Source organism: Pleurodeles waltl, chromosome 2_2 (genome assembly GCF_031143425.1).
Source record: "Pleurodeles waltl isolate 20211129_DDA chromosome 2_2, aPleWal1.hap1.20221129, whole genome shotgun sequence".
NCBI classification, from domain to species: Eukaryota; Metazoa; Chordata; class Amphibia; order Caudata; family Salamandridae; genus Pleurodeles; species Pleurodeles waltl.
Window position 1 is genome coordinate 1040021955 of NC_090439.1, and position 72089 is coordinate 1040094043.

Sequence of the window (72089 nt, forward strand, 5' to 3'; positions counted from 1 at the left end):
ACGTGCACGCATACTTCAGAGCTTTGGAGACATGTAGCAATCCTTGTTATATAAAGCACACGTTTGAAACAGAACATACAGTAGGAGACAGTGGTTTTAAATGCAAATAGCACTGCAATTACTCTTCACCATAATTAATCCTTGGTTAATGAATAATTAAACGAATTAAGCTACGGAGATTCAATTAAATGAAGCTACCAATCTGTAACAGAGTTAAAGGGTTACAGGACGACGTACAAGCACTCTTTATGGGTATCTTGGCTGTAAACAGAAAACTCTTCTGTTCGGTATGTTTTATCAAGAATGTTATCCTCGAGAGGAGGTTAGATTGAACCAACTATTTCATGAGTGACATTTCTGAGCCAATTAACTTTTGCAAATCTTTATCATTAGATTGGTGTGCACTCTCCCCTGGTCTCATTTGCAATTACTGTTTGCGCTGAAGCTCAAATGCTCCTTGTGGTGGGATGGGAGAACGGCAGGGGTGGGTGCAACCCTGCGGTGGCCCCGGACACGCTCACACAGTTATTGGACATAACGTGCAACAGAGTGAAGGATAATGGGCCACCAAATATACCTTTGAGATTAAGGACATTTTAAGGATTTTTGGGACCCTGGAGCAAACATAATTTGGAGCCACCTGCTCGGAACAACCCTGAACTGATTATCCATTTTAGGCTCATTCACTCCCTCAACAGCTATGATTGGGCCATTGAAAAACCATCTTCCTTGGCCAGCCTACATCTTGGCCCAACCTTGGAGCAAGCAGTCTCTCTCTGAACCAGAGAAGCAGAAAGACTAGCAACCTGTACAAGTCTGCTGCGTGTGGCGCAGTGGACTGGTGTTTCACAATTTAGGCCTGTACGTATTGAAGGTGCTTTTTTTGTTTAGTACACTTCAGTCCCTGCTCTATGAGGTACAAGGACTCCGAGACAGGTGGCACTAAGCTGTGATCCACCAGCCCAGCAGCTGCTTCATGTCAACAGTGCAGCCATGGAGGAAACAAGTACTGCTCTGCGCTGCACTTTGGCTCCTGGCCTACCGACAGAAAAGCAGAAAGACTTGTGGTCCAACCAAGCCTTACACCCATAATGTGTGTGTTTAGATAATCTGTGATTGGCACTTTGGCATAGAGTACTGATGGGTACTTTTGTTTACTGGGCTGTTTGTGCTGCGCACAACAGGTATTAGGACTCAGATGACGGGGGGCTATGATTGACCCTTCTGGAAGCAACTTTGCAAGGACAATACAGTCATGGAGGGGACACAAAGGGCCTCATTCTGACTTTGGCGGGCGGCGGAGGCCGCCCGCCAAAGTACCGCCGTCAGAATATCGCTGCGCGGTCAAAAGACCGCCGCGGTAATTCTGAGTTTCCCGCTGGGCTGGCGGGCGACCGCCAGAAGGCCGCCCGCCAGCCCAGCGGGAAACCCCCTTCCACGAGGATGCCGGCTCCGAATGGAGTCGGCGGAGTGGAAAGGGTGCGACAGGTGCAGTTGCACCCGTCGCGATTTTCAGTGTCTGCTATGCAGACACTGAAAATCTTGGTGGGGCCCTGTTAGGGGGCCCCTGCAGTGCCCATGCCATTGGCATGGTCACTGCAGGGGCCCCCAGGGGCCCCACGACACCCGTTACCACCAACCAGGTTCTGGCGGTCAAAACCGCCAGAACCAGGCTGGCGGTAAGGGGGTCGGAATCCCCATGGCGGCGCTGCCTGCAGTGCCGCCATGGAGGATTCCTCAGGCCAGGGGAAAACCGGCGGGAAACCGCCGGTTTCCCTTTTCTGACCGCGGCTTTACCGCCGCGGTCAGAATAGGCCTGGATGCACCGCCAGCCTGTTGGCGGTGCATCTGCGGTCCCCGGCCCTGGCGGTCCATGACCGGCAGGGTCGTAATGACCCCCAAAATGTCCATCTTTACTTCACGTATGTGGCACATGCTGATTAAGGGCATGGCTCTGTGCAGTTGGGATGGGCCTATGCACTTTAAAGGGTTAGAGTGCTTGCTGGATCTAACTAGATCAAACATGTATTTTTATTTAACTTCCTTTCGTCCTCAGGTCTGGGTAAGCTGGCCTGACAGACTGTGCTGTCTTAAAAAAAACAAAAGTAAGTAAGCAAGCAGGCTATTTGAAAACTCTTGACAGTCTGGCACTTTCCCAAAAGCTTAAGTGAAGCAGCCCTTGGAAAGGTGGGGGCCCTGGACCACAGCCTACTTTGCTCATGGCTTAAAAAATCTCTGATTGCAATGAAACTACATCCCTTACTTAATTTAATTATGAGTCGCAAACAGCAGCAAAATAGCAGTTGAAATAAACTTACTTGTAACTCCCAAGAAATCAGCCTGGTGCACCATTTCTGAGATCATTCTCAGCTTATTAGAAAATCCTGGTATTGGCATTCACTGTGTCAAAACCCCTCAGCCTGGGCCCCACAGTAATTTACCCGTCTTTGAGCATAGTTTAGTATACCTGGGCCTGTGCGCACCACAAGCAGCTTAGTTGTGGCTGATCAGTGACCTCCCTTGTGAAGGTCTTTTGCAGGCTCCAGTGAGGTTTTACCAGAGGTGCAACAAGGAATCTGAGTTGCTACTGCTTTTCAGCCCAGGATTGTGACACCTTAAGATTTTGGGCCTGATTTAGATCTCAGAAGAGGGAATACACTGTCACAAATGTGACGGATATCCTGTCCGCTGTATTACGATCACCATAGGATATAATAGGATGCAATATGGCAGACGGGATATCCGTCACATTTGTGATGGAGTAATTCCCTCCGCCAAGATCTAAATCATGCCTTTTGTCTTACAAAATGCTCCAACTATGAAGGGTGGTTATTAAGGGTGGTAAAGTCACTTGGCCCATATCACATGCTGGGAAGCTGTGTTCACCGCAGTGACATCACTGTGCCTACAACCAGAGTCCCCATAGATCTGCCCATGACTCATGCCCACCTTGACGCCATGCCATGCAAAGTCCACCCTGCCATAATATGCCATGGCTGGCGTGCATTTTGGTGGTGTCAGGGGGAATACCAGAGAAAGACAGCCAATACTACTCAAGTGAGTACAATCATACTCAAAATATAATAGAATATCAAATATAATAAATAGGATCAAGAGCTCTGCATCACCAACAACTTTTTAAGAACATTGAAACCTCCTGTTATTAAAGAGAGCAAAAGAAATAGCTCACATATTTGCTGACAGCAAGGGCTTTGCTACTGCAGTGGCACCACTGTGCAGGGGTGTCAGGGGCTCATTACACCCCAGATATAGCAGTTTGTCTTCCACTAAATTAGGCTGCAGGGCCCATTATCCTTAGCTGAATTAGAGTCCATGGCATGTTTGCTCTACCACCGCCTGAGAGACCATATGACTGTGTTGTAGTTACAAATGTTCCACCTTACCACCCACTATACCACCATCCCACAACCAGGATGCCACGCTGATGACTCACCACTGACTCTCTTAAGGCACCGTCAGTGAATCTCACTTCAGCTCAAACAGGTATCTTAACTGGGCTGCAGTTCCCTTCCTTTTGTAAATACATCCACACGTCTTGAGTCTCTATAGTGCACACACCACAAACTAAAGTTTCAGTTCACTTCTCTTGTGATGGTGCTTTTGTTGCTATCATAATACATACCAGTGCAATTTGGAGGCAAAAGGTTTGCTTAGACCGTTCAGTAGAGTTATTGATCAGGACAATTCAGAGGAGAGCTCTGGTTAAAATATAGGAAAATAAGGAACCTTTCTGCACCACATCCTCTGTATGCAATAACCAACTCTGCTTAGTGATTCTCCTACTTCTAGCATGAAGCACAGTGAAGGTGAGTACACTATTACTATGGGTTGCCTTGTGAGTAAGGTTAGTCTAACCGCTGTAATGTGACAGAAGGCGGCAGTGGCAAAGGATCGTGTGCATGAGAGAATTAGAGAAGCTCATTTAGGTATGTGATTGCAAAAATGATGATATTATGGATTATTCCGATGCTAACTCGAATCTCTTTAATGTTCTTTAATTCCACATGAGTCTGTTCTTGTGATTCGGGGAATGTGATCTCTGTTCTTCGCTGCTCCTATGTCGCAATAGTGGAAAAAGTAACTTGGTTTTTCGCTGTTTTGACATCAATGAGCCTTGAAGCAGCTGAATTGTCCCAGGTTCACTGCGGCTCTTTTGCTCAGTAAAGACAAGGTTTCTCAGCACTGCCTGGATGCATCTTTCATGTTGGCCAATCAGGAGGATTTGTTTTTCGAGGAAGACGATACAATCTTTAGTTGCACTTGCAGGTCAGCATATGTTGATGCCTTGATACTGGAAAGGCCAACAGAAAGGTACTGGTCTGGATCTTGAATTTACGTACGTGTTCAATGATTTTGTTTGCTTGTCATCATGGATACTCTAGTATAATGCCAATGACATAAATGCATTTGAATCTTATCTGTGCATAAGCGGAGATAAGGTCCACTTCTCCTGTGGGGCTCTTGAGGGGCAACATGGAAATGTTCAACACAAGGAAGGGTACAGGGTGAGCCTTGTGGGATGATATAGGGGATTTTGCAGGGCTCGAAGAATTATTTACCAATTCTGATACGTTGAAGAAAATATTTTAACTTGTTTGATCATGGGCGTGGGCCAATGGCAGCTGCTGTCACTGTCATGAGATCCAGAAGTATGTTGTGCACAGTAATATCGGAGGTCAGTGACAAAATAAGCAGTATGAGTAGAGATTGGGCCAAGGCAAGAATGTGATAGAAGACAGCAGCTAAAACCATTCCTGTTCTTTGTTCTGTCAGTAGCCAGGTTTGCTGAGTGTTATTGGCGAGGACAAATGGTTCAAAATATGTACCACTCAGAAAAGGACTGGCAATTAAAAATTGGAAGGTGTTAGGAAGTGGACCTCATAGTAGGGTGCTGTTGATGGACTGTGAGCTGGATGCACACCCCCATTACAAGGGTGGGGTCTGCAATGATGCTGGTTATCGTCCGTCCTATGCTACCTTTTAAAGTATATGAATTACACAGAGCAATTCAAAAGCTTGAAAAATGAGTTTTAACTAAAACTCAGTACTTACTCATAAACGTACTTAGAACATCATGGTTAACCAACCCAATACAATTCGTTTGATTGAGACTTTCCTAAATGTTTGGCAGTTATTGATCTGAGCAAGAATGCAACCATGGTCTTTTCAATGACAGCAATTTCTGCAATAAAGTGCAGTGGGGGCCGGCAGCTTTAGGAGGGATGGGGGTGGGGAGGCAGACACACACACACACACACACACACACTCACACACATACACACACGCACTTCCATTAACAACACTCATAACATTCAAACATGCACGCATGCACCAAACATTCATTTTTAAAGTTCACACACACCCATTCTTTCACACACACACGCACATCCATTAACAACACTCATACCATTCAAACATTTACGCACGCACCAAACATTCATGTTAAAACATCACACACACACACACACTCATTCTTTCCCACACGGACGCACGCACAACCATTAACACTCGTAACATTCAAACATGCACGCACGCACCAAACATTAATTTTTAAAGATCACACACACACACTTACCTTCAGCCTCGAGGTCCTAGGAGGGTTGAGACTGCTGCCTTCCCTCATTGGCTAAGCTTAGCAGCAGTCCCAGCCTCATCACAGAGTGGGATGGGGTCAGTGAGACTGCTGACCCCACCCTACTCTTTGACGAAGTGTCACGGATTGACACTCGCTCTGGGCACTTCAGGGCTTAAACCTAAAGCGCCCAGGGTGAAGTCAATGGGTGACGCTTTCCTCGTCACCCAGGGGAGGGCCTCGAGGCACCTTTGCTGAGCCAAGGAGGTCACGCCCATAGGAGCTGTGATCTCCTCACCCCAGCAAAGTTCAGCTCAGGCAGCCAGGAGTCTGCCCAAATCGCGCATGTCTCACTCCTGCTGTCTGAGCTTGTCTGAGCTGAAAAGGAAGAGTGTCTGTCAGGCTGACCTTTGTTCAGCCTGACAGACACTCTTCATGAGGGGCAAAAGGTGGGGGGGTGTGGCCTCTCCACCCTAAAGGACGGGCCGCGCCTGATAGAATGTGCCCTTTAGAATTTTAAACAGTCTGGTTGGAGAGGAGGAGGATCCAATTTTGAAACAATGCATTGGGAACCTGTGCATTTCTAAGGGTTTAAGAGCCAGATGTACAAAGCTTTTACACATTTTCTAAAGGACCATCACAGAATCGGGCCATTCGAAACAGCAAAAAGGCTTTTTGTATGTATGAAACTCAAGTTGGGATTCAGTAACACGTTACCAAATTTCAATTTTGGTTTGTGATCAAATACCAAATCAGTATTTGGAAGAGGAGTGTTAAGGGCATCCCTTTCAAATACTGTTTGATAATCTTATATAATGATGATTTGTAACCGTTATCCAAGCGATCCCCTAGGAACTCCTTCCTCTTTGTGGATGTTGGCAAAAACATTTTTATGAGGAGGCTTTGATCTACTCTTAAAGCATGTTTCTTAAATTTTTCCTTTTCTTAACACATAATTTGCTTTAAGGAGAGCAGGTTGTATTAAAATGCTTTATTAATAGCAATCACAGGCATTGTGGTCTTCTGACCTTTGCAGGCCGCAATCCTTGCGACCTAACTCATTAGTATTCATGAGGTAGGTCGAATTGTGACCCATTACAAATCAGGCTTTTGTGAACTGACCTACTAATACATAGGCTGGTTTGCAAAAAACAGAATGAATTAGGTAAAAGTCACTGCACAGTGCACAACCACGATCGCTGAATACATCTGCCTGCTTGTCCATCTGATGCACTTTAAAATTGTCCTTAATAATTTATAGTGACCAAAGAAAATAGCATCCATAACACAGCTAAGGAATACAACCATAATTGTATCAAAGATATGTTTCAACCGTTTTACTATGACATTTTGCAGCACATTAAATATATATAATTGTTGCAGAAAACACTTCTATCATATACTTTTGGAGAAGAATGTGTTCTTTATATGGATCACATCTTTTTTTTTAAAATTTAGGATGGCACATCCACTTCTATACATGCATCAGCAGGCAAGGCATGTTAAAAAGAAATTGCAAGCTATCAACTGTAATGCCAGTCGTCCCCCACATCCTGTTCTCCAGGTTACACATCTCTGTGGAGTTCCAATCAGGTCATCCACTGCAGGCTTTCAGATCACCTCCAAGCTGTGCTGGACCAAAAACATTTACACCATCTCAATGATTTGTAGTGTGCTAGGTGGAGTTATTCACAGCATTCTCAAATAGCATGGACATGTGGGCTCTCAAAATGTGGTGGAAAGATAGCTAAAGTAAAGCCCCCACAGTGCTTCAAACATGGCTCCCTATGTTAATAACACGTTCTCCATTACCAGAGAGTCTCACAGTCGATGTAGCCACTCCTTCATGTGAGGTGATCTGTCTTTGGCCCGTGTGGCACACAGAGTAAATAACAACTATTTAACAGTATGTGAGTATAGACAAAATGTTTATTTGTTGGGCAGATGCAATAGTATGCAAGCATGATGATGTGTGATGTTGGTCTTGAACATGGAGTCAAGCGCTTCTATAACTTGTGTCTAATATAGGTTCCTTTGGGGCTACACTATAACACGTGTCCCGTGCTTCCATATCCCCTGTAGCACCTGTTGGACCATTGAGTATCCCGATACTATATATTAGCTGGAATGTAACACCAGTAACTCATTGTCTTCACCACTGCCTCCATGACCACAGTATGCCTGAATGTAGTGTGCATTTTATCGTGTCTCTCCTCCTACTCTCTCTCTGAGCGCATCCTTCTCAGTTCAATTCACCACTTTCTCTTGAACAAATGTTTTCCTGCTGATAATGTTGGCATAAGGACTTTGTATATATCCAAGATGAGTTTCCGATCGCCTTCTCATGTGATAAGCCATGTTTTGAACTATTTAAAAGGCCTACTGTCTTACAGCTTGACAGAACTGTGCAAAAGCCAATAACAAATCTGGCAAAATCTGTCCATTTCCTCATCTCAAAGTTTTTACAAGCTTCCCAATGATCTAGTACCCATCTCATCAACGACGTCTCATCCTTCAGCAGCCCTTTACTTTCTAGATATCAAATGAGCATGTCCTAATCACTGGATTGAAGTCTGGATTCCCCAGCAGGTAGATGAGGAGAGATGAGAATGTGGATATGCCCAGTCATCCCAACCTTTATACCAAACTGCTAGTGACGTTTTTGTCACTGGTAAAGAATAGAGTCCCAGTACTCTATGACCTTTTGCCATCCACGACACTCCATGGCACTCCTAAAAGTGTGACCCAGCTATGTTCTAGTTTATTAGCCACCAGTGTTTCTCCAATTCTGGTCTCTGCTATTCTACCACGTCTTGGTAATACCTTAAAATGAAGAGTAGGGCAAACTTCCTTCCTTAAGTTTTTAATTCATCACAGATCAATCAATCATTCATTCAGTGATTTGTAGAGCTCTTCTTGTCACACATGAGGGTGTCTAGGCTCTAACAGGGTCCTATTGATTAGAAGAGTAGCCAGTTCTTCAAAGACATTTGGAACTCTGGAAGAAATGGGGAGGTCCAGAGATGTAAGGGTAGCTTGTTCCATGTCTCTGCTGCTAGGTAGGGGAAGGAGCGACCTCTGCATCTGCTACGTTGGATGTGGGAGATGAGGGTTAGAGAAATAGAAGTGGAGCGGAGGTGTTTGATGGGCTGATGGAAGTGTGGGCGGTGGTTCAAGTAGGTGGGTCCGTAGTTGTGTAGGGCATTGCATGGGTTGGGAGCTTCAACTGGCATCTTTTCTGTACAAGGAGCCAGTGGAGTTCCCTGAGGTAGAGGGTGATGTAAGTTTGTCTAGGGAAATCCAGGATGAGTCTGGCTGCAGCATTCTGTGTGGTCTGTAGTTGTTGGAGGAAGTGAGCTGCGATCCCTGCATAGAGAACTTTGCCATAGTTGGATAGAGATGAGGGCCTGGATGATGGTGCATATTGAGCTTTGGGGTAGCCATTTGAATATCTTACAAAGCATGTTGAGAATTAAGAAGCAGGAGGTGAAGACTGAGTTGACCTGAGTCATCATGGTTAGCTTGTTGTTGAGAATGATGCCTAAGTTCCTAAGGTGGTCAGTAAGGGGAGCAGTAGGCCAAGGTTCTAAGGGCTACCAGGATAGTAACCATGGAGAGCTTTTGTATCCAAAAGATCAGTACTTCTGTCCCTCATTCAGTTGGTGATGTCTGTCATGCCGTTTTGGAAGTTGGTCGTCATGTTGATGGTGTCTTCAGAGAGCGAGAGGATGTGTTTTGTGTTGTCAGCATAGGAAATTATGTTGAGTCCATGGGTTTAGACGATGCTGACCAGAGGTGTCATATAAGTGTTGAAGATGTTGAGGCTGAATGAGAGTTCCTCTGTTGCTCCACAGATGAATTTCCTTGGGTTCAGGGATGAAGGGGGGAAGGCAGACTTTTTGCATTCTTCCGGTAAGGAAAGAGGCGATCATCCTTGGATGTTTATGATGAGCAGCCTTGTGATGAGTTTGTGTTGGGAGACTGTATCGAAGTTGCCTTGGTGCTGTGGTTGTTGTTTTCAGTCCTCGGGAAAGGTGCCTGTGGCAATTCAGCTGTTGAATAAGGTGGTGATATGTAGCTGATTCTGGCTTCATCTAGGTTGATGATGTGGTAAGGGCACGGGTCGATTGGGTCCCCTGAGAGGACTGAGTTCTTGATGGAAGTGGTGCTTGTGGGGTGAGCTGGCTCCCTGTGATTAGTCGAATGTCTGTGGTGGTAGCGGGGTCATTGTGTTGCCTGAAGAAGTCTGTGGCTTTGGGCTGGGATGTGAAGTTTCCATAGATGTTGGCGATCTTTTTTGCAAAGTTGTTGCAGAGTCCCTGTTAAGGCAAAATGTTGTTTGTTGTAGTTGAGGGTTGTAGAATTATTTGACAATGTTGAAGAGTTATTTGCTGTTATTCAGGCTTGATTTTCTGCATGCAGCTAAGGGCTTTTTCTTCTATTCTCCCAACTGTCTGTGCAAGAGGTTCAGGACTGTTTCAAGGTGGTCATGTCCGTCGTGTCTCTGTTAGTGTACCACCTCCTTTCCAGTTGTTTACGGTTTCATTTAGCAGTTCTGAGGTCTTCTGTGTATCAGCTAGCCTGCTTGTTGGACCTTCTGTGGGTGGTGTTGCTAATGGGAGTGACACCTTCAGTGCAGTTGGTGGTCCAACTGTTGAAGGTTCTGACGTTCTGACCTAGGTAGTTGGAGGAGATGTGGTGGGTGGTGTTGAGGGTGTTGATCCATTTGCCCTTGCAGACTTTGCTCCAGCTGCGGTGGGGGGCAAACTGGGGGTGGAGGTCCATGACCTGGTGTTGTTGAAGTGGAGGATGGACTGGTCAGTCCAGGTGAGTTCCTTGGTTCGGCTGTACCTGATGTGGTCACTCAAGGTGAAGATGTGGACTGACATATGTCCTGTGGTATGCATGGGGTCATGGACGAGTTGGGTGAGTCTGATGTTGTTCACACTGTTAACCCCTTGGGTGCGTGCGTCGGCCACTGGCCGACACCCGCACTACCTCCCTGGTGCGGGTCACGATCAGTGGGCGACACCAGGGAGGGGGTTAAAAATCCACCGGAGGATTTTTGTTTATTTTTTTACCCCCGTGGGAGACGCAGAACAACTTCTGCATCTTCCCCCCACCCCACTCCCGCCCCTCTGTGACACCTGACGTCACATTTTCCCCACCGGAGCAGCGAGAGAAGCAGGTAAGTGCTCTCTCCCTATTCCAGTGGGGAAAAAAAGGCCAAAACGGCCTCCCCAGATGCCAGGGAGGCATCCAAGGAAAGAGGAGAGTCTCCCCTTTCCATCGATGCCTTCCTGGCACCGTTTCCTGGCCATGGATCGCAGCGCGGCTGCGATCCATGGCCAAGAAACACCCCTAGGCACCAGGGATCTTCTTTGGGGGGGTCAGCCCCATGTAAATGGACCGCCCCCCACCGCAGGGGCATGAATTGAAAGAAAATATGTTGGGGATGTTTTGTGGGGCGATTGCGCCCCCCAGATAAAAAAAACACATTAATTTTTATAAAAAAAATTAAATAAAAATGTGGGGGTCGGCCCTCCGACCACGGGCCGACCCCTGGGGCAATAATTAGTTGTAGTTTTCCCTAGGGGTGCGATCGGGCTCCCCCAGGGAATATTTTAAAAAAAAAATAGAAAATGTTGGGGGTCAGTCCTTAGGCTATTTTTTTAATACGTGTGCTTTGCCAAGGGAAAGCACACATGTATGAAAAAAAAGTGATGTAGAGAGTCAGTCTCTTTTTCTCTCTCTCTCTCTCTATATATATATGTATATATATATAAAACACCAAAGTTGCCAGACATCCGAGGCTGCTAATTCAGTAGCGGTCCAGGTTTGGACCTAGCCATCCACATATTATTGCCAACAATCCTCCTGTTACATTCAGAAAGTTCCCGGACACCAAATGGAGGTCCAAAAAACTTTTATTCACCAATGCTTCCTCCCAGAACAACGCGTTTCAGCTGTAGCCTTGATCTGCGCCTAGTGCCTGCTTCAGGAATGGATCACTCCAGGGTTAACAGTAGCCCTCATGCAAGGACTACCATTGACCCTTGTGTGATCCATTCCTGTTGCGGGCACTAGGCCTACCAAAACAAGTGAGGTAGCATTTTTATCAGGACACTTGGGGGAATGCTTGCTGGAAGGAAATTTGTGGCTTCTCTCAGATTCCAGAACTCTCTGTCACCGAAATGTGAGGAAAATGTGTTTTTTAGCCAAACTTTGAGGTTTGCAAAGGATTCTGGGTAACAGATCCTGGTCAGAGCCCCACAAGTCACCCCATCTTGGATTCCCCTAGGTCTCTAGTTTTCAAAAATGCACAGGCTTGGTAGGTTTCCCTAGGTGCCGGCTGAGCTAGAGGCCAAAACCTACAGGTAGGCACTTTGCAAAAAACACCTCTGTTTTCTGTCAAAAAATGGGATGTGTCCACGTTATGTTTTGGGGCATTTCCTGTCGCGGGCGCTAGGCCTACCCACACAAGCGAGGTATCATTTTTATCGGGAGACTTGGGGGAACGCTGGGTGGAAGGAAATGTGTGGCTCCTCTCAGATTCCAGAACTCTCTGTCACCGAAATGTGATGAAAATGTGTTTTTTTAGCCACCTTTTGAAGTTTGAAAAGGATTCTGGGTAACAGAACCGGGTCAGAGCCCCACAAGTCACCCCATCTTGGATTCCCCTAGGTCTCTAGTTTTAAAAAATGCACAGGCTTGGGAGGTTTCCCTAGGTGCCGGCTGAGCTAGAGGCCAAAATCTACAGGTAGGCACTTTGCAAAAAACACCTCTGTTTTCTATCAAAAAATGGGATGTGTCCACGTTGTGTTTTGGGGCATTTCCTGTTGCGGGCGCTAGGCCTACCCACACAAGTGAGGTATCATTTTTATTGGGAGACTTGGGGGAATGCTGGGTGAAAGGAAATTTGTGGCTCCTCTCAGATTCCAGAACTTTCTGTCACCGAAATGTGAGGAAAACGTGTTTGTTTTAGCCAAAGTTTGAGGTTTGCAAAGGATTCTGGGTATCAGAACCTGGTCAGAGCCCCACAAGCCACCTCATCTTGGATTCCCCTAGTCTCTAGTTTTCAAAAATGCACAGGTTTAGTAGGTTTCCCTGGGTGCCGGCTGAGCTAGAGGCCAAAATCTACAGGTAGGCACCTTGCAAAAAACACCTCAGTTTTCTGTAAAAAAATGGAATGTGTCCACGTTGTGTTTTGGGGCATTTACTGTCGCAGGCGCTAGGCCTACCCACACAAGTGAGGTACCATTTTTATCAGGAGACTCGGGGGAACTTAGAATAGCAAAACAAATGTTATTGCCCCTTGTCTTTCTCTACATTTTTTCCTTCCAAATATAAGAGAGTGTGTAAAAAAGACGTCTATTTGAGAAATGCCCTGCAATTCACATGCTAGTATGGGCACCCCGGAATTCAGAGATGTGCAAATAACCACTACTCCTCAACACCTTATCTTGAGCCCATTTTGGAAATATAAAGCTTTCTTGATACCTATTTTTCACTCTTCATATTTCAGCAAATGAATTGCTGTATACCCAGTGTAGAATGAAAACCAACTGCAGGGTGCAGCTCATTTATTGGCTCTGGGTACCTAGGGTTCTTGATGGACCTACAAGCCCTATATATCCCCGCAACCAGAAGAGTCCAGCAGACATAATGGTATATTGCTTAAAAAAGTCTGACATTGCAGGAAAAAATTACAGAGTAAAACATAAAGAAAAATGGCTGTTGTTAACAGCTCAATTTCAATATTTTTTTATTTCAGCTGTTATTTTCTGTAGGAAAACCTTGTAGGATCTACACAAATGAACCTTTGCTAAATTCAGAATTTTGTTTATTTTAAAAAAATAGTTAGCTTTCCGGGATCCAGCATTGGTTTCACACCTATTTCTGTCACTAACTGGAAGGAGGCTGAAAGCACAAAAAATATAAAAAATGGGGTATGTCTCAGAAAAATGCCAAAATTGTGTTGAAAAATGTGGTTTTCTGATTCAAGTCTGCCTTTTCCTGAAAGCTGGGAAGCTGGTGATTTTAGCACCGCAAACCCTTTGTTGATGCCATTTTCAGGGGAAAAACCACAAGCCTTCTTTGGCAGCCCTTTTTTCATTTTTTTTAAAAAAAAACAAAATGTTTGCTCTATTTTGGCTAATTTCTTGGTCTCTTCCAGGGGAAACCACAAACTCTGGGTACCTTTAAAATCACTGGGTTGTTGGAAAAAGAGGACGCAAATTTGGCATGGATAGCTTGTGTGGACAAAAAGTTATGAAGGCCTAAGCGCAAACTACCCCAAATAGCCAAAAAAGGGCTCAGCACTGGGGGGGTGGGGGGGGGAATAGCCCAGTAGCTAAGAGGTTAAGGAGGTTGGTAGTGTTGATGCCATTCAGGTTGTCGAGATGGAAGTTGAGGTCTCCAAGGAAAATTTAGTTGTTGGAGTCTATGGCGAGGGGGATGATGAAGTTTATGATGAAGTTACAGAAGGCTGGATGTGGTAATGGAGGACAGGATCCCCCTGATGGAGGTTTAGCTGTCTGTTTGGAGTCAAACATGTTCCGTGGCTTGGGTGATGTTATCATTGGTGGTGGTGTGTAGCTAGATTCCCAACCCAGATAGTCATTGGTAGCTCTGTAGAGTTTGGTCAGAACTGCCAAAGAGGGGGCAGCAGTGGAAAGTTGAAGAAGACATAGAGCAGAGTATTTGTAGGGTTTAGGGTGGGTGTGGGTTTTTGGGTGGCAGGGGGATTTTTAGGGTTTTGGGTGGGTTTAATGGTTTATGGGTTAACCTATCTATCTATCTATCTATCTATCTATCTATCTATCTATCTATCTATCTATCTATCTATCTATCTATCTATCTATCTATCTCTTTCTTACAGGTAAGCATAACAATATATATATATATATATATATATATATATATATATATATATATATATATATATATATATATATATATGTATATATCTATATATACATATATTAAATACATACATTACATGTATGTATATATATATATATAGATAGATAGATAGATAGATAGATAGATAGATAGATAGATAGATAGATAGATAGATACTTATAAACACACACATATATATATATATATATATACATATATATTACCTAGTGGCAATTGCCACTTGGTAGTTATTGTTAGGACCATGTTTCCATAGAAAAAGTATTTTATGACTTGCCTTGCCTGTATCTTTGGCATCGTTTGATGAATCTTCACAAAAGTTCTCTATCTATCTATCTATCTATCTATCTATCTATCTATCTATCTATCTATCTATCTATCTATCTATCTATCTATCTATCTATCTATCTATCTATCTATCTATCTATCTATCTATCTATCTATCTGTCTGTCTGTCTGTCTGTCTGTCTGTCTGTCTGTCTGTCTATCTATCTCGTTCTTACAGGTAAGCATATATATATATATATATATATATTAAATGCATACATTATATGTATAGCTTTATTTATATATAGATATATACAGATAAACATATATATATTTATTTATATATATATACATATACATATATATTACCTAGTGGCAATTGCCACTTGGCAGTTATTGTTAGGATCATGTTTCCATAGAAAAAGCATTTTATGACTTGCCTGTATCTTTGGCACTGTTTGATGAATCTTCACAAATCTTTCCCAAAAAAGTGCTCAGGTGAATCTTGTAGCGCATGGAAAGTTTCGGGAGTGATCCATCAAGCAGGGGCAGAGAAAAAAGGGTCTCAAAAGTATTGCATTTCCCATGTTAATTTCTATAGGATGTTTTAGACATGACAACAGGCCCAACCACTGGACTGAATTACACCAAATTTGGCAGAAAGCTAGCTTTCAGTATGCAGATTTTGCTTTTGTTTATTTGGAGCAAATCCATTCAGTAGTTTTTGAGAAATTCAGGGAAATTCAAATTTGTATATCTCTGGTCGCGAAGTAGTTGTGAACAAAGACAAGCTCAAGCTGGGAAATGCACAGCTCCGATTGGCTGCCAACACTTTAAACCAAGAAGTGTTGGCAGCCATCTTGGGACTCGACTTGAGCCGAGTCCCAGAAAAAAGTTAAAATAAAAGGAACCCCACCGAAGAACTAAAAAACATTTTTTTAAATTATGTTTTTGCTGCAAATTTGTGCTATTAGTGAACTTGTGGCAAAAAAAATTAAAAAAGACAATCGTAGACTCCTACACTTGTTTTTTAAAGGCCTCCGGGTGGGTCAGGTCCTGGGGGCATTAAACATTCAGTTTGGGGGCCTCCTGCCCCCCCTCACAGCCCTGGAGACTACCACCTTCCCAGCGATTTCATTATAATATATGTGGGGGGAGGGGCTGCCCTGGGGATGGCCACCTCCAAAGGGCTTTCATGTTTATATTTACGGGGGGCCAGTGGCCCCTCCGTTGCCCTGGGGACCGCCACTTCCCCAGGGATGAGTTAATCATCAACTGTGGGGGGCAACTGGTCCACTCCCGCTGCCCCAGGGACTGCCACCCCCCTGCTGCCCTGAGGACCACCACCTCCCCAGAGCTGTGTAAAGCACTATCCAGTTCATCCCACAGAGACACAAAGCTTGATCCCAACTCCACCTAGATGTTGCGTGCCTCCCACTTACTTGTACCTGATCGGCATGGTAACATTCTGGGGGAAAGGAGATAGATGAGAGAGAAACACAGACGTCACCTGGCAGGATCAGGATGGTTAGCGGTGGTCTACAAAGAGCAGATATCTCTGATGATGAATTAAACACTACTCAAGTAAAGATTTTCATGTAACCAGCATACTAAAACTACTTTTCACCAATTCCGACAACCTAGGTATACCTGTGAGGCCCCCTTTCCCGCTTTTGATGGCTCTCCCCTCTCTCTAGGGACCTTCAAGAAACAGTATGGAACCTGCAGCCAGATACAATGCATAGCCTTCTATAATATCTGCATGTATTTCCACCTTGTGCCCAAGTCAATGTGGCCCCACTGGAGGACCTAACTCAAGTGTTCCAGGAATTCAGTATACGTCTTGCTCGTTGGGTCTTGAGGAAACTTTCTAAAACACAATCACACCCATCATAGACATATAACAGGCGATAAAGAATCATAATCAATTATTAAGTATTTTGATTTCTCAAACATTCAGGGATTAATCAGCACAGCATGTTAGTATTGGAAAGAACACAGTTCAGTGTTCTAACCATACTGAAAGCATAGGGTTAATATAATAAAGCTCACTTTTGTATGTAATTGGCATCATCAATAACATACCTTTCACGTTTTGAAACTAGCGTGTGCCAAGCACTTATTTATACTTTCTTAGCGCGGCATTTGCGTCATTTATTTACGCAAAAGCAGCGCAAACTTACAAAATACAATTGTATTTTGTAAACTGTGCCACTTTCGCATCAAAAAGTGGCGTAAATGTGGTGCTAAAAAAGTATAAATATGGGCCTTAGTGTTCTTTAGCATAGGCAATGATTAGTAACACAAAAATGCTAAATAAAACTAAATTATAACAAATATGTTCATAGTACATTGTTAAAATAACAATTGCTCAACATGTGCTCAAATCTGTACCGTCATTGCAAGCTAACAACAATGAGCATTATTAGTTGGCAGATGGCAAGTATTCAAGTAACCAAGGACACGGATAGCATGCCCTTCTGGTGCGCGCTGATCATCTCAACATCCAGCAATCAACTATCAAAGCTAACCAGTAATAAGCCTTTCAAGTGTGTGCAGCGCGTTACTGCCTTTTATGTTGCTAATCTTCTTGATCTCTTCTTTTCTAGGAGTGGCATCCGTGACGATAGGCTGTGGGATTGATGATCCAGGAGCAAGCGTGGAGGAGAAGAGAATCCTACTCTGCATCTAAAGACCTCTGACAGCAAACAATCACCTCAAGACTGGTGTGGCTTTAAATACCTGCTACACTTGGCCACACCCAGTCTGAGTCACCTCGCCACACCCAGTCTGAGTCATGAGGATGCCACAAGCTCAGGCAACAGGTTGACGCGTGCCCCAGATTCAAACATTCAAAAATGATAAACACAGCTAAAAACACACACTTCTAAAATCCATTTATGACTAAAATCATTAACATCTTTAGACGTCATAAAGCCAGTGCTTAATTTGTGCTTGTTGCTTCTGGTGCTGAGCACCAGCACTTATTTTTGAGGGCCGGGGCTTAGTCTTCTGCCTCAAGCATTTGCTGCGAGCAAAAGACACATATGGGAAAGACGGAGAAAGGGAAAAAACGAAAAAGCGTCACAAAGGGAGACAGCAGAAAGCTGCAAGAGTGAGCTGAAGTGCTGAGAGTGGCTTTAAATGGGTTAAAGAGGCCCGAGATGGCTTCAGGATTATGCTGCCTCCGTATTTTGTGCTCACACATTTAATGCAGCAGCCGCGTGTTTCAGAGGAGAGCTCTGAGCACCGGCACTTTTCTACTTACAAATTAAGCACTGCATAAAACATCATTAAAAAATCATTAAAAACCCACTGATTTTGAGCATAATGAAGGACCACACAGAGGGTTTAACTAACTCAATTGCTTCACGCTCCATGTTGGCCATTAGCGTGAACTGCCTAGCACCCATTTCCGTTTTTTTTACTGATCATGCTTGAAGACCCAAACATCTCTGGGTAGCCAAATTTCTGGAACAAGTTTTTTTATGTGCTGAAAACAGGACCAAACAATCCTTGACAATCTTCAGGTTTAGTTCAAGAGCCAGGTTAGAACAAATACTAATCCAGAGAGCCAGGGGGGCTAAAATCACCTGATGTGATAGATACCCGATCCTCAATTCTTCATGGACAATAAATGATGGTATAGATTAGGGTAATGAAAGAAGCCTGCACAAAAAATTGTTTTCCACAATTTGTAGTGCCTTGCAGGCTTTATATCCCCAGACCTCACTTCCATAACAAGCAATTGGATTGCATTTTGCCTTGTATAGCTTCAGCAACGCCTGCCTTGGCCCTGCCCCCAACCTTTTAGCAAAGTCCAGGACTGCCTCTATGGTTCTTGTCAGGGCAAGCCCTTTAGCTTTCCGGGTACCCAGGAAAGATTTACATAAAAAAAGACCACCCAGATAGGAAAAGTTCAGAACTCTCATGATCTCCTTGTTTCCGCCATATAATTTTTTCTTGGTTCTCTGACCCAAGCCCAGTACCATTGCGCAGGATTTAACAAAATTCATGCTCAAATCCAGCAAATCCATAAACTCTATGTAGACCCTCAATTGCCGCTGAAGCCCAACTGCTGTCCCAGCCAACAGGACAGCACCGTCTGCATAGAGGAGCAATGGAATAAGCTGGTCCCCCACCCATATGATGTCCCTACACATAACACCCAGTGCTAGGCCTAGGCCATTAATATAAAATGTTAATAAAAAGGCGGCTAAAATACAGCCTTGTCTCTGATGATGAAGAATGGCTTCCAGTATGGTTATATCTTACTGCAGCACTCAAATCTACATGCAGGTCATGCAAAAAATGAACTAAACAGGGCTCCATGCCTATAGAGATCAGGAGCGACCACAATTTTGATCTTTTTACTTTACTGAAAGCAATTGTTAAGTCCACGTAGGCTAAAGGCAAGGTCCTACCCTTAACCACTGTGCATTTTTCTAGCTAAAGATGAAGACTGATACATTGTCCTATGGTCCCTTTTCCTTTCCTGAAGCCATATTGTAAATTCAAAATTATAATGTGCTGCTCTGCCCATTCACTTAATCTGGCTAAAATGACACTCCCAAGCACCTTAACTGTCAAATTGATAAGGGAGATTGGCATATAGCACTTTGGATTGTTAACGCATCCTTTTATGTTAATTCATACACATTAGGACTCGTTTTAGGCCAATGAATCTTGTGACCCAGTGGTGAGACACCGTAGGACGAGATAACTGATCAATATGTCAAGCAAAATATCAATAATGTCATCAACATTCACCACCACGATACACTTTACCTTGGTTATAGACATTAATCAAATTGTCGACGTAACCATGACCTTTCAGCCATGAATAACCACACCTTTTAATAGAATTTTAATGAATTTTATTCCCTATTGATTACAATCTACTAGCAGAAGTGTCAGTCTCAAAACCAAGAAGCATAAGAGCATAGTCACAATATGGCAACTGTGATAAGATTTCATTAATGCAAGTATCACAAACATAAGAACATAACACGGCGTGAACATAGATCAGAATACAATGACTATCACATAAGTCTCAGTTCAGCATAGCGCAATGTCAGTCTTTATCTATTAGCGTCAGTCAGAGTGATCACCTGTCCTAACCACTAATTAGCATCAGCATGTTGGACTTCATGCAAAATAATTTAGAACACCAATTTAGAAAACATCTAACAATGGTCCCTATCAAAATTGAGCAGTTGGTACCTAGAAAGGAAAAGCAAACAGACAGATTACAAATTGCATTGTCATAATTACCCTCCAAGGATTAGGTCAGCACACAGGATCAGTCTTCATCTTCAGGACATCAGTCAAATCGCCATCAGTCTAACTTTGTCTAAAGGACAGGGGACACTTCCCTCATACGGAGGAGAAGTGTAAAGGGGCAGTCTATGGGTGAGGATGGTTTATTAAGTCTCAAAGTCACCAAATGAAGTGACAGAGTTTCTAGATAAAATTAACAGCATTCCCTACCTAGTTCCCCGACCCTTCTGTGACATGGGTTTTAATCCCTTTTTCGTAATACTTTCCCCCAAAATTCTATTGGACATTTACTATACCCCACTATCTTTAACCTATCAAATTAAGGATTAGGTAATTCCAATTGTCACCCCACGATAATTTATAACACTTTGATTGGTCTTCATAATTGACGCCTTCGGAGGTGGCACATCCGGATTTACTTCTCCATTTGGCACGTCTTCTCGGGTCATGAGTTTCCTTTGCCCATGGTTAAACATCCTTGTATATTACATTAATCTACTTTTGTTTCAACTTTGTATTAGAATTCATACTAAACAACGAGCATGCGGGTGAGAACAGAATCTGGGTTGATACATGAAATGAAGAAAAGGAACAAATGCAGGGTCATGGCCCTTTACGAGTCAGCATACTGAAAAACAGAGAAAAATGCTTTAATATGAGAGCTAGGCAGCTAAATCTACAACTCACGCTAACTTAAGGCCTATAGGTTTTTCAATGCAATATCGTAAATGTTAATATAAATCATAGCATAAACAGTTTTATTCATCATTATTAGTTCACGTATCTATATATTGGTGGCCACACACATTATAGTCGTAATTCAGATGCGTGTTTAAGCAAAGCACTAATTATTGTCGTTTTCTATGCAGAATCATTAAGCATTGATATAAGCATTTCACTTTTAGTATATGTAATATTTAAACTACGCTCTCTCAGGATCATCCCTTGCCCCTTTCTTAATACAGGCAAAATAATAGAGTGCGACCAGGGTAAGGGAAACTCAGCCTTACAAACAGGGTTAAACACATGAGTTCGAATTTTTGCCCATAGAGGAGGGTTGGAGTTCTACAGATCCGCTGAGACCCCATCAGATCCTGGAGCCTTATCGCTAGCAATAGAATGGCTACAAGGATTTCCTCTTCCCTAAATGTTATGTCTGCACACCCCACTTCAAATCCTTGGGGTGAATAATCTGGGCCTCTTCTTGGGGGTCGTACATGCTCTTGAAGTGAGTGACCCAGATATCAGCAGGGATAATGCAATCAATGGGAGCGTTCAGCACCTAAGAAAAGTATGGGCGGTCAACAACTTCCCAAAATTGAGCGCTATCCTTTAACTCCTCCATAATCTCACTGCAGGCTTTCTCCTTGATTTTCTTTTTATGCTCCTCACTGGTAAGTTTTGAGATGTTCATTCTCTGTACTACCGAATGTTTATCCTGCAGCTCTTTCAAGGCTTCTAGCAATAATCTGTTGGCGGCCGAACATTTCCTATCAAGCCATCTTTCCACTCCCATCGATGCTGTGCCACATAACTTTTGTGAGGCTTGCAGCTACATGCTGGCAAATTGTAAAAGAAGCACCCATAATCTCTGGCTCAGGTGAATCATCACCCAAACAGACAGGTAACTCCTTGCTACATGTCATAAAAAGTTTCTTAAGTAGCTGGCCACGTACAATCTTAGCCACTTTAATCTAAGGGTTTGGGCTTTCGGGGTAATGTGAGTTTGAAATTCCTTCGTCTGGATTATCCTATATCCCTCCTAACCCCACAAGGGACAAATGTAAAGGTTGTGATCATTATAAGGGTCCCACTCAGTCTTAACATAATGGACACGCCCTTCCAATGATGCAGAGATAAAAATATAATCAGTTGGTGTGTTAGATCCTCTCCCCACATAAATAGGGATAACCTATGTAAAACTGCCCCACTCTCCCCCCCCCCCCTCCCCCCTGCCCCCCGAGAATCAGGTTGAATTCCTCTGAGATTTCTTGTAGTAACATCCCTTTGGCGCATGTCCAAAATGCCCACCTCCCTGGCTAGCGGAATACAAATCATCATACACAATGCACCCATTGTAACAACGGTGCATATTGAAGTCCCCAATAAGGACAATTCTAAGATTCTACGATTCTAAGTATGAATTAAGAGACTGCAAATACTCCGTGGGGCTGTCCCTCTCAAATTAATTATAAAAATATCCGGGACATTTCTAAAATCAACAGCACAGCGAGGAGCTATACCGACCCAGAAAAAAGGGTTAAATTACCATGTCTCTTGCAAACTATGATGTGCTGATCGCTCAGCACAGTAACTCAACTCCTTCCTCCCTACACCTGCAGTGTTCCAACTAATCACCTTTAGGGCACTTAGGTTACCAGAAGTAATAATATTGTTATTTGACCGCAGGTCCTGTGATGAAGGGGCTTCACTCTCAGTTTGCCGAGATTGGAGCTTACTAGGCACAGAGCAAGTCAGTCAATCATTTGCGTCAAAAGGACTCAGGGGAAAGAATCTGTTTTTCAGTTCAATGCGGGGCACTGGTACTTATATTCAGCAGTGGAAGCCTTCCATGAGTTATTTCACATCAAAAGATACAAGAAAAACTGATAACTTAGTTAATGCTTTGTGATGGGGACGATACGGTTGGGGTGTTATTACCTTCGATCTACTTGGGGTTAGGTACGAATTTAATCTAAAAGTAAAGGTGCTCCAGCTATTTAGAAATGTTTCTACCTAATTCGCTTAAATGTCATGACTTTTATTCATGCGCATTCTAAACAGCCCATCTTACGTCAGGAATGCAGCAGTATAATAATAACTACATAATATAGATGAAGCATGAACACGGCTGTCTAGGAAACGAGAAAGAAGTTATTCTAGGTTTTCCTTAATCTGATGGATAATCTCCATGGTAACCAGGTGCCCTGTGGTACATGGTGCACTCAAATATACAGTAATCAGCGTGCTTCTACCACACCATTACCATTTCAGTAAAAGTTAATTTAATGCTATTTACTAAATCTAACAATTCACTTTATTTATTGTGTATTTAATTGCACCATTTATTTCCCAGTCACATGGCATTTGGACAGGAATTGTTGTTAATAACAACTGTATCACAGTACGCAAACAAGTTTGGGTGGATAAATATAAAAGCTGATGGTTTAGAGCAGAGATAGATATTGTAAGATGAAGTCACTATATGTGTTGAGTTTAGTTTGTTGAGTGAGTTCCTGTGCAAAGATATGTGCCTCAATATCAGTTGCTGATTTTAGTAGAGGATAGAGCAGAGATACGCAGGAAGAGAGATCATCATCTGAAATCTGCACATGGAGGTGTGGGGTGGCTAGAATGTTGTTATTGGCAAACCTAAAATGTACGTGCAGGTGTTCAGAGAGATGCTTTGGGAGTGTGAATTATTAAGCCTTGCAAGGCCACCTTGCATAGCCTTGAGAGACGTGAAAATTTGGAGTAATACAACGCATCACAATTCGCTACCCAAAGGGGAAGTGTTGTAGTGTGGTTAGTTTTACGTATTCATTGCGCTTTAGCTTCAGGCTTTAGGCCTTCGTGCACTTTGCCCTGAATATATTTTATTCATTTGCTGACAGCTTAGAGCCTCTGTGCACTTTGCTCTACATGCTTTTTATTAGGCTTCGTACTGTTATTTTTCAAATAGCCAGTTCTACGGTGTTGTTTTTTTATTCATATCACACTGTTTTGCCTACTTCAGCACTGGAGTTCTCCATAACATATTTACTCTGTGCTTCAGTCAAGGATACAGTCTGGTACATTGCCGATAGACGTGGTAAGAGTTTAGACTTGGCATTCCTGCGTAGGGACATTTTGTGATCACGATGACATGTTAGTTATAAAATCACTTCCTTGTCCCAATACACGCAAGAGGGAGATTCCGACCAGGGAACCACAACTAGACGCTGACTGCCTCGTTGCAGATGCTGAACCAAGATCACAGGTCTTTGCTCAGGTATGAGGGCTGATGTCTCCACAGTGATTCTAATAGGCAAACTAGAAGCTTAACATGCTGTGCTCTAAATAGAACAAGCAGAGGGAGAGTAGAAACTGTTAGACAATATGATAGCTTTGTTCTTATGTTTTACTCTCCTGGTGACTATTTCAATCCTACTGTGTTGTATCGTTCTGGTTATTGCGGCTCACGCCTTAATATCTAAAATACAGTTGTTTTATTAAAACATAATATAAAACTTATACTGTCTTTGTCATTTGTATATGAGATCATATTGGAAATAAGAGAGTTGGTTTGGATCTGAGTAACCACGACTTCCCTGAGAAGTTCCAAAGATGTCATGCGCTCGGCTGCCCAATCATTCCTTCCACATGGGAGAAATGAGGCACTGCTAGTTAGCCGGAGCAAAAAACGGATTTAGGGTGACAGAGTTCTTTACACGTGGGTCAGACTCAGTCCCCCACACCGTTATAGATCCTGCTACCTAGAAATCCAGTAGTCTCATTTAGAATAATGAGAGCCCACGCGACATGGCGCCAACGTTTGGTCTGGCTCTAATGTTTAGGTCCGACTGACTCTCTTGGTCTCATATATATTTTGACTCCTCGGTTCCGTATACGGAGACGTCCGTGGGGCTGAGGGTTTCCGCCGCCACGGGATAGGTGCTTCCTATTGCTTAGTGGTTGGTTGTTCAAGCTTGAACTTTGAAAGGAAAAACCCCGATATTGGTGTGCCTTCTCTGACCTGAAGCCGTTTTTTATAAAATGGCGAATCCGAATGTAGTGAACATAGCAATTAATATGCGACATCCGCTCACGGGACATCTGTTGACACATGGACTGACAGTCCAGGGGGGTCCAGTCACTTTTGTGGTGGACGCCCATGCAGCCTATAGAACGGAACTTTTTTATTCTTGGGTCGGATTTCCAGCAGTGGATGGGGGAACAAATACTTTTCACAAATACACAGTTGCGAATGTCCCTGGACAATACAGGGCTTACGCTTATTTAGAAATACCTCTATCTTATCAAGAACACCATAATTGGCTTGATGGTGCCCTCCCACACTCAGTAGCACAAGTTAGGTTAGGTCCACTGAGTAATGATGGTCCTACCTGGCCTTTATTGGCTACATATACACCACATCCTGCGGTTGCTCAATTGGCAGTGGTTGAAGTTCGTCGTTTATATACAGAATTAACGGCTACATATAGACGATTAGTTCAGTTTGTCATGCAGACACTAAATACGAATGCAGCGCATGCTGCTCCAGCGCACCCACAGGCTGTGGTTCCTGGTATTAATCCGGCCACTGTGCACTCAGTTATGGGTAAAGTACCGGCTAAACGAGAGGAGACTCCGTTTTGGCTGGCGCAAAAAATTAATACGCTGGAAGCAGTATTTCCCCATACGGGACCTCAAGATAAACATAGAATTTTGACGATGTGTTTGCCGTACGGGATGGTTCCTCCGGTGGACCTTTGTAATACCTGGGGCACGGTGTTTGCCGCGCTCTACACTACGGCACACGGTACACCGACATTAGCTAATTTACCGGACGTACTTAAACAGATTCAGGATGAATATGGGGCTGCCCCTGCCTTGGATTTGGGCATGCAGTTGCTGGGCAATTTTGCCACAGTTTCTTCTATTATTTTGAGTAATCTCAAAGGAGAGGCAGTAGCACTAGCAGTGCGAATACGTCTTCGGGATGTTCCGCTGCTTAATCAGGAGCGGGAGCTTCCGAGAATAATAGCGGAAACATATTCTAATATTGGTCGTGATAGCCTAGGGGCTAGACCCAAAAACCCCAGTTACGGGGTAAAAATAATAAAGATAATGCTAAACAGCAACAACCTGAGGGTTCGAAAAAGCGCTGGGAAAAGAAACAGCAAACACCTAAGAAAGATGGTGGGCAGTCTCCGCAACCGGAGACCCCACAGAATAAGTATAATCTCAGGAATAGGGATACTTTGAAGACGCCTGATAGATATCAATATACTGATACACGCCAATCTCGTTCCTTTCAGGACTCCTCGGAAAAGAGAAGTGAGAGAGGTGGGCGGTCAGAGCGGAGGACGGAGTACGTGAAACCGAGACAGGATTCACAACGCTCAGCGGAGGTTTCTATTAAACAAGAAGAGAAACCGCTGCAACAAAAACAGCAATTTATGAAGAAGAAATTGGCAGCTGTCTCAGTCAGACATGCCGCTCAAGAAGAGAGTTCTCTTGACGAACAAGACATGGGCGTTAGCACTGTTAGACAGCGCGGCAGAGGTCACAATAGTTCGCCGGAGTCTTCTAGAGCATATGGAGGTGAAAGCAACTGATGACTTCATACAAGTCGAGACGGCGGATATGCGACTCTCTGATCCTGATAGAGTATATGAAGTGACTCTGCGATTGGAAGGGGACATTGACCGTATTATAAACGCCATTTTTTGGGACCATGTGGTAAAATCATATGATGTTCTGTTGGCCGAACAAGATTGGCCACCTGACTTTGTTCGCGACTGTCCAGTTGGGGAGGAGGTTATTACACCTTCCTTCTCACCACTTGTTCCGAGAGAACTCGCGGAGTCCTATAGTAAATCATGGGCTCTAGCACAGGCTCCCACCTTGTATAGAAATAACGTGGGGTGGGACAGACAATCACCTTATCATGTAATTCCAATAAAAGGCGAACCTCAGCCACAACCGCAGTATCCTATCAAATTTGAAGCTAGGGCATCGGTTAGAAAAATTCTTACACAATTGGAGTATCAGGGTGTAATTGAGCCCTGTGTCTCGCCGATGAATAATCCCTTGTTTCCGGTAGCTAAACCGGACCATTCATATAGAATAGTGGTGGATTACCGACATTTGAATAGTCATACACGCACGTATGCAATACAGAATTCACACAGCGCAGCGCTTATGAATAATATAGTGCGTAAAAAATACAAGACAACATTAGATATCTCGAATGGATTTTTCTGCCAGAATACAGCGCCCGAGAGTCGGGACTATACCTGTTTCAGTGCGTTTGGCTCTCAGAAAAATGAAAATGTTTGTCGTTTGCCTCAGGGGTATAAGAATAGCCCAGGACTGTTTTCGGCTCGTGTAACTGAAATGCTGCATGAGTTCGACCCTGAAGCATTATCATATGTTGATGACATATATCTGACAGATGATGAGATTCTGCAACATCTAAGGCGTGTATCGCGCATTGTTGTGGGGTTTGCTGATATTGGCTATAAGTTTAATTTTAAGAAATCAAAGATTGCCTTCCTCAGCGTCATTTTCCTGGGATATGAGTTGTCGAGTGAGGGCAAGAGCCTAGCGCCACATTTTTTGGAGGAATGTGCTTTATTGCAGCCTCCTAATACGGTTCGGAAGCTCCAGTCCTTGTTGGGGTTTCTGAATGTTGGCAGAACTTACATTCCTGATTATGCGACGCGTATAAAACCCTTATACGAGTTGATTCGCCCGAATTTTTCGAGTAGATTTTGGACGATTGAACATACACACATACTGCGAGAGTTACAGAGTGATCTCTTAGCAGTTAAACACTTACACACACGGGACAATAAGACACATTTAGTCATCAGGGTGATACCTGGGGCTGTTGGGTTGCCTTATGTCACCTTTAATGAAGGGGAGACAGTCCTGATTGCATACAAGTCTCACTTGTATTCTGCTGCAGAGCAACGTTTTGCACAAACTGAGAAAATTCTCACTGCAGTACAGATGGCTATTATTAAAGAAAGACCGCTGGCCCAGGGTCAACGCATTGTTGTCGTTTCCCCAGTTCCGGCTTTAGAGGCCGTTACAAAAGCGAGTGTTCCTAATTCGAAAGCTTTACACCCGCGATGGATACAATGGGCTACGTCTTTGACAGCCACTGATGTAGATTATGTATTTGACCCTAAACTGCAGACTCAAGAATTTCTTCAATATGAAATTGAATACCCTGTTCCTGCTGGTACGTTGCCTATTGACCAATATCAAGTGGTCATGTATACCGATGGCTCTGCGCAACCAGCGGTTGGTACTAAACAACAGTATTCTGCTGCATGTGCGGTGGTGAGCGGCACTATGGAGGGGGAAGTGTTCTGCCCCCAACATACTTATACTAAAACCTTGGGAGATTGCACGGCACAGCTGGCTGAGCTCAAAGCTCTATTGTTAGCGTTGGAGCACGCGGATCCGGCGCTTTTAACCTTGCTGGTCTGTGACTCCTACTACTGTGTGCAGTCTTTCAACAAATATTTACACTATTGGAAGATAAATGGGTTCAGAGATTCTAAAGGCAACACCATTAAACATAGAATGTTGTGGGGTAAGGTTGCGGATCTGAAGGAAACGCTTCCTAATGTCCATGTTGTACATACACTTGGACACCAGCGCGTTGGAATACACGTTGCTGGGAATACTTTGGCTGATGAAGCCGCGAAATCGGCAGTGGCTGTCGCCACTGTGGCCGCAGTGACTCGTTCGAGTTCCAAACCAGACACAGAAATTTCGGCTGCCATAAAGGCTACGGCTGCTGGCACGCCCTTTCCTAAAGGATTCCCTTCAAAATATAGTTACTGCTTGAATGGTGCGCTGAATGCTACTGTTACAATTTCAGGCATTGGTGTACGTGAAATTCCCAATAAAATTGAGAGACCTCGATTAATTTCTGCAGCACATGAGGGGGTGGCTTCTGCACATGCTGGTGTGGCTGCCACAATTTCACTTTTACAGGCTCGTTACTGGTGGCCTGGTCTCTATAAAGAGACAAAGCAATATGTCCTTTGTTGTGACGTTTGTCAACAAATTAAAGCATCGTCGGCTAGACGCCCGCAGCAGACGCCCCTTCTGATTTCAAATAAACCTTTACAGTGTGTGTACTTGGATCATTGTGGTCCGCTGACACCAGATAGTGCATACAAATATATATTGGTTGCTGTAGATTCGTGCTCCAGGTTTGTATGGGTATGGCCACAACGCTCGGCTGACGCTCGCACTGTTATTAAAGATTTGCGCATCTTTGTCCATATATTTGCAGTTGCGGCTTTTCATTCGGACCAGGGCCCTGCTTTAGCCTGTAAGGCATTCAGGGACACCATGGCTTCGTTGGGGGTCCAACTCCAATTCTCGTCTCCATTTCATCCCGAGGGAAATTCTGTCGTGGAGCGTTTAAATCGTGATTTAAAGCAGTCCTTAACGGCCAGAGTTATAGGTACAGGTCGTGGTTGGCTAGCCCACCTATATGGAGTACAGAGAGCACTTAATAACTTGCCTAGAAGGTCACTGGGGGGTCGTACTTCATATGAGTGCCTGTTTGGAACAGGAATGTATGTTCCTGATCTAGATGGTCCTGGTGTGGAGGCGGCAGATACGCCCTTTGACATAAATGATCGTTTCACTGTTTTGCAGGATTTACAACAATTCCGTGAAGATAACTCTTCTGCCAGTGCTGCCTCCTCAGGAATTAAGGATGAGCCAGTAACACCTACTGGTTGGATACCCAGGATTGGGGATCTGGTGCGTGAAAAGGTCGCAGTTAAAAAAGAATTTGGTCCTTATTGTGAACCTGTCCCTGTGTTAGGGGTGAGCGGCACGAGAACTGTGATTTTACCGCCGCTGCGAGGGGCCAAAGGAAATCGCTTTGTTTCCATTGATAATGTCAAGTTACAACATGTGGCCGATTCTGCACAGCAGACCCAGAGGGACACCCAGTAGTTCCGGAATCCCTCTCACTACTGGGGAGGAAGTCCCGCTGCAGGTGATTTTCACCGACACTGTTTCCTCTCCGAGCTTGGGGAGGGTGGATGATGATCTTGCGATTGTTCCACCGACGGCGATTAATATGGAATCTTGTGATCAAATTGCTGTACGTTCTACTGACGTTTCTGAACATGTGGTTTATAGCGTGCCATGGCGAGAGCCTCCATCTGCTTCTTTGTTCACAGTTGCACCTTTTGCTAGAACTGCTTCTGGCTGCTTCAACGACGCTGATAATGATGTGTCCAGGCTCCTCGTCCTCGATGTCTTCTGTCCACGGTCCACGACGGCTGCTGGGTTGGCTTAAACGCACATATTTTGTTTTTCCTTGGAACTATTTTTGGCTGTTTTTGGCCGTGATGACTCTTTTATTATGGTTGGGATTTGTGGTTACTTTTTTTCTGATAATACATGGTCATTTTCTTCCTGATCGATCTGACATTGAGCACGTGGAGACTGTGTTAAAGCCGCATTTCTCGTCTCATATGGTTCGAAGAGACTTGTCCACAGTAAACATTTCTGCTATACCAGTTCCGGATGGAATTGTGTGGGATAAAGTAATGTTTGATATATATGGTCCCACTGAATTGATTCAAATACCGTATGTCCTCAAATTATCAATGAATGATATTGTTATACCTGGCATTGTTTCTGATGATTGGGATGTGAAGACAGTAGATTCTATGCTAACGGATTTGCAATATTATACTGTCTATGACGATGAAGATGCTTATCAGTTTAGAGATAATCATGGTGACATGTTTTGTTACAACTATTATGGACACCACTTTATTCATAAAGCTAGTAGCCCTAAGCCCATGTTTAATTATGTGCAATGGGAACATTGCTCGACTCCTCCACAAGGGAGTTCGAAAACGTATTATGATAAATTTGCATATTTTTCTGGGCATGATCAACGAAATGCTAAGTCCTACTATTTTAAAGTTGCCCCGTATTCTAATAAGCAAATGTTATTGACCGATACTAAATTACTGTATTCAAATTTGTTTGTATCTAAACTTTCGGTCGAGGGGTATGAATACTGGTTTAAAACTGTTGACTTGAAAAGTGTTTGGGGTTCGAAAAATTGGCACATGCAAGGCAGGGACATGTTATTTAGAGCATGCATTATCCCTGTGCAGATGATTTTCCTCAATGACACAGTACAACAGACTAGCTGTTTGGGCTTAGCGACAATTAGGGAGTTGACTTTGCCTAGTATACCTGTCCCTTCTAAATTAAAAAATTGGCAGCACTATGTGAATGCTACTTTTAGTGACTTTACACATTGGGTCCTGAATGGTACGCTTAACACTTCATCGTTACATCCAGGCGGGTGGTTATTATGGCCTGTAGACACTAATGTGTGTCATCAACGTTTTGTCACCTCTTCAGGGGGGTTCAGGACTAGTAGGGCAGACCCTCGTTACGTATCACCAGAACATGCTGATATTATAACTACATACAGTGTGGGGAAGCTTTGTCAGCAATGGTTGAAGTCATCCACGCTGGATGCAGTTAAGTCACATCTCACGTTACTGTCTAATGATACTGATTTACAAGATTTTTTGTCAGGTCCCAAAGTACCACAGAAGAAAAGGTTTTTATACGAGGTTTATAATGAGATTTGGAAGCTTTCACAACAAGAGGCTGCAGCCCGGTTGAGGCAGATTGATCAAGAAAATCTGATGCAGACTTTGTCTGTTGTTGATAATGGCATGCATACCCTTTCTGACCGTGTTTACACGATTGACAGCATTGTTTCCTCTGCCATTGACATTATTAAATCGGATATGTCTTCTTTATATCATGGGCAGAGTCAGACGCGGTCCATCATGCAGCTGGGTTGGACTCTTCAGACCTTGAAGGCGGGTCGCGTTCCATGGCAGCACGTTCGTGCCAGAGAGATCTTTATCTCTTTTAATTTGACTCGTCAACAACAACTGATGGCTAAAAAGGAAGCAACATATGTTATGTTAAATATTGAGAAATTAGAGAAACTGCCTTTCACGGTAGCTGAGATTCCGTCAGCTGAATGGTTGATTCATGGGGTTATTAATTTGCCTATCTCTACTTTGCAATTTACTTCGTGTTTGAAGCACATTCCGGTGGGTAGATATGAACTATTGGGAGACAGTTACATACACAAGGTGTGGGACCTTCCCTTTCAGTACAGATGTGTTAATGGTTTGAAGGAGGTTTTTCTTAGCGGCAGCGAATGCGAAGCTTCTGTCAGCCATTCAATGGTTTGTAAACAGCTGTCCTTGCACGGGGCGTGTAACGCTTCGATTGCTAACTTAGCTTGTTATCTGAAGGGAGTTCCAGGCCCGGTTATTAACAACACTTTCCAGGTGCTTTCTAACAGCAGTTACATTGTTCTTAACAGCGAACGCTGCTGTGGCATGCGGGCCGGAATAGTTTCCATCGTCGTTGTCAACAAGGCCGTTACGTGCTGCGGGAATGTGTTGTTTCCCCCCACTCAATTTAGGGAGGTAGCGGACATCTGGCCTCATATTGCTACTTCCAAGGTTGATTTCGACAAGTTGAGTCGGCTGAAAGCTTTATTGTTTCAAAAGCATGTGGCCCTTACATCTGCTAGCGAGACCTACGCACTTCAAGTGGCAAGGTCATCAGCGGAAATACAGTCCCTTTTGAATACTAACTTTCCAAATCACTTCGGTGAACTTGTGGGACGTATATTTAATGCATCCAGCACTGCTGGTATTGCACATTTTTTCAAAGTAGTTGGTGTTGGTTTTGCCCATACCTTCTCTTCCATATTCGGTTTGATACCTTCGGCTATACATTCTATTTTCGGAAGCATTTTTGGGGGTTTCCCGATTACTTTGGCTTTATTGGCTGGAGTCTTGCTGTTGTTGCTATTTTTTCGCAATGGCTGTCCCGTCACGACGAGATCCTGTATTGCTGTTCCCGTCAGCGCAGCTGTGTTGTGAACGCATGATGCAGCATTTTGGAGCGACACTCCTGGGATATTTGGAGTGTGACTGGTCTCTGTCATTCAGACCGGTTTTCGATTGTGTGCAACCCGTGTTTCGATGCCTTTGGTGCTCGTCTGAACATGCACTGGCTCTCTGTCTCTCATTGCAGCGCCCTCCAATGGTCGATACTGATCTGTTGATGTTCCCGATTAGGGCTCATTCCCAGACTTGTGTACTACTGATGCGCTTGCTTCGTGAGGCAGTTTATGAGATTCCCTTCCTGGAGGAAGATGGCATTGTCTCTTTCATAGGCCCTACACGGGGTGCCACCCTGAATGGTTTTGGGGCTTTGGATCACACCTGCTCCATGGTGCTTTGTGGCGTGGATCTTCCGATATTGACATATATCGAAGAGGAGGAACTCCTGCGTTCTATTGCTTCTATCTGACGATTGGATTTTTACGAAATTGACACTATATTGAATTTGGCTTTATGGTCACATGTTACCTAAATTTATGACTTTGTTGTCTTCTCACCTTGTCGAAATAATTGTTTTAGGTATTGTTTATATTTGGGGCATCCTTTTATATTATTGGAACCACTTGCTACCGACAAGGGGAGGGTGTAGTGTGGTTAGTTTTACGTATTTATTGCGCTTTAGCTTCAGGCTTTAGGCCTTTGTGCACTTTGCCCTGAATATATTTTATTCATTTGCTGACAGCTTAGAGCCTCTGTGCACTTTGCTCTACATGCTTTTTATTAGGCTTCGTACTGTTATTTTTCAAATAGCCAGTTCTACGGTGTTGTTTTTTCATTCATATCACACTATTTTGCCTACTTCAGCACTGGAGTTCTCCATAACATATTTACTCTGTGCTTCAGTCAAGGATACAGTCTGGTACATTGCCGATAGACGTGGTAAGAGTTTAGACTTGGCATTCCTGCGTAGGGACATTTTGTGATCACGATGACATGTTAGTTATAAAATCACTTCCTTGTCCCAATACACGCAAGAGGGAGATTCCGACCAGGGAACCACAACTAGACGCTGACTGCCTCGTTGCAGATGCTGAACCAAGATCACAGGTCTTTGTTCAGGTATGAGGGCTGATGTCTCCACAGTGATTTTAATAGGCAAGCTAGAAACTTAACATGCTGTGCTCTAAATAGAACAAGCAGAGGGAGAGTAGAAACTGTTAGACAATATGATAGCTTTGTTCTTATGTTTTACTCTCCTGGTGACTATTTCAATCCTACTGTGTTGTATCGTTCTGGTTATTGCGGCTCACGCCTTAATATCTAAAATACAGTCGTTTTATTAAAACATAATATAAAACTTATACTGTCTTTGTCATTTGTATATGAGATCATATTGGAAATAAGAGAGTTGGTTTGGATCTGAGTAACCACGACTTCCCTGAGAAGTTCCAAAGATGTCATGCGCTCGGCTGCCCAATCATTCCACATGGGAGAAATGAGGCACTGCTAGTTAGCCGGAGCAAAAACCGGATTTAGGGTGACAGAGTTCTTTACACGTGGGTCAGACTCAGTCCCCCACACCGTTATAGATCCTGCTACCTAGAAATCCAGTAGTCTCATTTAGAATAATGAGAGCCCACGCGACAGTGTGATTGGTGGTGCATGGGTGCTCCCATGCAACACCCATGGATTGTGTTGCATGAACAGATTTCCCATAGGCGGTAGACCCATGAATGCGCCAAAACTGCTGGTGAGGTACAATGATGAGAATTGTGTTTATTTGTCCTCATTTTTACCTTTCTATGTGTGATGCATTCTGCAGCATACATAGAAAGAGGAAAATGCCTCTGGTGTGCCATCCTGCAAAAAAACAATCCTGCTTAAAATGCAGGCACCCTTGCATCATGGTGCAAGAGTCCCTGCATTGGTGCTAGGCAGCACATTGCGCACAACTGCTGGGGATAGAGGGGAATGTACTGTATAATATTAAATACAGTGCATTCCTGCCTTTTCCCTGTTACACAGTGCAGTGCACCATGGTGGCTTGCTATGCTGCATGACCATTTTATAAATATGCCCCTCTGTCTCTTCCTGGTAAATGTACTGAGAGGAGATGTGCATCTGGGAAGAGTGTCAATCACCTTGTGACAAAGTCTAGCCCCTTGTCCAGTAGAGGAAAAGAGCAGAGATGGTGGAGATCTACTAATAGACTGCCACAGCAGCAGAGTTTGCTAAGGATTGTTATGGATTTGTTTGGTTTATGTTTGCATATGAAACAGGGCAGCTGTGGCTTTGTCAGGTGTGAAAGATCCCATTCTCATTAAAGGGTTGGAGAGTGCCCAAGGTTTCTGGCTAAAACTGTGGGGGTCATTTTGGGGGTAGAAATGGAGTGGGAAGGGTAGGGAGGAACATGCCAATGCAGCTGAGTAATACAGGATTTCATTTTTGGATGACGTCTACAGATGTTAGCAGATTGCAATCCAGTACCAGAGGACTGTGAGTTTGTTCAAGATCCTTATTTGGAGATGAGGAATGAAACAAATATTTGGGATCATCTGATGGGGATGACAGTATGAACTGAATGATTTGATAATATTGCAAAGGGATGATTTGTCGAGGAAGAAGAGGAGGTAACTAAGGACAAAGTCTAATCAGAGGTCTACCAAGAGAGATTTGAAGGTGGAGAGATTAGAGCTCTTTGAGACTTGTTAGACTTGGCATCCTTGGCGTGGTCTCCCTTAACGTTTTGCTTCTGTTTCCCATGTTGTTGATGTGTGCTGGACTCTGTTTTTGATTCTCTGGGCACTTTAACACTGCCATCCAGTGCTAACGTGCAAATGCTCCTTTGTAAAATGAATGTGCAATTGGCTTTCCATTATTGGCATATTTGATTTACTAATAAGTCCCTAGTACAGTGTACTAGAGGTGCCCAGGGCCTGTAAATCAAATGCTACCAGTCGGCATGCAGCATTGGTTGGTTATGCCACCCTCATGAGTAGCCCTGTAAACATGGCTCAGACCTGCCTCTGCAGTGTCTGTGGGTACAGTTTTATACTGCCAATTCGGCTTTGCAAGTGTACCCACTCCCCAGACCTAAACCTTCCCTTTTATTACATGTAAGGCACCCCTAGGGTAGTCATTAGGTCACCCCATGGGCAGGGTGCAGTGTATGTTTAAGGTAGGACATGTACTAATGTGTTCTTATATGTCCTAAAAGTGAAATGCTGCCAAATTCGGTTTTCACTGTGCAAGGCCTATCTCTCTCATAGGTTAACATGAGGGCTGTCTTTAAATCTTATTAAAGTTCAGCTTTCACTTGGGAGCAGATAGAAATGTGGAGTTTAGGGTTCCTGAACTCACAATTTAAAAATACATCTTTTGGTAAACGTTGTTTCTAAAGTGTGTGTTTGAAAATGCCACTGTTAGAAAGTAGGCATTTTCTTGCTTAAACCGTTCTGTGACTCTGCTTGTTTGTGGATTCTCTGTCTGGGTCAGTTTGACAGTTGGGTTGTTTGCACCTCTCGCCTAGACAGTGACACAAAGGGAGCTGGGGTGTAGCCTGCATATCTTGATGAGCCAACTGAGCTGGGAGGGAGGGGAGGAGTGGTCACTCACACCTGAAAGGGATGTGCCTGCCCTCACATAATGCAGTCTCCAACCCCCTGCTTGGGGGTCTGAGATCTGGCCCTGGCAAGGCAGGATCTTAACAAAAGAGACCTTCCTTTGAAGTTTTCCTACTTCAAAGACTGAAAGGGTTATAAGTAGCGTACCAAGAACCCCTGAAAATTAGATCACTTCTGGAATCGAGAGGAACCTCTGCCAAAGAGAAGAGCTGAAGAGCTGAGGAGAAGTGCTGCCCCTGCCTGTGACTGTGGTTTGTTGGGACATCCCGCAGTTGCTGTTTCTGCCTGTGAAAGGGGACAAATACTGGACTTTGTTGTGCATTCCTGCTTTAGAAGAATCTCCAAGGGCTTGAACTGAGCTAGCCTCCTGTTGTTGAAGTCTCATGCCATCAAAGACTTCCCCTGCCAGCACCTGGACTCTCTGCTGAGACTCCTGCCCTGCCAAGTGATGCCCTATCCACTTCCTGAGCACTTGAAAGGTGAAGCTGGCAGACAAGAACTGAAAATCCACACACAGAATGGCGTGAGGGGAAATTTTCGATGCACCTTCTGCAACGTGGCTAAAAAACGACACCCTGCTGGTTTCGCAGCTGAAATCGGCACTCCACCTGCATCGGGGCTGGGAGATCAACGCATTGTGGCTGGAGAAACAACCCGCAACAGCCGCTTACAGAGGCTGATAATGATGTAAACCCTGCACAGTGTGTTTTTTGATATCCTGCAACTGGATTTTCCACGCATCGTCCCTGGGTGTCAAAGTCAACCCGATTCTGTGCGCACTCGAGGTGCCCCATCCAGAAACCAACGCATCGCTCTCTTGCGAGGGAGAAAAATGATGCATCGCCGACCCGACAAGAAAATGAAATGACGCACAGCCTCACTTGCGAGTAAGGAATGGATGCATTGCTACCCTTTTCCGACGCACACTCGGCCGTCCAGCTTTATGTTTGACACTAACCAGGTACTTTGTGTAACATCATCATTCTCACTGTTTTCTAAGGATTAAGACTCTTATTCTTTTGAAAATTCATATCTTGACTTGTGTATGTTGGATTTTTGTTGTTTTGGTCTTGTTTGATTTAGATAAATATTATCTATTTTTCTAAACTGGTTTGGTGTCCATTTTCTTGTGTTTTCACTGTACTACTATGTGTGGTGGTAGAAATACTTTACACATTGCTTCTGAAGTTAAGCCTGCCTGCTCATGCCAAGCTAGCAAGGGGGATGAGCAGGGCTTAACTGAGTGTGATTCTCCTTTACCCTGACTAGAGTGAGGGTCCTTGCTTGGACAGGGGGTAACCTGTCTGCCAACCAAATACCCTATTTCTAACAAGACTGAATAGGAATGATCTCAAAAACAGGATGGAGTGCAGTTGAGTATATATTGGTGAGGGGAAAGCTACAGTGGACAGATCAACAACATCAAAAGCCAGAAAGAGTTTGAGAAGTATAAGAATTGAAAACAAGTAATTTTGTTGTGGGCAGAGGCTGAGTAATTTAACGCATGTCAGAAAGTGTTTTCTGTGGTTCCCAGTGCATGAAATCCAGAATAAAGGAGGTCAAGAAGGTTGTGAGTAGCGAGAAGGAGGATTAGATGAATAATATCTTCCACTGGCAACAGAGAAACAGGACGAGTTAACTTTAACTGGTTGGTCAGTTGTGTTATTTTTTGTCAAGGGGGTACCACTGCAGACTTCTAACATGGGAGGCATCGCCTCCTGTTAAAAAGTGATTGCAGAGGGATGTTAGGCCTCATAGTAAAAGAAAGGAGACAGCCAATGGTTTGATGGCTTTCGGATTTAAATTATCAGATGGGGCACACAATGGTTTGCAGATGTGGAAGATTTCAAGGAGAAAAGCATCTTTGGTACTGCCCGTTAACAGAATGATTTTCATCCGGCTCTAAGAGATCTCACATTTGCTTTTGATTTCTGGGGAATCCTAGCTGGCTGAAACTTTTTTCTTCAGCCAGAAACCTTAGCTTTACATTTTGGAGTGCGAGGGAAAAGAAGTAAAACCTTTTATTATGTAGGCAAACCGATTTGTAAATTGTGGTCCACATACCATGATGAAAGGATTCAACTGAAAACATACATTAAATATAATTGACTTAAACTCTTGACCCGTTTTTTAAAGAAATGCTATATTTTGCAGGATGCAGACTGTAGGAATAAAGCAGAAAACATCAATGGTCCCTTTTATTCTTTGAACAATTAGTGTGACTAATTTTGTATTCCCTATGTGAGAATGTTTTTCAAGTTTGATGTCTGATCCAGGACCGGCTCCCCCATGATTGCGGAGGAGAATCGTCCCGCTGGAAAAATGCCCCAGAGTAGCTTAAAAATAAAACGGTAATAAAGTTTATTTATTACTATTTTATTTTTCAGCTACCCATCCTGAACAAAGTGTTAGGACATGGCGAGGCATTTGCTACTGAGTGGGATGTTTAAAGTGTGCATGTCCCTTTGGCTAGCCATCTTGCAAGAACCAGCCTGACATACACACTTTAACCTTCCCTAACCCAGCTGTCATAAGACAACTGGGTTAGGGAAAACAAAGGCGTCCAGCGCTGTTAGGATTGCTGAGAGGGGCTACTCCTTCCAATCCTGATGCTCCTCTCATGCTGTTTAACAGAATTGGGTAGTGCAGTTTGCTGGGCCCAGAGCTTCAACAAGAGAAGACACCAGAGGAGAAAAGTCAGTAAGGTAAGTGACTTTTTTAATTATATTAACCCCACCAGTATTTTACCCTTCTAATCACTCTAAATGCAAGATAGCCACCACTGGGCTGATCTACAAACAGAAGCGAAATAGCACAAAACGACTGCATGTCAGCAAGTCCAACCAAATTGCGATCTCTGTTGTAGTTGAAGGGCATGTGTGTCCCAAAGCTGGAAGGTGTGGTATTGTTGGACCTGGCTTTTTGACAGGGTCATCCCCAAACTTTTTGCCTTCCTCCTTCTCTTTTTCTGACCTCATTTTTGCTGGTTTTTAGACTCTGCGCACTTTACCACTGCTACCCAGTGCTAAAGTGCATATGCTCTCTCCCTTAAAACATGGTAACCTTGAATCATACCTGATTGGACTATTAATTTACTTATAAGTCCCTAGTAAGGTGCACTTTATGTGCATAGGGCTGGTAAATTAAATGCTACTAGTGGGCCTGCAGCACTGGTTGTGCCACCCGCTTAAGTAGCCCCTTTTCCTTGTGTCAGGCCTGCCATTGCAAGGCCTGTGTGTGCAGTTTCACTGCCACCTCGACTTGGCATTTAAAAGTACTTGCCAAGCCTAGAACTCCCCTTTTTCTACATATAAGTCACCCTTAATGTGTGCCCTAGGTAACCCCTAGAGCAGGGTGCTGTGTAGATAAAAGGCAGGACATATACCTGTGTAGTTATATGTCCTGGTAGTGTAAAACTCCTAAATTCGTTTTACACTACTGTGGGGCCTGCTTCCTTCATAGGCTAACATTGGGGCTGCCCTCATACACTGTTGAAGTGGCAGCTGCTGATCTGAAAGGAGCAGGAAGGTCATATTTAGTATGGCCAGAATGGTAATACAAAGTCCTGCTGACTGGTGAAGTCGGATTTAATATTACTATTCTAGAAATGCCACTTTTAGAAAGTGAGCATTTCTTTGCACTTAAATCTTTCTGTGCCTTACAATCCACGTCTGGCTGGGCTTGGTTGACAGCTCCTTGTGCATTCACTCAGACACACCCCAAACACAGGGTACTCAGCCTCACTTGCATACATCTGCATTTTGAATGGGTCTTCCTGGGCTGGGAGGGTGGAGGGCCTGTTCTCACACAAAGGACTGCCACACCCCCTACTGGGACCCTGGCAGACAGGATTGAACTGAAAGGGGACCTGGTGCACTTCTTAGCCACTCTTTGAAGTCTCCCCCACTTCAAAGGCACATTTGGGTATAAAACAGGGCCTCTGCCCTACCTCATCAGACACTTGCTGGAGAAGAAACCGGAACCAGAAACTACATCCTGCCAAGAAGAACTGCCTGGCTGCTCAAAGGACTCACCTGTCTGCTTTCTACAAAGGACTGCTGTCTTGCTGTTGCCCTGCTGCCTTGCTGAACTCTTGTCTGGCTGTAAAAGTGCTCTCCAAGGGCTTGGATAGAGCTTGCCTCCTGTTCCTTGAAGTCTCAGGACCAAAAAGACTTCTTCCTTTCACTTGGACGCTCCGTGCGCTGAAAATTTCGACGCACAGCTTGTTTCGCGGCGAGAAAAACGCCGCACACCGACGCTGATCGACGCGACGCCCTCGGGACGATCGAGACTTCGACGCACAACCTCGCAAGGACAAAGCCGCTCGACTTTCCAGGAGAAATCGACGCGACGCCCACCGTGAGTGCGAAACTTTGACGCACGGCCTCGCAAGGACAACGCCGCCCGACTTCCAAGGAGAAATCGACGCGACGCCTGCCGTGAGACCAAACTTTCGACGCACGGCCTCGCAAGGACAACGCCGCCCGACTTCCAAGGAGAAATCGACGCGACGCCTACCGTGAGATCGAAACTTCGACGCGCAGCCCCGCAGAACGACGCGCAGCCGGAAAACAAGCAGGAGAATCCACGCACAGACCCGGGACATCTGGTAATCCCCGCGATCCACAAAAAGAGACTGTCTGCGCGCCGGAAAACGACGCCCGACTTCCCCGCGTGGAAAAGAACGACGCAAGTCTGTGTGTGCTGAGGAGAAATCGACGCACACACCCCTTTTTCCACGCATCTCTTCTCCTGTGGCCCTCTGAGGAGATTTTCCACCAGAAACCAGGTACTTTGTGCTTGAAAGACACTGTATTGCATTCTAAAGACTTAAGACACTTTATATCACTTCCCTGTGATATTTCTACAATTTTCCATTGCAACTTTATTCTTTTTTGACCTACAATTATCCTGATAAATATTATATATTTTTCTAAACAATGTGTGGTGTATTTTTGTGGTGCTATATGGTGGTATTGTATGATTTATTGCACAAATACTTTACACATTGCCTTCTAAGTTAAGCCTGACTGCTCGTGCCAAGCTACCAGAGGGTGGGCACAGGATAATCTTGGATAGTGTGTGACTTACCCTGACTAGAGTGAGGGCTTTTGCTTGGACAGGAGGTAACCTGACTGCCAACCAAAAACCCCATTTCTAACATTGGTGATCAGCGGTGAGGATAGGACTTGTATTGTGCAGTGACATACAGTAGCTAAGTATTTCACTACCTACCCACAGTTGAAGGTCAACTTGGTTTTTATCTCTTTTTGCAAATCCGTTTTTTTCCTGACAATTTTCAAAAACTAAATCCTCACTTAACATGTCTCTGACTGGGTCTCAGACAGGGGACTTTGACCTAGTCCAGGTGGATACATATACGGTCAAACAACTAAGAGGATTCTGCAGGGCATTGAGGGTACCCACCCAAGGGGCCTCCAGAAAGGAGGACTTTCAAGTGGCACTGAGGGCCTGGGCAGAAGCCCATTTAGAGGATGATGAGGAAGAGGAGCCAGAAAATGGCTCCTCAGAGGAATTTTCACTATCTGTGGATGGTGTTACCACTGCAATTGTGCCCCCTTCCAGACCAGGGAGCAGTGTCTCTGGGCAAAGCCTGACCGCAGAGGAAAGGAGAGAAGAAAGGGAGTTCCAATTGCAAATGGCAAAATTGAAAATTGAGGCTCAACAGGAGGAGAGAAGGGCAGAAAGAGAAGCCAAACAAGCTGAGGCTGAAAGATTGAAGCTGAAAGAACAGCCAAACAGATTCAAGCAGAAGCTGAAAGGGCAGCCAAACAAGCGGAAGCTGAAAGAGCAGCCAAACAGGTGGAAGCTGAAAGAGCTCTGGCTGAAAAGAAACTCTTGTTGGCTCATGAACTGAGTCTCAAGGAGCTGGAGATCAAGGCAAGACAGTCTGAATCCAGCAATAATGGTGGCAGCATACTGACAGGACCTGCTGGAGAAAAGAAGGTTCGTATACCCAAGAATGTGGTGCCCAGTTTTGTGGTGGGAGATGACATAGATAAATGGTTAGCTGCCTATGAAGTTGCACTAAGGGCTCATGAGGTTCCTGAAGGGCAATGGGGGGTAGCTATGTGGGGTTATGTACCGCCATTGGGGAGGGATACACTCCTCACATTGGATCAACCTGATCAAAACACATACCCACTTCAGAGAGCCATTTTACTTGCCAAGTTTGGGCTGGCCCCTGAGGGATACCGTCAGAGGTTCAGGGACAGCACCAAACAAACCACACAAACATGGGTAGATTTCTTTGACTTCTCCAGTAAGGCACTGAATGGATGGGTGCGGGGCAACAAAGTAACTGATTATAAAGGTTTATATGACTTGATTCTGAGAGAGCATATGCTTAATACTACTTTTACAGAGTTGCGCCAGCACTTAGTGGATAGTAAGCTGACTGATCCCAGGAAGCTTGCTGAGGAGGCGGACCTCTGGGCAAGCACCAGAGTGTCCAAAAAGGTATCTGGGAGTAACCCCGAGAAGGGTAGTTCCGGTTCCCCCCAACAAAGTGAGGGGGAGGTTAGAGATGACCCAGACGAGTTCCAGAGTAAGGGGGGAAGAAAGGGTTCCCATACCCCCTCTGAGAAACAGGGTGGGGGTTCTGGTGGGCAGTGGCCCAAAGTATCCCATTCCCAACCCCGCTGCTTTGAGTGTTCCCAGATAGGACACAGGAAGGGGGACTCTGTCTGTCCAAAGAACTCACCCAATATTGGGACCTCTACAGGGGTGGCCAATGTGGCCTTAGGGGAATGTCGTCCCCAGGGGCAGGTCGTAGACCATGCCTTCATCTCCTTCAGTTGGGAGGTGGACTCAGAGGGTAAACTGGTGATCCCTGAGGGTGGGAGTCGTCACTTCCACCAGGTGGGAGTGAATGGGATCCCAGTCACCGCTCTGAGAGACACGGGGGCTAGTCTTACCATGATTGTGGAGAGACTAGTGTCACCAGAGCAGTACACCGGACAGGTGTGTAGAGTGACTCCAGCCATTGGGGAAGATTTCTTCCGCCCCATGGCCCGGGTGTCCCTAGAGTGGGGTGGGGAGGTGACCCAGAGGCGGGTCATAGTTAGTCCCCAGCTGCCCATTGACTGCATTCTGGGGAATGAGTTTCCCTTAGTGTCAGGAGAGCTGAGAGGGCCGACCCCCAAGGGTGCCCTAACAGTTCATATATCTGGCGGTACCACTCCCCAGAGGAGGGTATGGAAGCCCAGATGGGGAGGCACGGGGAAAAAGGACTCACCCCTGCCCTCTGTTCAGCCTCAGAGTACAGACCCTGGGCTGAGGGACCAGTATCAGGGACCCACCCCTGACCTGGTGAGAGTGGAGAAGGGGTGCCAGACCCCTGGGGTTACTACCCCCCATTCTGGGATGCTACAGGAATCCCTTGGGAGCTCCCTACCAGCCCCCCAGCTGGAGGAGAAGCTCAGCCAACGGCCCCCCTCCGGGTCTCCACCTAGCAGTGGATGGTCAGGGGCCTGGCTCATAACACTGACAGCTGTCAGTGGCATCTATTGGTTTCTGTCCTTGTGGGCAGAGTTTTCCCTGGGTGGGGGACAGAAGTCAGACCCAAGGAATGGAATGGGCCACATCACTTTGTTGGCCATGGTGATACTGTCTGCATACTGGGATACATCTGTAAGCAAATTAAAGTTAGGAGCTGTCCAGATGGGGTCCTCAGGTGATGAGAAGGGTTCCCCATGGGCCAGATCAGTGGCCCCAGAGAGTATAGACAAAGAAGCCTCACTGAGTTCGGAAAGGCGTAGAACTGGCGAGTGCCCCTGCAGTAGTGGGCCATTGTCCATGTTCTATCGCCTTAAGCAGGGAAGTCCATCAGAGTGTTGATTAGTCTACCCTGGCTTTAGGCTGGGAGGGGGTCATGTTGGACCTGGCTTTTTGACAGGGTCATCCCCAAACTTTTTGCCTTCCTCCTTCTCTTTTTCTGACCTCATTTTTGCTGGTTTTTAGACTCTGCGCACTTTACCACTGCTACCCAGTGCTAAAGTGCATATGCTCTCTCCCTTAAAACATGGTAACCTTGAATCATACCTGATTGGACTATTAATTTACTTATAAGTCCCTAGTAAGGTGCACTTTATGTGCATAGGGCTGGTAAATTAAATGCTACTAGTGGGCCTGCAGCACTGGTTGTGCCACCCGCTTAAGTAGCCCCTTTTCCTTGTGTCAGGCCTGCCATTGCAAGGCCTGTGTGTGCAGTTTCACTGCCACCTCGACTTGGCATTTAAAAGTACTTGCCAAGCCTAGAACTCCCCTTTTTCTACATATAAGTCACCCTTAATGTGTGCCCTAGGTAACCCCTAGAGCAGGGTGCTGTGTAGATAAAAGGCAGGACATATACCTGTGTAGTTATATGTCCTGGTAGTGTAAAACTCCTAAATTCGTTTTACACTACTGTGGGGCCTGCTTCCTTCATAGGCTAACATTGGGGCTGCCCTCATACACTGTTGAAGTGGCAGCTGCTGATCTGAAAGGAGCAGGAAGGTCATATTTAGTATGGCCAGAATGGTAATACAAAGTCCTGCTGACTGGTGAAGTCGGATTTAATATTACTATTCTAGAAATGCCACTTTTAGAAAGTGAGCATTTCTTTGCACTTAAATCTTTCTGTGCCTTACAATCCACGTCTGGCTGGGCTTGGTTGACAGCTCCTTGTGCATTCACTCAGACACACCCCAAACACAGGGTACTCAGCCTCACTTGCATACATCTGCATTTTGAATGGGTCTTCCTGGGCTGGGAGGGTGGAGGGCCTGCTCTCACACAAAGGACTGCCACACCCCCTACTGGGACCCTGGCAGACAGGATTGAACTGAAAGGGGACCTGGTGCACTTCTTAGCCACTCTTTGAAGTCTCCCCCACTTCAAAGGCACATTTGGGTATAAAACAGGGCCTCTGCCCTACCTCATCAGACACTTGCTGGAGAAGAAACCGGAACCAGAAACTACATCCTGCCAAGAAGAACTGCCTGGCTGCTCAAAGGACTCACCTGTCTGCTTTCTACAAAGGACTGCTGTCTTGCTGTTGCCCTGCTGCCTTGCTGAACTCTTGTCTGGCTGTAAAAGTGCTCTCCAAGGGCTTGGATAGAGCTTGCCTCCTGTTCCTTGAAGTCTCAGGACCAAAAAGACTTCTTCCTTTCACTTGGACGCTCCGTGCGCCGAAAATTTCGACGCACAGCTTGTTTCGCGGCGAGAAAAACGCCGCACACCGACGCTGATCGACGCAACGCCCTCGGGACGATCGAGACTTCGACGCACAACCTCGCAAGGACAAAGCCGCTCGACTTTCCAGGAGAAATCGACGCGACGCCCACCGTGAGTGCGAAACTTTGACGCACGGCCTCGCAAGGACAACGCCGCCCGACTTCCAAGGAGAAATCGACGCGACGCCTGCCGTGAGACCAAACTTTCGACGCACGGCCTCGCAAGGACAACGCCGCCCGACTTCCAAGGAGAAATCGACGCGACGCCTACCGTGAGATCGAAACTTCGACGCGCAGCCCCGCAGAATGACGCGCAGCCGGAAAACAAGCAGGAGAATCCACGCACAGACCCGGGACATCTGGTAATCCCCACGATCCACAAAAAGAGACTGTCTGCGCGCCGGAAAACGATGCCCGACTTCCCCGCGTGGAAAAGAACGACGCAAGTCTGTGTGTGCTGAGGAGAAATCGACGCACACACCCCTTTTTCCACGCATCTCTTCTCCTGTGGCCCTCTGAGGAGATTTTCCACCAGAAACCAGGTACTTTGTGCTTGAAAGACACTGTATTGCATTCTAAAGACTTAAGACACTTTATATCACTTCCCTGTGATATTTCTACAATTTTCCATTGCAACTTTATTCTTTTTTGACCTACAATTATCCTGATAAATATTATATATTTTTCTAAACACTGTGTGGTGTATTTTTGTGGTGCTATATGGTGGTATTGTATGATTTATTGCACAAATACTTTACACATTGCCTTCTAAGTTAAGCCTGACTGCTCGTGCCAAGCTACCAGAGGGTGGGCACAGGATAATCTTGGATAGTGTGTGACTTACCCTGACTAGAGTGAGGGCTTTTGCTTGGACAGGAGGTAACCTGACTGCCAACCAAAAACCCCATTTCTAACAGGTATTAACTGCGATTTAGCATTTTCCACATATTAATATGGACAAACTAGCAGTAGTCAACCTAATCGCCAGTTAATATTTTAGTTTAGGACTGGATGAATAAAAAAATCCTTAATCTCACAGTAGGCAAGATGGATTTACAGCAGATATGCACTCTAATGCGTGGCTTTTCTCCTGCTAATCAGTCAACTGATATCTAGTCTTTAGGCTTTGTTATTTATCAAGATCTATCCTTTCAACTGCAGAGAAATATCGCAATGTCCTTTTGCTATCAGACACTCTGTCAAATCAGTATCATTTGTCAATTAATTTAAAACTTAACTAAGCCTAAGTCATTTCAGCCTGTGTCCTAAGTAAAACGGACTACTGCAAAAGCCTCTATTTGGGTTTACCTGAATATATTTTGAAAGTGTTACAGCTAATGCAAAACATTACTGTAAGGATAGTTGTGAGTTTATGGAAATATAATTGAATATGATCATGTGACCTTCCCCCATTTGCTTCCTGTCAAACAACATCTAGGGCTACATGTACAAATGTCAGGTTTTGCGGTGCACAAATTGTAAGATTTAGTGGCTCGCAATTTACGAGTCGCAAAACCTGATGCATAACAGTGTCTCAGACACTGTTTGTAATTCCCAAATCAATCAATCAATCAGTTTTTGTACAGTGCGGCTACTCATGCGTGAGGGTCTCAGGGTTTTGGGGGGAGGGGAAGGGGCCTCATCCGAAGAACCACGTCTTGAGGTTCTTCCTAAGGATGGTGAGTGATGGGCTTTGTCTGAGGTACAGAGGGAGGTTGTTCCAGCTTTTTTCTGCAAAGTAGGTGAAGGATCGTCCTCCGACTGTGGTTTTTGTGGATGTGAGGGATGGTGGCCAGGGCAATCTGGGCAGAGCAGAGAGATCTAGCGCAGGTGTGGAAGGAGACACAGTGGTTCAGGTAGGCTGGTCCTACATTGTGTATGGCCTTGTACGTGTGGGTGAGTAGCTTGAAGGTGATTCGCTTCTCGACCGATAGCCAGTGGAGGGTCCTCAGGTGTTGGGAGATGTGTTCTCAGTGTGGGAGGTCCACAATGAGTCTGCTGAAGGCATTCAGGATGAGTTGTAGTTTTTTGATGTTTCTAGTTAAAGTGCCGACATAGAGGACGTTGCTGTAGTCGAGCTTGCTTGCGACTGAGGCGTGAATGACTATTATGCGACAGTGTGCTGGTATCCATCTGAAGATCTTCTGAAATTTGGAGAATGTGTGCCAGCAGGAGGAGGTGGCTTCTGATGATGGTGGCTGTGAGAGGGGCCATGTATACGTTGAACAGTGTGAGACTCAGTGAGGATCCTTGGGGTACTCCTCAGTTGACTCCTGTGGGTCTGGGTGTGTAGGGCGGGAGTCTGACCCACTGTGTCCTCCCGGACAGAAGGGGTGTGGATCCATTCCAGGACTCTTCCATGGATTCTTATGTCATGGAGTCTGGTGCACAGGGTGCTGTGGGAGACTATGTTGAACGCTGATGAGAGATCGAGGAGTAGAAGCACTGCGGTGTGGCCATGGTCTAGGAGTAATCTGATGTTGTTGGTGGCTGCCAGGAGGGCTGTCTCCATGCTGAGGTTGTTGCGGAAGCCAAACTGGGAGCTGTCAATGGAGTTGTTGGCCTCAGTGAAATTCCATAGTTGTACATTGATTGCTTTCTCCAGTATGTTGGTGGGGTAGTGTAGCAGCGAGATGGGCCGGAAATTTCTTCAGTTCTGATGGGTCGGCTAAAGGTTTCTTCAGGAAAGGGCATATTTCAGTGTGCTTCCAGTCCTCGGGAAAGGTGCCAGTGTTGATGGAGCAGTTGATTGTGTTCCAGAGCTCAGGGGCAATGGATCCGCAGGCTCTGATGTATATGTGGTGCGGGCAGGGGTCCGGGAGGGCTCCGGAGTGGATGCTTTTCACGATGCTGAATGTTTCCTATGAGGAGAGCGTTAACCAGCTGTGGATGGTCTGGATGGGTTCTGGGGGGGGGGCTCGGACACAGATTCTGGGGCCAGGATTTTCCGTGAGGAATCTGTTATAGATGTCCTCGGTCGCAAGAGACCTGCTTCATTGTTATTCATTAGGCAGGTCATAATTTGCAACCCTTTTGGGATGGCTGCACTCACAGGGATGGTGGCCTGCTGGGGTCAGCAGACCACTATGTCTGTGACAGGTTTTAAAATAAAGCAGTGGGACCACTGCCAGCTCTGAAAAAATTTTGAAAAACACATTCACAAAGGAGAAGGGGTTCCCTGGGGTCCCCTTTCCATTTGCGAATGGGTTACCACCAATTTGAAATTGGTGGTTACTGCGAATATTTTGCGAACACAGTGCCAGTCGCAAAACAATTATACATCCCACTGCAAGTCGCTATTAGGAAGGGACAACCTTACATGCCCCTTCCTAATAGTGAGTCGCAAACCCATTTTGCGATTTGGTAAAAGGTTATCAAATCGCAAAATAGAGTTTTGTACACAGGAACACGCTTTTTTTCCTTCTTTCATTCTTACCTTCTTTCATTCCTTTTTCTTTTTTCTTCTCATTTTCTTGTCTCTTTTGCTCTGTTCTTCTCTCTCTTTATCTTTCTTTCTTTCCTTTTCTCTTTTTTTTGTCTTTTTTCTCTTTCCTTCTCAATTCCTTCTGCCATTCTCAATTTCCTTCTTTCCTTCTCTCTTTTGCTTTGTTTTTTCGTCATTCTTTCTTTCCCTCTCTTATTTTCTTACTTTCTTTCTTGCTTTCCTTGCTTCTTTCTCATTCCCTCTCTTTCTTGTCTTTTTTATATCCTTCTTTCCTTCTCTCTTTCACTGCATTCCTTTTCTTTCATTCGTTTGTTCCTTTTCTTTCTTTTTCTTTTTCTGTTTCTTTTTCTCTTTCTTTTTCTTTCCTTCTTTCTTTCCTCCTCTTAGTTACTCTTTCTTTCTGTCTTTTTTCTTTCTTGCCTTTCTTGTCTTCTTTCTCAACTGCCTAGTTCTTTCTTTCTTTCTTTCTTTCTTTCTTTCTTTCTTTCTTTCTTTCTTTCTTTCTTTCTTCCAATGCCACACTGATTGACTGTTTAAGTAGTTCCCTTCAGGGCCAGGTGGTAGTATTAATATGTGTGTGTGTTTTACAATAAGGTTTTGCAAAAAACATTACAGAACATAACAAAAATTGCCAGAAGGTTAGTAGCCAATGTCAGACCTATTGGCTTTGCCAAGGCTTGTTTTGTCGCATGCCATCATAATTCTACAATTTGCATTTTTAGAGTGATTTTACCTCAATATGTTGGGGGTTTGTTTATTGTAAAAACCAAGGTGTCTGCAAACCAGTTTGCTACAAACCAAAACCTTGAAACCATCTTCCAATAATTAGATTTTTCATCAGGTTAGAAGTGTCCTAAGTGTCCTCAGAGTCTATATCTGGAGCTTATTCTATCTGCGTCAATTGACTGATAATGTTACCAAAGCTTACTGACGGCACTGCTAGAAATCACCAACTTGAACTTCAGTTCAGACGCGGCTTTGGGTACGGACAGATTACAATATTGACAGGCCTTACTTTTTCTGTCAGTGGTAAAGTGAGAACCTTAACTTGGGGGCGGAGGAGTAACACTTTGAGCAAGGGAGGAGGGAGTTATATTGAGAATCTGGCTCAAAATGTCTTGAAGAGGGCTCTCGTTAATGTTGTTGTATGCTGAATTGAAGCATTTTTCTGAACAATATGCAGCCATTGGTGCAGTTTAAAGAATACTTGGGCAATAACCTTGGTCTCAATTTAACATCCTTTAGTGCGACTTAAGAGTTATCCACCAAGGAATTGTAGTGTGCCTTGTCCTTAGTAAGTAAACTTACAAGGGGATGCGTATAGGTCGATGAATCTTTTGGATCGCATAGAGTATCCTAGTTATGTGGTAACCAGTGAAACATCAATAAACATCATAACCAACATGTAACACCATAAAACCTGTACTAACAAGAAAATACCGTCACTCTCAAAAGGGTTATTCGTTTTTATTACCTATTAGTTACAATTCTAATCAAAACCTTTATTTCGAGAATCAATGGTTAATAAAATTTTATTAGCACCATGAGCAGCAATTCACCAAGATTTATTAAAATGCAAAATAACATCAACTTAAGTCAGCAAATCTTAATCATTGAATAATTCAGCAATGCAAGTCAGTCAGTCTACCGTCACCATTAAGTCACCCTTGTCAGCCTACCTATCTCAAATTAGCATCAGCATGTGGGTCTTCATGCGAAAACAATTTTAGTCGAAAATCATTAATTTGGAAAAATCTAACTAAGAGAGAAAAACATTTTAAGCAGCGCAGTTGGTACTTAGAAGGAAAAGCATACATTAGTCAATCAGCATTTTATAGCTACCTATCCAAGATAAATCAGCAATGAGTCAGTCTTTGTCTCCAGGTCATCAGTCATCGGCAAGGCTCGGGCTCACAGGCAGCAAGCCCAATTTTCAGCACTTTCGCCTCTCCACTCTGATTTCCCTTCTTGTGTCATGACTTTTTATTAGGGTCTCTCAGTCTGTCCCACAATTGCTAATTGGTCAACCTTATCTGAGGTTATGATTCTAACCTATAGTTTTGTTCAACACTTCTTTGCGTCGGTTCAAGCATCAAGTTCCATTAATATGATTGGTCCTTCTGTCGATGAGAACATCATCCGGCTCTTCAGGTAACAAAATTGTTGCCCACAGTCTTTTAGTCGGTGCTTCCATTGTTCAAGTCCTGGGAAAGTACATTTAGCCTACTCTACACATAATTGTATCAATTTGTTCTGATTGTATCCTGTCTGCTGGTACATTGCAGAAAATTCTAGCAGAGCTCATCTGAACTCTGTACAGTTCAAGGTCCTTTTCTCCAGTTCCAGTCCTTGGCAGCTCATCGCGTCTCCACGTTTAAGCAAGCAAAGCCCAGCGCCAACCAGGCCTCTAATTCAGCTAAGTTAAGGATACGAAGCATCATAAAACATAGGCCCTCATTACGACCCTGGCGGTTGGCGGAAAAGTGGCGGTCTGCAGTAAAAAAATTGGAATCATGACCATGGCGGTTACCGCCATGGTCATCAGCCACATGACCCGGCTGACGCCATGGATTTCATGGGGTTGGGCACCGCCATGAAATCCATGGCAGTAAGCACCATCAGTGCCAGGGAATCCCTTCCGTGGCACTGATAGGCGTCTCCCCCACCCCCCAACCCCCAGTCCTTCCCCGACACCCCCTGCCACCCCCCAAAGGTGGCAGGATCCCCCTCCCCACCCCTACCCCGACATCACCACACAGACACACACCTGACACGCATGCAGACACCACCAACACACATACCCACACACACACGAACAAACATGCCAGCAGACACACACACAGCCATACACGCACACCCACATTCACACATACACGCACACATCCATACAGACATAATACAGGCAGACACGCACACATTTCCAAACACACTACACCCCCGCATGCATACATGCACTCACACACCCCCTCTTCATACTCACACCCCCATGCATGCACACAACACACAACACCCCCCACCCCTCTTCCCTAACGAACGATCAACTTTCCTGGTCCGTTGATCCTCCCAGAGGGGACGGGATCCATGGGGGCTGCTCCGCCGCCAGCACCCCATCAACAGAACACCGCCACGCCGAATCACGTAACGTGATTCGGTGGGCAGTGTTCTGTTGATGGGTGGTGGGGGTGGAGCAACCTCCACTCTGCCGCCGACCGCCATTATGGCTGCTGGCAGCTCTCCGTTTGGAAAAGGACAGAGGGCTGCCAGCAGTCATAATTCGCCGAGCGGAAAACTGCCACCACTGGCGGTCTTCAGCACGGCAGTTCCTCGGCGGTCTTGTGAAAATATTCACATTCTTTTTGTACTGTTAACATACATGGTGACCACTCCCCATGGGCATATTTTACTCATTACACGTTATTTTCAATTATTAGTTTCATTTGTCATTATTTCTCATTAGTATGTATACGCAAATCATTAGAATATTCTCATATTAGTATATCTGCTCCAACAAATTGTAGCAGAATCAATGGTGACTGCTCCATTTAAATACACATTGGGCCAGTAAACCAAGTACAATGTAGAATTTCAGGAACAATGAAGAGCAAATAGTGCATTGCAAACTGAACTGGGACAGATAAATTGATCTTATCCTATTGGGACTTAAAAAATGCCAGACATTTTTCAGGCATACTTCCACAAAGGAGATATCTAGCAAATGGTGCAGTTTAAACATTAGTTTTGTCATGGTTTGTTTCATAGAGCATTTCCCAGCACACAATAGGTTTATGTTAGAATATAAGCTTATTAGAAGTACCAACTCTCTTGTTGTCCCTTTGAAGGATGCCTCATTCCTCATAAAAGAGTGGATCTAAATTCAGTGGCACTGCATAGTAATCCTGAGTTCCATTTCCCATTAAGTATTTATTGTATTGATATACTTGCATAGTGCAATTTCCTGAAATGCATCTCTCATTTGGAAATATTTTGGTGTTAAAAGGACATGGAGGGCAGAAACTTTAGTATAATGTGTGATTATCAGTGCTGCCTCTAACCAAACAAATTAGACTTAACTAGGATAGCAACAGGTAACCCATGCTAAGCCATGTGCTAATGTGGCATTGTACTGTGAGCTACTGGTTTTGAGGCTCATCAATACAGTGGCCGGATTACACTTCTTTTCTTCCAGCTGGACTCCGAGGAGTCAATGGGAGTCTGTTGTGGTGGGTGAAGAATCCATTGTGGATTGCCATTTGTGGTGAAAGAGTGTTTGATGACATTTCCACTTTGGCATTGGGTATTTTATCATTTGATGTAAATGGTAGCAAGGAGCCACCACTACCCAATTAGGTTTCACCTCCATATTACTATCAGGAGAGTTTTGAACAATATTATCTAGAAAAATGCAGCAACAGAGCATTTAAAAAAGCTCCAACTTAAAATTTTACATTTGTGTTGTTTAACTTAGTGTTTTACAGATTGTATGGGGCATATATTTAATTGGAATCCTCAAGTGGGGCAAATGGATCATGAATGTGTTGTCTTGAAACAATGTCCACTGGAGGCATAAACATGTATTTATAGAATAATGGTAGGCTGTCTTCTAACAACAGTGATGTGTGTTAAGTCAGAACATTTAAAAAATAATTTTGGATAAACATGAACACTGAGCACTGCTCCTACTCTTAACCTAACCAATAACCTCCCATTCCTTAAACAATTGTAAAGAGATCTACATTCCTAAACTGGATGACCACTCTTCCCTCCCAGGTTCTCAATTATTCTTCCACAACTCCATGAACAGTGGGCACACTGTAAAATGTTAGTGTTAGAATGAGCCATATGAGAGGTCAGTCTTTATATATTGCAGAACAGTTTCTTACCTTAATTGGACACTTTCAGACCTACCTTAGCATTGTTTTAATAGTAGCTCGTGATTTACACAGCACTGTCACTATCTAATTCTTCTCACTGTCACCCATAAAAATCAACTTTCTTCACCTCATCCCTCCTGCCATCCATTGCATCCCCTTTTCTTCACTTCCTAGCTATTGTCTAAGGCTATTTACCTATTGTTAGAAATTGGGTTTCTGGGTGGCTAGGGTATGCACCTAAGCCTGGCAGAACCCACCCACTCTAGTCAGGGCAAGGGAGTTATACGTCCAAGATAACCCCTGTTCACCCCTTTGGTAGCTTGGCACGAGCAGTCAGGCCTAACCCGGAAGCAATGTGTGAGTGTTTGCACAACACACACAACACACAAGACGCAAAATGTATACCACAAAATAAACACGACACTGAGCTATGTAAAAATAAACTGTATTGAACAAAACATAATTAGACCAACATTATACGTTAGTAATACCCTGCTACCTTAGCAGTTGTCAGAACGTCACACAAGTTACTAATACTCTGCAAGAATACGCAGTTGTCACATTAGAACATGTAAGTACTCAGGATTCTGCAACATAAGCAGTAGTCAGGAATTACAGTAAAAATTCTATGCACTTGTCATGAATACCTCATAAATGCCCATAAAAGGAACATTAGAGAACATATCACAAGTCATAAAAATACATATCATTATTTCATGCCCATAAAAGGAACATCAGCACATATATGTAAGGGGCAGGAAAGCAGGAAAAACATATGAATTCCCCTAGGTCCATACTCGGCTCACTGAGCCACTATATCCCTACAAAGTACCCGGTTTCCTGATGAAGAGGCACTCCCAGTGCCTAGAAGAGCCTGGGGGCCCCCGGCACTCCTGAGCGCACTACGGGGGCCACGCAGTGCTCCTGGGGGAGAGGGGCAGTCGGCACCCTCTCCATGTAGAGATCGGGCCCCTCTGGGGGCCCACAACTCAAATGGGGGCCTGCCTCGGCCTCCTCACACCCTGTCCTCGGGGTGAGGGCCAGGCGGGGCCCAACAACAATTAGGGGCGAGTGGAAGGGGGCCTCAGTTGAGGTCTCCCTTCCCGGTTTAAAATGCCGTTTTATTTAAGAAGAGAAAAAGAAGCGTCCTGCTCCTACTGCAGAGACCGGGGAAGGGGGGCACTCCCTGTGCCTTCCCCAACTCCTGCGATGCGGCTTCTTGGAAGCTTTGACCCCTCCGGGGGCCGAGAAGGCACTCGCCCGCACCCGACGTGGTACGCGAGTGTCCCAAGCTGTTCCTGGGCCGCCGTGGTGATTCAGGAGGAATTTGAGGCAGCTGGTCCCAAGAGCTGACCTTGCCCCGGGGGGGGTCGACAGGAGTATGCTTGCTCCGCTGGACTTCTTCTTGTGCCCCGAGGGCACTGAAAACAGCGCAATCCTCGCGCTGGAGATGGATAAGACACCAGGGTCACGGTAGTGATTTATGGGGCTATTAAGAGGGCCCTTTTTAAAGCGCTAGGGCCCTAAATCTGCAGCACGGTCTATGGAGGTGATACTCTTCAGTTAGAAAAGCACACTTTAGAAAAAGCGCTTCACAGGCACCAAAGAGCGCTCCCAAGGCGCTACGCAGCCGAGGCAGCACTCCTCGTGATGAGGAGAGTTTTCAGAGGTCAGCGGCCACAGCACCATGTCTCTGGAGACAACAGGTGAAGAAGAGGGTGCAGGGCTGGAGAACCCAGCAGCAGGTCAGCACAACAAGGGGGTGCAAGCAGTGGCAGTTCCTCCTTGCGACCAAGCAGGTCACAGGTCAGCACAGCAGCAGTAGTCCAAGGTGGTCCTGGTGAGTCCTTTCAACAGCGTCCTGTCCAGCTCCAGGCAAGCAGTTCCCAGAATATCCAAAGTGATGTCAAATGATGTCTAAATTGTGGGGGAAATTCCCCTGTACTTATACTAAGTTTTCAGTGTGTTTTACAATGGGGAGGAGAGGGGGTTCCAACCGGTTACAACTGGTTCTGGGAGTGCCCTTTGTCTCCTCCAGCACAGGCTCCACACATCAGTGGGGGGTAAACAACCCTATTGTGTGAGGCCAGGGCACATCCTTTACAAATGCAGGTGTGCCCCACCTCTCCCTTCTCTCAGCCCAGGAAGGCTTTACAATATGTAGATGCACCTCTATGACACCTCCACCCTCCCTGTGTTCTGAGATAGGCATCACTGCTCTGTGCCAAGCTGCCTCAGGGTGAACACAGGTTACCTGACCACCATGGACAGAAATAGCGTGCACTATCTGGCTGGGCAATGCCTTAGCCAGCTGGACTGAGTGAGATACCAATGTCTTAGGAAATGTCTGCTCTCTGTGTCTCTCTGAGTATCTCTCTAATTAACTTCAAGTTTCCCATGGTCTATGTCACTTTTTCTGGGTCTCTATTGCTAGGCATCTTTCAGTCTCTCTGTTTCTCTCTCCCTCTCTTTCTCTCTCTACAAATTTCTATTTCAGTGCCGCTTTTTTCAAATCTCTCTCTTAAGTACCCCATGTTGACATGTGCAGAATGACAGCATGGAAAACAAGAGTGATTACGGAGACTTTGAACATTAATATGCAATCTCTCCTGTCCTTCCCGCTACCATCTTCCAACAAACTGTCCCCAATTCTCTGCTGCTCTTGTCCCAGAGCAGCAAGCCCTTTTGCATTCTAGTGAGCCCCTCCTCTGCACCTCATCCTTCAGCCACTTAGTACTTCTTTTCCCTTTATCCATCGACCTACTCATACATCCCCCTTCAAATCAACCACTGAGATTTTCTTCCTCCTTCTCCGTTTAGCCTTGCTCATTCTTTTGCTGTCCACATCTTTTACTCTTACATGCTATCTTTCAATACAGTCTCTTCTACTAGCCTATCATCTGATCTTTTGCCAGCCTTTTTCTCCACTCAAAAATCTTTTTGCTCCCTTCTTCAATCTCCCATCTGCCTTCTCCCCCAGTCCTGCTCCACTCTGCATCACAAGGCCTGCTGCAAAACATCCTCATAGAGGGGAACACTTGGTGGATTTGTAAGTGGTATTTACATCACACACAGATCACACAAACTCAGAAATGTAATCATCCTACTGGAGGGAATGCTTACCGCTTGATAGTCACCATGTTCCCTGCCAGCAGTCCTTTCATAGCTGCATGGCTTCTTGTTGGGTATGGCTCATGGGCCACAGAGTTTGTCAATGGCCTGGCCATCTCTTTGGCAATGCTACTTCAAAAGCATAAGAATTGGAAAGTGTTTAAAGTGGCCAAAGGCCCACATTTCAATGCAGTGGCTTCCAAACTTTTTATGCTGAGTGACCCTTGAGGTAGAAATCTTTTGGCATCCTCTCCAGTGCTTAATTTGTAAATAAAAACGTGCCGGTGCCCAGAGCTCTCCTCCTAAACACGTGGCTGCAGGGACTATGGAGGGAGCGTAATCCTCAGGCCATCTCGGGCACATTTAATTCATTTAAAGCCACTTCCGGCCACTTCAGCTTACTCTTGCAGCTTTCTACTTTCTCCCATTGTGACGCGTTTTCGTTTTTTGCTTCCACCGTCTTTCCCAAATGTGTCTTTTGCTCGCAGTAAATGCTTGAGGCAGAAAAATAAGCGCCGGCCCTGAAAAATAAGTGCCGGTGCTCAACACCGGAAACAACAAGCACAAATTAAGCACTGATCCTCTCCCTCCTAACTCCCATCCCATGATGTAACCTGCTAAGATATTTAATAGTGAACATTGATTACTGTAGACATTTCACATTTAAAATGTAGGTTACCTGAGTGAATTAAAATCAAGGATAAGAGAACAAAAATTATATTCTTGGATATGTTACACTACTCTACCCTCCAAGCATGTGAAAGGTAGAAATGTAACACCATTTTCAAAGCACCAGCCAGGCCAAGGTGCAAATTCCAGCAAATTTAATGGAGCATTTTTGTAATCACAAATATATAAGGTTGCTTGCTACAGCAGATTTTGCAGTAAGCAAAAAAGTGATTGGTAAAATGCTTGAATTACGTCAGTCACTTGTCATTAATTAGTTCCAATCCATTGTTTTATTTTTTGCCCACTATTCCATATCAGAAAGGAACAAAAAATATGCATATCAGTTTTTGTCCTTCTTAAATAGTAATAGTTAAGGCCAAACTACCAGGCCAGGAACCATATGAATAGGATCACAAGTAACCCTTAACCACTTTAAGCCTATTTGGGCCTCAGCAGTAGGGTGCAGTTATATAGCACATTGAGCATAGGACCCAAGTATTGGCACACCCATTGCTCTTTGAGTATCACATGTAGAAAGCAAAAAAGTGATGGGTGGAATGCTTGAATTAATCTCAACCACTGGTAATTTCTCAAAGCTGCATTCTAATCCATTGTTTCCCACCGTGTGACCTCAGATAGGAACCAGAGATATCCAAACCAGCCTTGGTCATGCTCCAGGCTTGCATCACTACAAAGAATGTATGCTGTCCATAACTGATGTCCATTTTATCAGTCTCAGAAAGTTGAATTGAAACAGTGTTACTGCAAATCTACATTTCTGCAGGTTGTGTGTAGATGTCTGAAGATGCCACAGTAATAGTCTAAGGCACAAATTAATGTTTTTTTATGCAAAACTGCACAAACTGAGTTTTGCATCAAACGTTTCCCGCCGGCTTGCACCACTTCTCAGAACCATTTCTCAGCGCCAACCGTGCACCATACTTATACTATGACGCACGATGGAGCTATGAAATGGTTAGAGTAAAAAATAATCACGTAAACCCATGCGCCCTGTTGTAAGGCAAAATGACGTTAATGCTGCAAAACTGACTCTAACCCGTTTGGCATCACGTAAACATGTCACAAATGGATTTGCACCATTTTAACACTGCATTTGCATCAACTTTATACGCACAAGCAGGAAAGAGTGCAATTCAAAGGGAGGATGGAGGTAGCAGGCCAGGAGAGACTCCAGGGTGACCACATATACCCAGGCACCAGCCAGGAGGATACACAGAAGTCACAGGAGAAGGAAAGAAAAAGAGAAAGTGTTGGTTCAGTGTAGAGGAGCACAACATCCTTGTCAGAGAGGTGACGGAGCACCAACACCAGCTCTTCGCCAACTCCAAATTGCCAACTAGTAAGAGAGAGACTATTTGGCAGCAAACAGTGGACAAAATCAACAGTGTGGCAGAGGTGAAGCGAACTGTCACTGTGTGCAAGAAGCACTGGCATGATTGCAAGTGTAGAACTAAGGGAAAAATGGGCAGGAACAGAAAGGCAGCCCTGCAAGTTGGAGGTGGAAGTCCAGCACCACAGGAGGACCTGGATGAGCTGGAGGAGATGGTTGCAGCAGTCATCCTGGAAGAGCTGTCACAAGAATACAAGGACAGGACAGCGCAGACTTCCAACAACCACCACAAATGCAGGGTATGTTGCATGGGGGAAATAACTGCCAATTTTACACATGCCAGAAGGGGGAGGCATATAGGACACATTCAATGCATGTTATTGGATTGCAGCAGGACACATTGCCCATGAATCAAGATGCACTATTCACGCATAAGCAACACAGGTACACACGCCTTGGTTCTGCCATGTATCACAAAACATACACAACCTGAACATAGGTCAATTACCAGGGCCATACCTCAACATGTACATATGCAGCACATTGGATGAAAGGCACGTCTAATTACTGTGCCTGTGGCTGTGTTATCAAAACACCCCTTGCATATAGTCAAACCTACTCTACCAACACAACTTAGCCATCAGAGACGATGAAGAAAGTCAATACCATTCCTGGGGTTATGTCATGGTGGTGTCACTTGCAGAAACACTTTGCTACTGCCATTTCCTATTGCTGAAATCTTACATCTTACAGCACACATTAAAGTGGCACCTTAGCTAACATTACTTGTACATGTTTAGGATGGAACACCACCCCGCACATATAAAAGACATCCCCACAAGGCAGATGCTTGTCTGTGTGCAGGGAGACCTAATCTGTGTAGTTGCTGGGGGAATTGCAGGGTGGTCCTGTATCACAGTAAACATAGCTCTACCCTGTGTACCTAACCTGGTGCAGTATTGGGCCACACATATTGATGCAGGTCAGAACAATTTGCACTACAGATTGCAACCTGTAGAACACAACACATACAGAGTGAACCCAAAACAACTCTGACACAACCATGTGAGCCACATAGGAATGGGGAAACAATCACACAAATACAACATATGGTGTACGTCTATGAACATCATTGTGCACATTATCACATTGACGGGCGGGGGATGCTGCATGGGCAACTCCAGCATTAGAAAGACTGCCAGTGTGTCGAAGTAAGCCTCAGCAAGGCCTACTAGTGCAAGGGATTCGCCCTTCTCTGCACAACGTCCTCAGACCATATAGGAAGAAGTTGGCACAGAAACTGAAATAAAAGACAAAGTTTATTAAACCTTATGAGGTGGTACTACAGTTCAAACAGCACCCTTCGGTAATGTTTGAAGTAGCACACTGAATTAAGAGGGCATGGTCCTTTAGTACCCACGCAGGGGCTAAAAGAAGGTGGTACAATTATAGAAGCAAGACTTACATACATATAAGGTCATATGGAAATGCACAGTCGACAGGTAGGAGGGGCCAACAGTTTTCAAGGACTAGTTGACACATTACTGTCTGTTACTGATTACTAACAGCTGCAGATCTTACTGGGCATGTGCGAAAGTGGGAGATGCTAAATATTACTTGTCACTAGACAGGTTTTCAAGAGTAGTTAACAGAAAGGTAGGACAGAGCACATGGCGAGCACATGGCAGAGAAAATGGCTGCAATGAATACAAAATGGATTCCGCGAAATGTTCACAATAGTTGCTAAATACAAGATGTCTTCTGCTAATGCTTAATCTAATTTCTACTGACCTACAACAGACGACCCTTTCAGCATTAGCTTAAGACATTTGTCTTTCTGCGATAATGTAAATATTCATCTTGTATATTTATGCTCATCATGTCAGCTATTTCCTTATTTAACATGTGTTGTGCTTTCACTTCTGTAATATTTGTTTTGGTAGGCATACAAGCAGTAATACACATGGAGCAGAACATTGGACCACACTGAATACAGATACAGCATGTGAAAAATATTGCAGTCATTACACACAGGATAGTCAGTAGTTTCCAGCCCCAAGCGGAAACAAGAGCCCAAAACCATCCAGAAAAAGTCCAAGTACCAGTCTCTGTGTGGATTTCTGCAGACATTTTATGCAATTTAGATATTGCATCATAGACTGAAGGTGAGTGATCTGGAATGAAAACGCAGCAACTACTACCGATGATGCGACATGCACCACCTCGATCAGCTAATATCACATCTAGTACCATACGATTTTGGAGCGCTACAATCCTTGAAGTTTGGAGCTCCTCTGTAATATTCCCAAGTGCCAGAGCTGCCTGATTGGTAACAGCTTCCACAACCCTAGTCAATCGTCTCACTTTCCTACTGTTTAACGCAGCAACCACAAAGGAGAACAACCCTAAATTAAAATCAACATATTGTTGCAGGCTAGTATCCGTTTGGTCTACCTCATTTGTACTTATTGCCCTTTTATATCTATTTTTAACGATGTCATTGAACAGTTTAAAATCTCGGTGATATGATGCAGGAGCCAAAAACACAGTGGGTAATAGAAAAGATACATAACACACACCTGACCACCCAACAGGTAGTTGGTAATATCCATAGTTACCACAAACAAAATATGTATTATGTGAAGCTGTAAAACTACTATTATTTACACCCTCAATAGTTAAAATCAAGGTACAATCGCTTATCCCTACTGGAATTCGCCCAATGCTATGTACACATAAATCTGCTTTAGTTTTTGTAACAGAAATCACAAATTGTTCTTTCTTGTCAGAGTCTCTTATATTTTTGAAGGGATATGGTATTGAAACATTGTCCGGTTGATACTCTTCCCATTCCCATTTAGTTCCTTTGGCTTGGGGATACCCATCTTTGTCTTGGTAGATAGACATCTTTGTATTGCTTTCATACTTTATTAAGGCGAAAAAGAAGTCCGCCCTCTGTACGTTTTCCAGATGCAAACAAAAGCGTATACCAAGCTTGACAAGAACCATTGTGTGAAAAAGGAAGAGGAATGAAAGGTGTTCCTCCTTTCTTTTGATGCGCAGGTATCATTCCACATACCAAACAGTTAGTAGTATTTGTAGCATTATGAGTATGATGCAACATCTGAATGAAAGTATTATTGAAGTACGATTGACGGTGCTTCTGCCACTGATAGGGAAGCGTAAAGTAATAGTGATCCTCTGGTACTGGAGTAGTGGCAACAAAAAACTCACGAGCATGAGCCTTCTTTTCAACAAACCAGGTGATTATTGCTATAACCACCAAAACAACAACAAACCCCATAGTACTAATGATCAGTTTGTTATTCATTTTAGCAACAGTGATAATCAACCCTTTGAGAAATTAATTAAAAACAATCGTTGGAGCTCTTATCCCCGGGCAGCCGCTGATTTCTTCACCACGGGCCAAGACGGGTGTCACTACTCTAATGCATGGCTGATCCCCCCCCCCTTGCCACATTGGCTCTCCGTTTCACTAACCCAGGGCGGTAGCTCAACCAGTTTTCTCCAGCACTACGGGGTCTTTCCTTGGTCTCAAATTATATTGCTGTCTTATCTAGGTGACTGGTTGACACCTGTTCGGTATAAGTCAATAAGGACGCTAAATGAAGGTCCACACGCCAATTATAAATACAATTTAGTTTTACTAGAATTTCAGGTAAATGTAGGCATTTAGCACATTAGCAATAGTAGAATAAGAATAACATTGAAAAGCATCTATTTATAAATAAGTAAACTACAAAGAGCATCTATGCATATATATAGACAAAGAGTTCATTGACAGATATACGTTTTGATTAACTGTATACCAAAATGCATCACACTACGATGTTCAGGAAGCAAAATATAAATGAGTTGAATACTTCAGATAAGCTTTGATTTACTGCACACCAAAATGCATGTTTCAATTACTGCAGCAGGCTCACACTACGATGTTCAGGAAGCAAAATATAAACAAGCTGAATACTTCAGATAAGCTTTGATTTACTGCACACCAAAATACATGTTTCAGTTACTGCAGCAGGCTCACACTACGAGGTTTAGAAAGCAAAATATAAACGAGCTGAATACTTCAGGTTATAAACACAGTGCAAGCATAAATAATCAGTCATAATAATAGAGCAGAGAAACAAAGGCCTTTTATCCCTGTGTGGAACTTAACTTAGTCCACGAAATGCTGGGAAGCACTCTACCGCCTGCTTGGACCTCTCTAACCCTCAAGCATCACGGTCAGCAAAACAGGGAGGCAGCGCTGGGCCGTGGCAGCTTTCACAACTCCATCTGCAAGCTTCAAATCCCTCACCCACACTTCAGTGCTTAAATAACTCGAAGCTTGGATTCTATCTCTTTCTGGCATTTTCTAGCTATGTTATAAGCACTTGGCTGCTCTGCCCTTCCCCAGCCGTTGTTTTCATTCCATCTTCTCCCTGTACTCTCGTTCTCAAGGTTGAGATGGAGTCTTCAACACAAACAAGCTTGAAAATAATATCATGAACTTTTCACGTTGTTTGGGGGGTTTCAGAAGGCATCACACTCATCTACACTGCTCAAGCTAATTAACACTTTGCGTCACAATGTCTTCCGCACCTTTTCCTATACTGATCAATCACGACACTCCAGAAATCGTATGGTCCGGGAAGAACTCCTCAGATTCGTCAGGTGATATAGCACGGCCTTTCTCCGTAATCAAAATCTCTTGATGATCAGTCAGCACAGCAGGTTCCACCAAGATAGGTAGCACTCTCTGGCATTGAGTACTATGGACCCAATTCTTTCGGTTCATCACTCGAACTGCTGTCCTTGTCGCAAGGAGCACCTGCTCTGGGCCTCGCCACCTTGGTTCCAAGCTGCTTGATCTTTCAAAGGACTTAATCAGCACCTGGTCACCAGGTCGGAGTTCATGGCCTTCACCTGTAGATCTGTCAGGAAGCGCTTCTCGAACCTGTTGATGAATAGAAACCAAATTGTCGGTTAACTGTGCCAAATAATCATTCATCAGGACACAAGGTATATCATATACAGAATTTGGCTTAGGAACTCCCCAAATGTTCATTGGCCTACAAAATACTATTTCATAGGGGGTAAGGCCTATTCGAGAGTGTGGCATTGACCTAATAGACAATAATGCCAACGGTAATGCATCCGGCCAAGTTAAAGATGTGGAAGCCTGTATCTTCGCTAACTTCAGCTTCAAAGTAGCATTATACCTTTCCACCAACCCTGCTGATTGTGGGTGGAAAACTGCATGGAACTTCTGTTTAATCCCTAATCCTTTCAGGACATACTTAATAACTTCCCCAACAAAATGAGGTCCGTTATCATTCCATAAAAGTCTGAAAACCCCAAACCTAGGGAAAAATTCTTTCAAAAGCACCTTCGCTGTGGTAATGGCAGTATTATCCTTTGTGGGGTACGCCTCTATCCATTTACTGAAGGCACATACCACCACCAAGACATACTTTAAATTGTTGCAGTGTTCCTGCTGAATATAATCCATTTGTAGAACTTCGAAGGGTGCAGTTGGTGTAGCAAACCCCCCGCAGGAGTTTGTGTCCCTTTTCCAGGATTGTATTGTAAACAGATCAAACAAGACTGTACTACTCTCTTAGCTGAACTGGAAATTTCTGGATGCTCCCAAACTTGCGTAAGCAACTTCGTTATTGTTGAGGCTCCAACATGTGTCAGCCCATGTGCCATCTTAACCATAGGTTGTACAAAAGCTATAGGCAATTTCCATTTATCCATATGCTTATTCCACCAACAGCCCTCATCATCCAATTCTCCTTCTTCAGACCATTGCTCACGTTCTTTCACAGAAGCAGATTTCTGTATATCTAATACGTCTTGTCTAGCATTATGCCAAAGTTCAGCTTGTGACTTCACTACATACATAGAAGTAGTACTTCGCTGCTTCGCAGTCTCACGTGCTACGCGGTCCGCAAGGGCATCACTTTGTCCTATCTTATCAGTCACTTTCTTGTGTGCACTACATTTCACAATAGCTAGTTTCTTTGGATATGTCAATGCAGTCAAGAGGTTATACACTAATTCTCCGTGCATTATCTGCATCCCGTGGGATGTGAGAAAGCCTCTCTCCTTCCAAAGCAAACCAAAATCATGAGCCACTCCAAAAGCATAGCGGCTGTCTGTATAAATGTTCACACATAAGTCAGTACTAAGCTCACATGCTCGTGTCAAAGCTATCAGTTCAGCTGCTTGAGCTGACTGTGGTATACGAGTTGTCTCCACTACCGTGTGTATTGTGGTAATTGCATTTGCAGTTGAGGTCGTACCGTCTGGCAACTTCAAACAAGACCCATCAACCCACAATTCCCCATCTACATCTGGAAGGGGCGTATCTTGTAAATCAATACGACCCTTTGTCTGTTCTTTGGTAAGGAATATACAATCATGCGTTTCTTGTGACTGAGGCTGAGTCACCGGATATGGCAACAAAGTGGCTGGATGTAGTGATGCACATCTCTTCAGTGTAATGTGAGGAGCCAGCAATGTCAATTCATATGCTGTCAGGCGAGCGCTAGTTAAATGTTGCGTCTTTGTTTGATTTAAAAGAGCATCAACCGCATGGGGTACTAACACCAACAGCTTATGTGACAACACCATACCTTCACTCTGACGTATTGACACAGCTATTGCGGCCACTGAACGAAAACACCCAGGCAATGCTCGAGCAACAGGATCAAGTACTGCTGAAAAATATGCGCAGGGAAGCTTCTTATCGCCATGTGTCTGTACTAAAACTGACAATGCACATCCATCTTTCTCATGTACATAAAGTGCAAAAGGCTTCGTGTAATCTGGAGTACCTAACACTGGTGCTAAACAAAGGGCTTGTCGTAGCTGCCGGAAAGCAGTCTCACTTTCATCTGTCCATGGGAGGGGCATTGGAGTATTTTTAGTCAAAAGTGCTAGCAAAGGTTTGACAATGTGTGAAAACCCTAATATCCATTACCTACAAAAAGAAGTAAGACCAAGGAATGCACGAACATCTTTCTGAGTAGAGGGTACTGGTGTGTCTAAAATTGCTTGAATACGATCTGATGTAAGTGCACGGCCCTCCTTAGACAAAAGGTGACCTAAATAGGTTACCTTTGGTCTACAATATTGCAATTTCTTTCGTGACACTTTATGATGGTGTGAAGCAAGAAAAGAAAGTAAGGACAAAGTGCACTTTTCACATTGCTCAGGGGTATCAGCTGCCAACAAAATATCATCAACATATTGTATGAGAGCCACACCTTAAGGCAAAACAAAAGAATCAAGTTGTCATTTTAACACTTGACTATAAATACTAGGACTCTCAGTATAGCCTTGAGGAACTCTGCAAAATCGAAATGATCGTTTATTCAAAGTGAAACCAAACAAATATCGGCTATCAGGATGAATAGGAATTGAAAAGAAAGCATTCTTCAAGTCTATCACAGAGAACGTAGTTGCTGTCGGGGAACCAAAGTAAGAAGTGTTGTGATGTCGGATACCACAGGATATTGTGGTACCACAATCTTATTGACTTCTCCTAAATCAATAATGAATCAGTAAATCCTAGTATCAGTATCCTTTTTCAGAATAGGAAGAATCAGACGGTTACAAACATTATACGGAACTTCCTCAACAACTCCAACTGCAATAAGATCATGCACAATTCGTGTGAGTGCTTCTTCGCCCTCCTGTGAAATTTTGTATTGAGGCAAATGTGGCAATACAGCTCCCTCCTTGACACTAATATGTAACGGTGGAATAATCATTTGTCCCACATCAGTATCTGAAGTAGCCCACAAAGTACTAGGGAGTGAAGCTAATGCAATATCCTCTTTAACAAGACAAACTCTTTCCATCACAGGATGATTATCATTCAAAATAACACGCACCCCTTCAGGAGAGCATCGTATTGTAGCCCTGAAATACTTGAGCATATCAAGACCCACAATATTGTCTGGTGTATTTGGAGAAAGCAAAAATGGACATGGAGCAGTAAATTTATCAACATGGAATGCAAGTGGTTATGACAATGGGCTAGGGGAAGGTGTTCCATTGAAACCTATCAAGGTAATGGTTAAGTCAGACAGGGGAGCTCTTGGAATCAATTGTTTAGACAAGGCACTACGAGTATTATCAACCAGAAACTGATCAGTAGAACCCATAACATGTGCTGTAACATAGGGATCCCTCTTATCTACTGGAACTTCAACTGATTCCTTACCCCATCCTAGGCAATCCTATGCATTAGCAGAATCTTGGAAATCAGGCTGCACATAGTTAGACATCTGGTATTGGTTCCGTCTGTCAAAAGTGTTAAACCCATCCTGCCCACGTACATTAGCATCAACCCTAGCATGATCATTCGTGCTTCTTCTAGGCACTGAATATCCTGAGAGATTTCTCATTTGTCCCGACCACGTGAACAGTGCTGAACACGTAGTGCTGGACAATCAGCAGCCCAATGCCCAAATTTCTTAAAAATACGCATACTGATCAACAGACAAATTCAAACGAGTGTAAGAAGAACCATAAGATCCACAACCACCTCTATCACTACCTCTAAAAGGTGGACCATAAGCTTGAGCCAACATAACCTTCGTCTTTGATTCTTTAATCTTTTTATCCTTTTGCTTCTAATTCCTGACATTCATAATACTGAGCCATAGTCAAAAGAGAAACCGAAGTAGAGGTGGTCCATGAATTTTCACTAGCTGTTAGATGACTAGCTATTCCTGGTAACAGATTTGCGACATATTTATCGACAAACAAATGTCTGCCCGCATCATCTGACAATAACTGGCCGCTAAAATCATGAAATGCTTCTTCAAAGCGTGTAAAGAAATCAGAGACCATTTCATCTGCCTTTTGCTTACAAGACGCTAAAACAGTCCAATCTATCTTTTTAGGGGGAATAATTGTGTTTAACTTAACTAATATGGCTGTGGGAAGATCAAGAATCATCTGATATGGCTTTTTCGCAGGTTCCCCATCACTGTCCGTCTGTTCTAATTCTTTCCATGTCGCCCCAAAAACTACACGATCATCAACTTTACAAACAGTTCTCCACATATCTGGCGGTAATATCAATCTGAAAAATAAATCAATGTCAGCCAAAGTCATAGTACAAGAACTAATTGCTCCCTCAACTTCCTCATAAATGGCGGCTGGATTTTTCCACGAGTCAGGTAATGCTGTTTTAAGTGCCATTACTTCTGCCCTATTCCAAGGAGTATACACCCAATTATAAATAAAATAACCCTTAGCATCAACAGAAGTTTTATCATCACTTGTACCCAATCCTTTATGAGGAACATACAAACGCACGGCCTCCCGCATTGGTTTCGCGTGAACTATCATAGTCTTATCCGTTCCAAAGATAGAAGCTTGCACCCTGCCGGTCTGAGATGTCCGTGCAACTACGTCCACTGCCCTTTTCTCCTCTTGCGAACGGACTGCCACAACACATAATTTCACCAAACGCCTGATTGCATCAGCCACCTGGGAGAAAACAAAAAGACCATCACGCATTTGCTTATGATCACCTGCTACATCATCGGGCTCTAACTCATCAGAATATTTCTGAAATAGTTCAATAACTTCTGTGCCAAATGCCTCAGTAAAATATAGCTGCTCCTTTTCCGTACACCCTTTCATGTTGTCTAAAAGTTCAGAAGCAGAGACAACACTACAAATTGTTTTACGAGCAATAGATCTAAGCTCAGACGCGCGGTCAGCAGGCAACATAGAGCAAATGTCTCGTATCTTCTGTTGCTCCAAACCGAAGACCTCAGCTAACTCATGAGGGGCAGAAGGAACGACATACGGAGGTGGAGGGCGATCTAGTAACAAAAAATCATTGTGTGGTATATTAAGGATAGGATAGAGAGGTTGCCTAACAGTGTATTGGCCAATTACCTGTAATTTACGTTATTTCTCTTCTAGCTCCTTTAAGTCATTTATTTATTTATTTCTCATTTCCAATGCTTTCACATATACATTCTTCTGCTGCTCTTTCTCAAGCAAGGCTTGCTCACTCTTCACTCGTCCACGCACTTCTTTCTCCCACATTCGTACACAGTCAAACATATCTTGCCTAGACCTTCGCTTACACATACATTGTTCCACATACTCAATCTTTCGCAAATCAAATGACCCATGCATAGGCCAACGTAACTCAGGATCCGCACGAGTGTATTTATTCCATAATGTGCTGTACATTATAGAAGAAAGACCATGTTTAACATACATATCTCTATTGGGCGTCCCCTCTGGGGGTGCCGATTGTGATTCTTCCAGTCTCAAATTGGTACCATTACAAAAGCAACACATCCTACAAAGTGCGCTAAAAACAGGCATGCCAAAAATAGTGCAGAATATGCAATATTATAATCAAAGTAGCACTTAAGTTACCGTTCAGATCAAAATTAAATTGGAGAAAATTCTCCTCATTACCTGCCTATATAAATTGCAATTTATATATCAATTCAAAGGACACAAATTGACTAGTCACCCAAAACACGAGAGCCACAGTAAGTGGTGCTAAACTTCATTGCCAAACAAAGGCATCAAAACCCACAGCAAGTGCCATAAAACGGCTCTTACCAATCACAGGGCTTCCAGGTTCCAACTGCCAAGTTCTAAAATCGACCAAATGGTCACTGCATGACAAATGAACAAAAAGGATCTCAGTCGAGGACCAGCGCCACCTGGATGGTCAAATCAGAAAGAAGGGAAAAATGCCGTGGTTGCCAAGACTCGGGCCTCCTCAGGCATTGATCGTCCGCAGCGAGATCCCAATCCTTCGTCGCAACCAATCCGTCGGGCGTCCGAGTCACCGATGAGTCCCTGTTCGGGAGCCAATTTGTCGAAGTAAGCCTCAGCAAGGCCTACTAGTGCAAGGGTTTCGCCCTTCGCTACACAAAGTCCTCAGACCATATAGGAAGAAGTTGGCACAGAAACTGAAATAAAAGTCAAAGTTTATTAAACCTCATGAGGTGGTACTAAAGTTCAAGCAGCACCCTTTGGTAATGTTTGAAGTAGCAGACTGAACTAAGAGAGCATGGTCCTTTTATACCCTCACAGGGGCTAAAAGAAGGTGGTACAATTACGGAAGCAAGACTTACATACATATAAGGTCATATGGAAATGCACAGTCGACAGGTAGGAGGGCTAACAGTTTTCAAGGACTAGTTGACACATTACTGTCTGTTATTGATTACTAACAGCTGCAGATCTTACTGGGCATGTGCGAAAGTGGGAGATGCTAAATATAACTTGTCACTAGACAGATTTTCAAGAGTAGTTAATAGAAAGGTAGGACAGAGCACATGGCGAGCACTTGGCAGAGAAAATGGCTGCCATGAATACAAAATGGATTCCATGAAATGTTCACAATAGTTGCTAAATACAAGATGTCTTCTGCTAATGCTTAATCTAATCGCTACTGACCTACAACAAGTGCGGTCTTCTGTCCGCGGTTGGCATTACAAGTGTCACACTGGGATGGTGAATGGAAACTATGGGCCTGATTACAACTTTGGAGGACGGTGTTAAACCGTCCCAAAAGTGACGGATATACCACCTACCGTATTACGAGTTCCATAGGAAATAATGGACTCGTAATACGGTAGGTGGTATATCCGCCACTTTTGGGACGGTTTAACACCGTCCTCCAAAGTTGTAATCAGGCCCTATGTCTCCTCATGTCAGCTCTGTGGGTAAGTTACCACAAAATGGTTGCTGGATCAAATAGTGCCAGCTCCAATCCTGGGGTGCATTGGGTGTGACAGCACACGTTGCACTTGTCACCGCAAATCAAGCAGTGGAAAGCACAAAGGGCCTGGTCAGGGGGGCCCCTGCACTGCCCATGACAGTGCATGGACAGTGCAGAAGTACCCAGGGGCACACCACACCACATTACCACCAACCTGTTCATGGCAGTTGGACACCCATGCAAAGGCTGGTGGAAAAGCGGGATCGTAATCTGGAGGGTAGCGCTGATTGTAATGCTGGGCTGGTGTCACAAGACAGGTGGCATTGCCAGAGCGTTAGCTGGTGGCAACCTGCCAGTGCCAGGCCATTGGCCTGTGGGGCTTTCCCCATGGTCCAAATGTGCCAGTTCACCTGCGCTGTTGCTGGTGGTCATATTGCCAATGGCAGTCTGGTGGTCATCGGACTGCCAGACTTGTAATGAGGGCTCATGTGTTCACTTGTACAAATAGCTGCAATATTTCCATCACACTAGCTAGAGGCTCTGATCAAAGTTGAGAATAAGTCAACTGGCTATGTTAAGAATTTAGTGGCATCAGGCACTGTCATGTACAACATGCTGTTCACATCAATAAATGATACCCATGCCAGCCATCCCTAGGTCCACCCCAGTGCCATTGGTAAATTAGCTGCCCTGCCATAATGCTGCATCACTTGCACCATACATAATGCTGCATCACTTGCACCATAGTACAAGTTTAGCCGCGTTGAGGGGGAGAACATAGTTGTGTAGGAGGAACACCTTCCAGCATAACCAGAAACAGAAATGGCAATATGCAGGGTCCATTTATGCTGTGGAATGCAGCACACATACACAAACTTAAACGTGATGAGCAATCAAAGTAAACTTCATCATTGAGCCCTGGTAATGCCATCCCTGGGGTGGAGTAAGATATTGGTGACGCCTCAGGTCTTTAAAAATACGTAAAACTGGGACAGGGGAAAAATGCAATGTGTGTTGGTGTGGCTTGACCACTGCAACAGTCATTGCAATGCCCTCCCATGCAAACTGATGCATGGGGAGGGGCCATAATAACAAGGTGGTGTCAAGCCACTACAAGGGAATACATCATACCTTGCAAATCTAATGCAGACTAATGCACCACCTGTGCTTCCCTTTACGTGACACTCTGGTGGGGCAAAGGGCTGATAAAAAGGACCCATAATGTACAAGAACATTGTTTGGGCTGTAAGTTGTCACTGAGTCTCCAATAGCAATTTAATGATGTGCCATGCCAACTGCCACAACATAGAAAGATTGATTTTACACCA